Source organism: Cajanus cajan, chromosome 2, assembly GCF_000230855.2.
Source record: "Cajanus cajan strain Asha chromosome 2, NIPB_CcT2T_4, whole genome shotgun sequence".
Lineage (NCBI taxonomy): Eukaryota > Viridiplantae > Streptophyta > Magnoliopsida > Fabales > Fabaceae > Cajanus > Cajanus cajan.
In genome coordinates this window covers 54489663-54561751 of record NC_138518.1, presented here as the reverse complement: position 1 = coordinate 54561751, position 72089 = coordinate 54489663, and the positions used below count along the sequence as shown (strand labels likewise).

General features: G+C 30.5%; 3 protein-coding genes across 4 annotated transcripts; 1 reads left to right on the top strand and 2 right to left on the bottom strand.

Moving 5' to 3' along the window:
* Positions 1–40073: 40073 nt before the first annotated feature.
* LOC109788291 (protein MEI2-like 2) lies at positions 40074–48791 on the top strand. Of its 2 annotated transcripts, none has more exons than XM_020346981.3 (13): positions 40074–40372; positions 41580–41634; positions 41717–41860; positions 41963–42432; positions 43641–43799; positions 43885–44001; positions 44108–44259; positions 45260–45351; positions 45461–46397; positions 46507–46591; positions 46685–46753; positions 47039–47218; positions 48091–48791. In XM_020346981.3, the coding sequence occupies exons 2-13, from the start codon at positions 41589–41591 to the stop codon at positions 48205–48207; spliced, it is 2568 nt and encodes an 855-aa protein (XP_020202570.1). In that variant the 5' UTR covers positions 40074–40372; positions 41580–41588; the 3' UTR covers positions 48208–48791. The 2 variants fall into 2 exon arrangements, with proteins under 2 accessions (XP_020202570.1, XP_020202569.1); XM_020346980.3 differs by having other exon boundaries at positions 41576–41634.
* Positions 48792–49770: 979 nt separating this feature from the next.
* On the bottom strand, positions 49771–54592 carry LOC109788293 (ribose-phosphate pyrophosphokinase 4). The gene is made up of 7 exons (XM_020346984.3): positions 54339–54592; positions 51900–52215; positions 51107–51202; positions 50888–50956; positions 50682–50810; positions 50281–50377; positions 49771–50125 (listed from the first exon to the last, which is right to left on the bottom strand). The coding sequence occupies exons 1-7, from the start codon at positions 54458–54460 to the stop codon at positions 49992–49994; spliced, it is 963 nt and encodes a 320-aa protein (XP_020202573.1). The 5' UTR covers positions 54461–54592; the 3' UTR covers positions 49771–49991.
* A 9894-nt stretch (positions 54593–64486) lies between these two features.
* LOC109788295 (glycerol-3-phosphate acyltransferase 1) lies at positions 64487–67195 on the bottom strand. Its single transcript, XM_020346985.3, has 2 exons — positions 66366–67195; positions 64487–65544 (listed from the first exon to the last, which is right to left on the bottom strand). The coding sequence occupies exons 1-2, from the start codon at positions 67086–67088 to the stop codon at positions 64672–64674; spliced, it is 1596 nt and encodes a 531-aa protein (XP_020202574.2). The 5' UTR covers positions 67089–67195; the 3' UTR covers positions 64487–64671.
* Positions 67196–72089: the final 4894 nt, after the last annotated feature.

The window sequence follows — 72089 nt, the reverse complement described above, 5'->3', positions numbered from 1 at the left end:
AATAGTTTTTATTTGAATTTTAGTTGTATTTAACAATTTTTATATAAGTAAATTTAATAAAATAAATTTCAAATCTTGAATCGATAAGAAAATAATCCAAAATCATGTCTCAAAATGAAAACAATCATTATTTCAAATTAAAGGACTAAATTAGTCCAAATATAAAACATAAAAGAATAGAATAAACATTTTAAAAGATAAAAAATCAAAATAAATTGAACAAATAAGATAAATAACTAAAAAGTATAATTTAACCTATTTTACACTACAAGAAAATTCGGTATTTCAGACGGCAAAAATCCGTGGGAAATGCCCAAAATCCGTGGGTAATGAGGCATTTCCGACGGATTACCGACGGACACTAATCCGTCGGTAAATTGGTCGTCTGAAATTTACCCACGGATTTTAATCCGTGGGTAACTTTCCCACGGATTTTCCCAATATTTATCCATGGGTAATTTCCCACGGATTTATCCGTGGGTAACTTTCCCACGGATTTTCCCACGGATTTATCCGTGGGTAATTTTCCACGGATAATTCCGTGGGTAATTTTTCACGGATAATTCCGTGGGAAATTACCCTAAAATTACAATTTTTTTTAATTTTAATAAATTTATTAATGTAACAACCCTCATATTTGGCCTCTCAAGGGTTCTATTTCACGATATTTCATTATTTAGTGTGTTTTATCCTTACTTGTGCAATTTCTGGGAAACTTCCCAGAAGGTCACCTATCCCTGTACTACTCCAGGTCAAGCACGCTTAACTGTGAAGTTCTTATGAGTAAGCTACCAAAATGTATATGTATGTTGTCAGTATAACTTGTACAAATTAATTCATTTAAGTCATTCTCAAATATACAATCTCATATTTGTACTATAATAATAATATATAATAATTTTATATTACAAATAATAATAATTAATAATAATAATATATTTAATTATTATTTATTTATATGTACTTACTTTTATAATTAACGTCTACTTTTTTTTATTTAAAATTATAATTTAAATTATTTAATTTTATAATTTATAATGATAATATAATTTAAAAAATTATAAATATTTATTTAATACATACTTATAAATTAAATTTTAATATTTTAAATAAATTATTAATTAATTTAATATATTTATTTACCTTAAATCAAACATATAAAATTCAAAAAATGTATTTATCCTTGTTTCTTTTTCTTCTAATTATCAACTATTAATAAAATACTAACTTAAAATCTTATCTAATTATATATAATATTCTCATATCAAATTTAAAATCAGATATTAGTTATACAAAAATATTAAGATCATATAGTAAAATCAGATATTAATTATACAAAAATATTAAAATCATATAGTAAATTGTCAATAAGATTTTAGTTAAATAATTTAAAATAATTAATGTTTCAATTATATTGTTAATTCACAAATAATTTATTCCAAAACTAATTAATTTTTTATATTAATTATTAGTAAAATTTAGTAACTTTTAATTTAACAATTAATTAGATCGATAAAATTCAACACACGCCATGAGTTACTGAGCGGAATAACTTTACGAAAGAGTTATTTTATAAGTTATCTTAAATCAAACATATAAAATTCAAAAAATGTATTTATCCTTGTTTTATTTTTTAATTATCAACTATTAATAAAATACTAACTTAAAATCTTATCTAATAATATCATAATATTTTCATATCAAATTTAAAACCAGTTCTTACATTTTCGACAAATATAAATTTGTCTGAAATATTTCATCAATAATATAGTTTTTCCTACAAAAAATTTTCTCATCGAAAATATAAATTTTTCAACATATTTAATTTTGTTTTATAAGAAATCATCTTCGATTAATATAACATTTTGTATATATGATTTAAGAGTAACATATTTTTAATTTAATGGTTGAATTTACAAAATTCACATTTAATATAAAGTTATACGTCATCTTGTAACTGATTTTGTCTAAAAAATAATAGATAATCATACCCTTAAATGATTTTTATTTTATATATTCTAATTTTATTTGTAATAATATGATTATATATTTAAATAATTTAATTTTAATAATTTTTTAAGTATATTTTTGTCTTTTCACTTAAAATATTTGAATTTCCGTATTTTAATTTGAATTAGTTTTTAAGTATATTTTTGTCTTTTTGTCTTAAATTTTTGAATTTCTATATTGTAATTTAAATAATTTTTTATTTCTATTATTTATTAATTCTTTTCTTTTTTAATGTTTTATAACATTATTAAAATTTTATAATTTTAATCTCTCTAATTTTATCTTACTTTTTATTTTATAAATATAATTTAGATTATTCATTTTATAATTAAATTAATTTTTTTAAATTTTTTATGAGTTTACATTCTAAGAATGTATTGAAACTCCTCAATTTTGAATTTAAAAAAAAATAATTTTTCACAGAATTTCTCACGGATTTCCCACGGATTTATCCGTGGGTAATTTCCCACGGACTAATCCGTGGGTAATTTCCCACGGATAAATCCGTGTCCGTGGGAAATTACCCACGGATAAATCCGTGGGAAATCCGTGGGAAATTCTATGAAAAATTATTTTTTTTTAAATTCAAAATTTTATTAAATAATTATCCTATTTAAAGATATTAAATCAATCATAATTATGTAAATCAAAACAAATTCATTCATACAAAATAAAATGTCATACATAACAAATAAAGTTTAGGAGTTCAAATGTAAAAATAACATATAGTACGATTAGTAGTAGAATTATAACATAATGTCTAATAATCAGAATATCCATGTTGTTGCTATCTAATAATCAAATATTGAGGAATTTCAATACATTCTTAGAATGTAAACTCATAAAAATTTAAAAAATTTAATTTAATTATAAAATGAATAATCCAAATTATATTTATAAAATAAAAAGTAAGATAAAATTAGAGAGATTAAAATTATAAAATTTTATTAATGTTATAAAATATTTAAAATGAAAAGAATTAATAAATAATAAAAATAAAAATTATTAAAATTAAAATATAGAAATTCAAAAATTTATGACAAAAAGACAAAAATATACTTAAAAAATAATTCAAATTAAAATATAGAAATTCAAATATTTTAAGTGAAAAGACAAAAATATACTTAAAAAATTATTAAAATTAAACTATTTAAATATATAATCATATTATTACAAATAAAATTAGACAAAATCAGTTACAAGATGACGTATATTTCCCTTTATCTATTGCTATAGATAATCAAACAACTATATATTTAACTATTTTTCTTCTATTCATTTTCTCTGTCTTTAACTCTACTTTCTATATATAGATTCATTGAAGTTTTAAATACTCATATTTATACTCGTTACTTTGTATTTTACTGATTTACTTAAATATAAAATTCAGAAATCAATAAAATGTAAATTTAAGAAATTACTACAACTTAAAGAGATTTTTAAATCAATCAGTTATTAGGAACAAAAATAATTATTTAGTGTAATTATTTTAACTTTAATCTTTTAAGTTTTAAATAAAGAAGATTTAATCTAGAAAAAATTTCATTAACCCATACTTGAAGTTTTTCTCAATAACGTCATACATATATCTCTTCTCAAATTTTTAAGTGAGTATTAATTTTCTTATTTATTTATTTAAGAGGCACATACAACTACTTATATAAGATAATACTATTTATATACTATTAAGAGAAAATAATTTATTAATACAAATATCAATAATTAAATGAGATTTGATCTCTTATTTCATTATTTCAACTTTTTTGAAATTTATTTTAAATATCATGCACACTGTGATTTAAAAAAATATATTAAATTTAAGTAATAATTTTAAAAATGAATTGAAAAAAATCTTATTTTCAAAATTGAAGATCAATGAAAGTTTTCATCAAAATGACATATTGGATGTAATTTAGAAATAAATGATAGATACATATATATGATTTGCAGAACATAATTTAACTTTTTCCCCCTTATTTAATTAATAACGTTATTTTTAAAGAGATGAGTGATTTTTAAAAATTAAAGAAAAGATGTGTTATTCTTAAATTTGAACGTCATGTGTTGGTATTTTTCAAGATAAGTAATAAAAAACACATTTACGCTAATTAGTTTATAATTTATAATAACCTAAACATATAATTATATATAGGTAATATAAGTCATACCTCACACACTTTGATTTATATTTATCTTATTTATATTTTGAAAACACCCATATAATAATGAAAACATTATATAGTGCATTGTTGTGTGTATTGATGCAATTAGGATTGGTTGCATTTGAAAAATAATTGGCTTAAATTTTATTTAATAGTGGGAAACTTCGTCAGAAATTTCAGACGGATTTTAATCCGTGGGAAACTTCGTCAAAAATTTTAGACGGATTTAAATCCGTCGGAAATTCCGTCGGAAATTTCAGACGGATATAAATCTGTGGGAAATTCCGTCGGTAATTTCCCACGGATTTAAATCCGTCGGAAATTCCGTCGGAAATTTCCCACGGATTTAAATCCGTCGGAAATTCCTTCATGTAAAAATATTAAATCCGTGGGAAATTTCCGACGGATTTTGGTCCGTGGGAAATAATCCTTGGAAAATTTGACTTTTTCTTGTAGTGTTATATTTTAAATATTATTTTATTAATTAAAATCAACATTTATTAATTTTAACTTATTATAAAATATATCTATATTTTCTTGTTGTGAGTTATAAATCTACATTTCTCGTAGAAATTCAATGCAATTATATTGATTAAAATTATCTAGTTAAAAATATATTTATATTTTATTATACAACTTAATTTTAATTCATTTAAATATAAATATTTTAACTTTTTTTATAAATTAATTCTTTCAATATTAATTTATTAAAATTTTAAAGTATATGAACTAATTTTTAGTGTATATTTAGGGGGGTGTATTGGATTAGGATTTTAAAGGACTCTTTTAGTTAAAAAAAATCCTGCGGATTTTAAAAGACTTTGCAGGATTTTCATGACTTTTAAGATTTTGCAGGATTCTACAAGACTTAAAATCAAGATTTTAATGGATTCTGCAAGACTTTTAAATCATGATTTTAATGGATTCTGTGGGATTTTGTGGAGTTTGTAGAATTTTCGTGGATTTTTTTCATTTGATAAGATTTCAAAAAAAAAAATTCATACATTCAAATTTAAAAAGAGTCAAAGACAAAAATAATAAAAAAAAATAATGTCTAGATAAATAATAATAATAATAATTCTCCATAATATTCTATCATCTTAAATAACATTCACCCACATATTGATAGCTATACTAGTCCTCCAAGCATTAGCGTCTTTTCGCTCTTGCTCCTGGATTTGAATAATAGGCTCAAAAGTATGATCTTCATTAATTGGTAACATTGAAGATGAAGGTTCATCCACCACTTCAATTGGAAATTCATCAGAACGACATTCTTTACGTAGAAAGTTATGTAGTGCTGCACATACTAACACAAGTTCTACTTGTGTCTTAAATAAAAATGGAGGTGCTGAATTAAAAATTGTGAACCTTGATTTAAAAATACCAAATATTCTCTCGATCACATTCCTTAAAGACGCATGACGAAGATTGAACAATTCTTTCTCATTTTCAGAGTCATTTACCTTGACCTGCAAAATCTTGTAGATGATATCTTACACCTCAAAATGGAGCTAAAAATTGGCGTCAATTAGGAAATCCACAATCCACAAAAAATATTTACCTAATTACATATGCAATATATATATAATATTAGTATAATAATAATAATTATTATAATAATTATTATTATTTAAAGAATAAGAATTTAGATATAGAGAATATATATATATATATTATTTTAGTTATATATTTTTAACGATATTTATAAATGTAAATTATTCTAATAAATATTTTAACAATATATTTTTTTTAAAATAAGCTAATGAAGGCATAAATCCTAAACCTTAAAAAAATTAGATACTGCAATGTCTTATGTTAATTTTCTTTTTTTAAAATATAAAAAAGTCTTAATTTCACAATATAAAAAAAAATTCATAGTAAAAAAAATAAAATAATTGTTGAGTCATAAAAGGAGGAGGGATAAGAGTAACAAACTTAAGGGAAGGAGAGAGATCACAGTTTTTATGCTGAGAGGGTTCTTCCCCAACTAAAATCCATTTTCATCTCATTCTACTCACAGAAACCCTAACAAATTCATTATATATATATATATATATATATATATATATATATTGTAGAGATTATGATATTAATTTCATCTTTCACCTTTTTCTTTTCTTGACGTGTGTTATAAAAAAATTACTACTTAAAAGTTGAAATTTCAAGCATTTTTTTGTGTTATATAAAAGAACAAATTCAACTACATAGAATAAAATAAAGCAAGTCAATTAAAGAGAACGAACAGAAAAATAGAGCAAGTCAATGACACTATCATTTGCATATCAGAGTTTCAAAAAATAGGGGAATGGGATGAGAACATTTTTACAATATTATATATGAGCAATAAACAATAGTGCAGTATTATTAGCAGAGAAAAAATGGAGAAGACAAAAGCATAAAAAAAAAAAGATGAAAAACTCACTTGAAAATTCTTGAAAAGTCACTTCAAACAATCCTTCAAAATCTGATGAGTTTGGATGGGATTGTTTTATGAATTTGATATTTATAGATAACACTAGAAAGTCCTTCAAAATCCCTCTCACACAACAATCCTTTAAAATCCTTATATTTTTGAATACCAATGAATTGTTTTTAAGTTGTAAAAAATCTCAAATGAATACCAATGGATTTTAATGGACTCTTTAAAAAATCTTGAAAATCCAGATTGAATACCACTGAATTGTTTTTAAGTGACATAAAATCCTGATTGAATACCAATGGACTTTTTTACTCGAAAAAAGTCTTTTAAAATCCTACGAAATCCTAAACCAATACACCCCCTTAGATTATAATAATAAGTTATAATGGATTTCACTCAACATAAAATTATATATATATATATATATATATATATATATATATATATATATATATATATATATATATATTCTTTTACAACCATCATTTAAATCAGAAATTATGTAAAAACAAATAGTTTTGAAAATTAGAACAAAGTGATCGATCAGACCGATTTGATCGAAAATTAACCTTAATCAATTTAGTTAGTCTCAAAATCAATTTGCAATGAACTAATAGAACTGGTCTAAAATTGATCAAAACGGGTAAAATTAGTAAAAGAAATCTTTCAAGTCGATTTGAACTAGTTCAATAAAAAAATTATTTTTTAAAAATTTAAATCAACCATTAACAAGCATATAATATTTGTGGATGAAATTTACATTTCACTCTCTAAACCAAGATTTGAATTTTACAAACTGCGATCTAAACATACAATTATTCAAAAAATATATATATTGTTAACTATGAAAGACAAAAAGAATTGAATATTACAAACGAAGTCTACGATCTTTACCCGTTGACCAAATTAAACAAAACAAATATGTCATACAACTCTTGCTCAAGTACGTCAAAAGGAATTTTTGTAAGTTCCGGACGCATATGGTCAAAGGAAGCATTCATGCATATACTTTTCTATTAGAGGAACAGTATTGTATATAATTTGAATTTAAATAGAATATATTCACAATATAAATCATTAGTGTGTAACATTTTTAATGATGGGTAAAAAATATATTTTTATCGGTGTTAGACTTGTCATAAATCTTGACGATATAGAAATAAGTCTTAAATTTTATGTTGGTTATAAAATAACATACATAAAAGTCTTATTTTTTAGGTTAATAATTATTTCTCTTTCGTGTTCTTTCTTTTTCATTACATTCACATCTCATTATTGTATTTTTTTCTCTCGTTATTGTGTTTCTTTACTTTTTACCGCTGTGCTTTTTTCCTCTTTTAGCATCTTTTTGCATTTCATTGTCGAACTCTTTCACTCTTATTGTCACAGCTCTTTGAATTCTATTGTTGTGTTCTTTCCCTATAGTTCTTGCATCTTTGTATTTCATTACTACCATGTTTTCTGTTTGTCACTTTTGCCACCACATTTATCACTTCCACTACCATGTTTGCTTCCAAACAGCTACTAATAAAGCAAAAGAAAATGGAAAGGTAACAAAGTCATAAAATAGAAAACACTAAAAGAAAAATGAAAGTAAAATTGAAAAATAATTTATTTGACTGTACAAAGAGGGGAAGAACAAAGAAAAAGGAAATGTAACAAAACCAAAAACAAGAGTTTGAAGTTGAAAAACACGAATTAAGTTTTCTAAAATTCTAAAATACTTTTTATGTTAGATGTTGTTTCACTCGTGCCACAGATTTTTTATGTCGGGTATCATTACATCTATCATAAAAAGGTTGCAATCAATTATAAATTGACCTTCTCCAACACATTTTATGATGGGTGTTGACCCACCTTGATGGGTTCCTTCTCCATGAAATGACGTAGAGATGAAGGAGAGGAAGCCTTGCCCTTGATCTAGGTTCAACAAGGAAGACAAAGGTAGGTACTTGGTGAAGGAAAGGAAGTTGATGTGAGAAGGGAGGTGTTTGGGCGGAAGCTATTTAGGAGATGGTGTTTGGTGATTTAGGTTGGCTCACTCCAAGGTAGGTGGAGGCCACTCTAGGTATCACTCTCCAAGGGTGGAGAATGAAGGTAAGCTAGCCGAATTTAGCTAGGGACTAAGGATAGGGACTTGAGGCATAAGAATGCTCACTCAAATTCATATACATCCAAAGTGTTTACAAGTGGTGGGGTGTGGGGTTTTTATAGGAGGAGTTGCATTTAGGGTTGCATTAAGGGTTGTATGGCCGAAAATGCTAAGGCCAAATGCACTCCAAATGCAATGCCAAATTAACCCTAGATGCAACTTGGTGGCCAAGTTTGGAATCTATGGGTTTAGATTGGCTATAACAAGGTACATGATAAGACCATGCAACCTTTGCCCTCCACTTGGGCCTAAGCCTTTCTAACACCAAAAATAGGTCCAAACTTTGCCAAAAATTTCGTCACCTCCTCTAAAACACCTTAGCCCAAAAATTGAAAACCCTAATTATCTAAAGCACCCCATAATACAAGGGTAAAATAGGAAATACAAAGAAAATAAATCCTATGACTAAAATACCCCAAAATACAAGGGTAAAATTGGAATAAACCAAATAAATCCTACACTACTCAAAATTAGTCATAGCATTGGACCATGTGATGGGTTTCACATGAAGTACCATGGATGGTCCTCCATCACACCTAACATAAAAAAATTATGATGAGTGCATCAACACCTACCATAAAATATTATTAGTGTTACTTTCTATGTTGTGTGATTACACCCAACATAAAATCCCTTTCATAAAAAGTTCTTTTTGTACTAGTGAATATTTAGTATTTTTGTTCTAATAAGTCAAAAAAGTCTTACATCACTTAGGAGTCAAAGTCAATGGTCGTTTATAAACACTTTCCTCCCTTTAATCTACCAAAGTGCATTTTTTAAAGACAAAATCATAACAATTCAACTAACGTCAAAATGGATAATACCTTAAATGTAGTGATCCTAATTAATAATGTCATCAAACTTGATGTTAGAACAATGACACCTAAAGGAAGGCTTAGGCCACTCTTGTCCTTTAGCCTCAATTAAGAGCTTGTTCTGGTATGTCCAAAAAAGTTTCACTTTACTTAAGTGTCAAGGTCAAGAGTTGTTTATAAAACTTTCCTCCTTTTACCTATCAAGGTACTTTTTTAAAGACAAAATTGTGATAACTCATCAAATACTAAAGTAGACAATATCTTATATGTGATCAATTTAACGGTACCAACAAACTTGAAGTCAATATAATTTTTATTTATTATAATTGTTCTTCTATTACTACAATTATGGGCTTTCTAATCACATCTCACTATTTGGACCTAGTGTATATATACCACCGTTCTTCTATTACTACAATTTTTATGTATAAATACCACCGTTTTCCTCTATTACTACAATTTTCGGCTTTTTAAATCAAATCTCACAATTTGGACCCATGACATATATTTAGATAATTTTTTTTAAAGTACTATATATTAAGACTTTTTTTTAAAAAAAATTATACATAAACCAATTTGTAAAAATTATCTCATATTAATTCATCTAAAAACTTATTTTTAACTAATATATAAATTAATTTTAATTAATAAAAAAATTACCTAATTATTTATTGCTAAAAATACTTATTAAAAGTTGATCCAACATAGCACGTCCCTATAGCAATACTATTTCTTGCTGCTATCCTAATCTTCCTTCTCTCTTCCCACTCTCCACCATTAATTTATTTTGCTTGAAGCTCACGTGGCAAATGAGAAGGCAACAAATATAGTTAAACAGAGGTACATGATTTATTTATAGGAGCCAAAAGAGACCCTAAGTTGACACCAAATTAAACTCACCACACAACATGCCAAAACCCTAAACCTAACACACTCTCAAGCATATCTATGCATGCATGCCTACCATAACGTTCGTTCTTGCACGGATCCGTAACCTCTTCACTGTCTTAGCCTCAATTCTCACACCTATTCTGCTATTACTCTTTTGCCCCTTTACCTACGTGTATTCCCTCTTTCTTCTCAACAATATACGGTAGCGTATACGAATATGTACGTATGAGTATACGTAGAGTTTGGAGAGAGAGAGAGTGGTGGTAGATGTATGCTTAGCCGCCATCACACGGCAGCGGTGGTTCCCGGAGTGGATACGGCTGCCACTGTCCCCACATGGAGACACGTGAACTTTCCTTCATAATATAGAGCCATATAAATTCAACTTTTTAAAAAATCATATACCACGGTTTTTTTTATTTTTATTTATTTTTAATTATTTTTGAGATTTCGATTTCGATTGTTTTCTTGATTCACTTGACATTTGATTATTGAGCATACATCTGCTTCTAAGTATTTATACGATAGAAAGGAATATCCAACTCAAACATACTACCGATTCCTATATAGTATATACTACATATTAAACATATATAAACACTATTTAACATAAGAATGATTAATGTGAGTTTTTTTATTCAAATAATACTATTTTAAAAAAAATTTACCCAAATAGTAATTGTGCAAATTTATTTCTCTAACTAGCATCATTTACTGTTCACGTTTCAGAATGGGCCGTTCTAAAATCAGAACGAGTCGTTTCGGATTAAAAAATAAAATATGGAAAACAAATTAGAACGGGCCGTTCCAAAATTAAAATTAGCATATAAAAAGTGGAACCAGAACGGCCCGTTCTGAAAGCAGAACGGGCCGTTCTGACCTATAATTTTTTTTTCGATTTTCACTTATCAAATACTAAAACTCAGAAACTAACATCAAATAATTAAATTTATTGAATATTAACATTATAAATATATCTAAATAAATTTATTAAAATTCAATACAACAATAAAGATCAATGGTGGCAGAAACTGATTATATATATTGTTCTCTAATGTCCATCTCTGTTTTAATCCTGCTGGACTTTGGCCGACCCTTGAAAGTTTGCTTGAGTTTTAGATTTGGCCACAAAGTTGGACCAGTGTAAGTAGGCCAATAATCTTCATGTCGGAGCTCTCCAAATGAAATGTTTGACCCGTTGGGAGATTTACAGTAAGGCTAAATGAAATGTGGTATGATTGCGACAAGTTCCAAAAAGGTATACAAAGGACAGTTTGGAGAGCTCCGACATGAAGATTACATCCGAGAAAAGTTTGATCCGCTGAGAAATTTACAGTAAGGCTAAATGAAATGTGGTATGATTGCGGCAAGTTCCAAAAAGGTATACGAAGGACAGTTTGGAGAGCTCCGACATAAAGATTATTGGCCTACTTACACTGATCCAACTTAATGGCCAAATCCAGAACTCAAGCGAACTTTCAAGGGTCGGCCAAAGTCTTGGAGTATTAAAACAGAGATAGACATTAGAGAACAACATAATCAATTTTTGTCATCATTGATCTGTATTGTTGCATTGAATTTTAATGAATTTATTTAGATATATTTATAATGTTAATATTCAATAAATTTAATTATTTGATGTTAGTTTTTGAGTTTTGGTATTTGATAAGTGAAAATCGAAAAAAAAAATTATTTGTAAGTCAGAACGGCCCATTCTGAAAGCAGAACGGGCGGTTCTAGTTTCACTTTTTATGTGCTAATTTTGATTTTGGAACGGCCCGTTCTGATTTGTTTTCCATGTGTTATTTTTTAATTCGGAACGGTCCGTTCTGATTTTAGAACGGCCCGTTCCGATTCGGAACAGTAAATGGTGCTGATTGGAGAAATAAATTTGTACAGTTGCTATTTGGGTAATTTTTTTTAAAATAGTATTATTTGTGTAAAAAACTCGATTAATGTAAGAGTATTTTTAAAATATTTTTTTTAATAAAAGACTTGAATGTATTGTAAGATAATTTATAATTAGTGTATATAAATTCCTTGATTTATATTAATGGTTTTATTATACTAAAAATTAAGAGAGTTTAATGAGTAATTATTTAGTATATAGTAACATTAATTTTTGGTGTTCAAACATTTGTGCTTGTCGTAGAAGAGTAATTTTTACATGAATAGAATATCGAACAATTAATTAAAAATAATGTTAAGTTATTTTAAATAGTCTATTATTTTGATAAATATTGTGTTGACATAAAAGAATTTAATTAAAAGTGGGGTAAGAACCACCTTGGATCGTCGGTTGCACCTAACCGACAAATGAGAAGGGTCGTATGTTGTCGTTGCTCTCTCGCCTTTTGGAGGTGGACTTGTGATGTGTCTTATAAGCCACCGTTCCTTCTTCTCTATTCTTTTCTATCACAATCATGTGCTGCTTCAATGTCACATAAATGTTAATGTACCCTTGTGCTATTAATCAATTAACATTTTTTTATTTCTTATTTTTTTTTAAAAGAGTATTGTTTCATCGAATATGATCCAATATGAGATTTTAACAGATACTAAATAAGTAAACATTTCCTGTCAATTTAAACTTTTTTATATTTATAAGAATTTAGATTCAATCACTGATTACTTAGTTAGACGACGCAAGTCTCTTATCATTTAAGACAATATAAATTAATAATTAAATATAAAATTATTTTAATTTATTAATTTTAATTTTTTAAGTTTTAAATATTAAATAAATAATTATGTTAAATATTTATAAAAGGAGTTTTGTTACTTATAGTGATCGAATAGAATTGTCTTTAATAAGAGATATATGTAATTAAAAAAAGTTATTTTGGCCAAAATTAATAAAATATATTTGTAATTAAAAATATTGTTGTAAAAAAAACAAAAATTATACATTCTTTTATTTTAATAGCCACTAACTTTTTATTTTTTAATTAAATTTTGTAAAACGTTTCTGGTCTTTATACATGTGACTCCAAATAATGTATATAAATTCGATTTGATTCACGAAGTAAATCAATGATCAAAGGTTTAATTTTGTTCATTATTGGTGAATGATGGACCCGTTGGGTGATGAAACCAGATAATGTTGATAAATAAGTTTGGTTTGGATTTGTGCCATAATTGTCCTTTTTGGCATGTCACTTATAAGTATCATTTGATGTTTTAATTGAGGCTGGTGAAACGTCTTGTACTGTTAGAATAGTGGATTAAACCTAACTCAACCCTACAAAACCGGCTTGTAAGGTGAGGGTTGCTTTCCACTTATATACTATTCAATTGCCTAATCTCTAGTCGATGTGGGATTTGGGTTTTTCCCAATACACCCCCTCACGTCCAGCACTATTGGGCTTGGTACGTGGATAAATGGTGGGTGGCCCTTTTTAATGATCTAGGATAGGCGGGACTTGGGTTTTTTTCCAATACACCCCCTCATGCCTATGAGGCATGCATCAATGGTGGGTGACCCATTTAAAGTGGATCTAAATGGCTCTGATACCATGTTAGAATAGTGGATTAAGCCTAACTCAACCCTACAAAACCGGCTTGTAAGGTGAGGGTTGCTCTCCACTTATATACTATTTAATTAACTAATCTCTAGTCGATGTGGGACTTGGGTTTTTCCCAATACACCCCCTCACGTCCAGCACTATTGGGCTTGGTACGTGGATAAATGGTGGGTGGCCCTTTTTAATGATCTAGGATAGGCGTGACTTGGGTTTTTTTCCAATATGTACAATAAGTAAAGTTAAATACGCACATATTCAAACTTTTTTATACGCCATATTAATCAAATCTCAATATAATTTTTTTAATACTTTGCGTATATGGAGGTCTAAAGAATAAGTATTGACCAATGGTGGGCAGCTACACGCATCTTCTCTTGATCCAATATGTTAGGAGATTCGATATCTTATTGTCGTAATTTTTAATTCATCTTCAAGTTTCATGTTATATTCTTGAAACTTTTAAAAATAAATATTGAGTGAACTAAATATTTATCAATGGATCTTAGTTTTATTAAAACTACTTGATTATAATAATTTTTTTAATGTTATTCCAATATGAGAATGAGATGGCAAACTCAAAGGTATTCAAAATTAGAATTCGATTCATATAGTAAATAAATTACATATAAAAAAAAGTGCTTGTTGTTCAAGTTAATGTCCAAAACAATGATACATAAACATTTGGTATAAAATTTTTGGGAATCTCATCTATGTGTCCATGTGATGAGATTAATTATAGTGTTATCATTCATGGTCAAGTAACAAAAACTAAATAAATGTAAAGTCACACATGCCATCGTTCGGTTTAGTAACCACATTATTTACTAGGCCCTTCAGCATGTTTGTGGTAAAATAAGTCATATCATTATTACAAGGAGGAAAAGGGTCATTCAAAAGTTAATTTCAAACAAAGCATTATTAATTTTTTTTATAGTGAGTAAATTAGGCAAATAACTTATCATGTCAGTAATATAATACAATATTATAAAATCAAAAGCAATAAATCATTTATGATTACAATATTGCATATTGAAAACATACAATTCAAAAAGAAATTTACTAAATTTGTGGATGGATCTTCTAAAATGAATATGTTTCTAAAGCATAAAAGATTATCATTTTGGTTTGATAAGTGAGAGTCTAAGATACCATTCTCTAGACCTAAGACTATTTTTGTAATATATGCAATCATCCTCCTAGCAAATGTAGAAACAAAAAAAAATAGAGAAGTAAGTCTAAGGCCAAGGGTACTAGCAAGAAAGGATCTCAAATAATTCTTGTTGCAAATATTCTTGGTGGGAAAAAAATGAAAGATTCATACTAGTACCTAGACAATGGTTGCTGACAACACACGACGAGAGAAAGATCTATGTTCCTAGACCTTCAACCTCATGGAGGAACAATCACATTCAGAGGAATTGAAAAAGGAAAGATCAGAGGTATAGGAAAGATTCGTAAGAACTTTATACCTACTATTAATAATGTTTTATATGTTGAAGGGCTAAAGTATAATTTTCTTAACATAATTGAATTTTGTGACAATGGATATACCATCTTTTGACAAGGATTCATGCATATTCAAACAAAATGATGAATTTGTGCTTTTTACTACATATAGAAAGACTTCTCTATGAGATTAATCTAGAACATTTGGGCAAACAAAATGAAACTTATTTAGTTTTCAAAGAAGATAAAAGATGGATTTGACACAAAAGCTTGGACATATAAATTTAAAACATATTTCTAAACTAAATAAGAAAAGTTTAGTAAGAGGATTTCCTTAAATTTATTGGAAAACTCGTCTCTATAAAGCTTGTCATAAGGGAAATAAGTTAAATATTCTTTCAAATCTAAACAAATTATTTCAATTTCTTGACCTTTGAAACTGTTACACATAGATTTTTTTGGTCCAACCAGAATATATGTCTGGAAGGTAAGAAGTATGAATTTATCATTATAGATGACTATTTTAGATATACATGGGTATACTTCCTAACTCACAAATACAAGTCTTTCAAGGTATTTAAAATATTCTGTAGAAAGATTCAAAATGAAAAAGGGTTTTGCATAATTTCCAATAGAAATGATCATGAAATTGAATTTGAATACTCAAATTTCAAATTGTTTTGCAAAAAGAATGGTATTTTTTTACAACTTCTCTTCATTGAGAACACCTCAACGAAGTAGTTGAAAGAAAAAAATAGAACTTTACAAGAAATGGCTAAAATACTTCTTTGCAAAAACTCTTTACCAAAATACTTTTGGGTAGAAGTAGCTAATACTACTTATTATATCCAAAATAAAATATTGATAAGCCTAATATTGAGCAGGGTTCCTTATGAATTGTGGAGAGAAGAAGACCCAACATTTCATATTTCCATCCATTTTGATGTGAATGTTATATCCTTAAAACTAAGGATCAACTAGGAAAGTTTGATTCTAAAATAGACAATGGTATCTTTCTTGGATATTCAAATACTTCAAAGGCATACAAAGTTTTTAACTTTAGAACCTCTATAGTTAAAGACTCAATCCATGTCAAATTTAACAATGCTCTAATGACTAATAGGAAATTATTATATCTAGAAAAAGGAATTTGCAAATTTACAGATTAAACCAAAGAAGACGATTGGGACAAACACAAAGGAGTAGATGATTGCTAAGATTGAAGGTTAGACGAATCAGTCAGACAATGCATCCAAATCTTATAGAGATCAGAAGTTCATGAACTATTCACCCACAATATCAAATTTTGTAAGATAGGATGGAAAGGATTAGAACAAGGTCTGTTTTTAGAGACAATACATCTTATGCTCTGGTCCTAGAAATTGAGCCAAAGACAATAGAATAAACTCAAGGACAACAATTGGATTCTAGCTATGGAGAAGGGTTACTGTCATCACAAGGAAAAATAATGAAAATAGACGAAGAAAACTTGTTGGCTAGACTCAAAGTGCTGTAACGGCCATCTTCTCCAAGCTACTATATAAGAAGACTCAAAGCTCAAGAAGGAAGAAACACACAATATATAGATGATTCTAAATAATTTATAGTTGCATGTTGTTGTTGATGATGAAAATGTGTTATAAATATTGTATAAACATTATTTTATGCAATGCATGTGGTTGGTTTACTAGATTTAAGGTAAATTAAATGAAATCAATTTCTGCATAAGTGAAAAAATTGATATCGTGTCGGGAACACCTTTGTGGCGTCAAGTGCAATTCCAACCAAAGGTCTCTATCTCATTCATGTCGAGAGTAGGATCGATGGCATCGAACGTAAGGAAAGAGACTCATTGGGTTGAGATGGCATCAAATGTAGTTTGAATGGCATCGGACGTGAGAGAAATGGAAAGTCTCTAACTTAGTGACATTAGGCCCCATTTGGGTGGTGCCAAGCGTGATCAAGATAAATTAAGGCTCTCTATCTAGATGATGTTGGGCCTTGGTGAGGTGACATTGGACGTGAGTTAGGAAGAAACCCTCTACTTGATTGGGGTCAGGAGTAGATTCTGCCACGCTAGGCACGAAAGAGTGGAAAACTCTTTACCTCAACCATACTTGGTGTAGATGGTTTGCCATTAGGCATGGGCAAGACAGGGAGCCCCCTACCTTAATGGTGCCGAGTGCCCTATAAGTGACATCAAGCACAAGATGCATGTTGAAAACTTGTTTATTTATAGCTGATTAATGATGAATAAGTTGTATTGATGATGATGGATGATGAGGAAACCTATGTGTTGTAAGTTGATAGATGATTGAGTGTAAAACTGCATGTTGTTGAGTTGTTCAAGATGTTAAGTTGTTAGGAATGTGGTTGAGATATATGTCTTATTTAAGATACATAAAAACTATAAGAGAGTAAGTGATGATTTTGAAAATTAAACATCCTATTGTGAGGATATGAGATGTGGTGCTCTAAGAGCCTAAGTGTTGAAAAACCTTCAGTATATGAGTTGACTACTAAATGGTAAGTTGTATGTTGAATCCTCTGTGATTTATGTGGTATTCGTGTGTGAGCAAGGTCAAGGCACACATGTATTAAGTGACCAATCGAGTAAAGTATCAAGTTAAAGACTTAGTCTTTAATCTAGTATTAGAGCGATGTAATACTTTGAGGGTAATTAGTAGGCTAATCTCATAGGCGGCTTAGTGATGTAAGCTAATGTCGTGTGGTAGGCTAATACCCAAACTATTATACCTTAATAGTAGTACTAGACTTCTTAGTTTAAGTGACAAAGTTGAGAAATCAAATTGTATTGTTAGCTGACCTAGTTGAGATAAGTCACACATTGTGGTTAGGTAGGGCCTAGCTGTTAAGTCAGACGAAGACGAAAGTAATTCCCAGCAAGATTTTGAATGAGACAAATATAATATATATTGTTATTACTAACAAGTGTGTTAGTGTTTCAGATACAAGTACAGGTAAACTGCTGAATAGAGAATATACATTCATACTAGAATCAAAGAGATGTGAGGCAATCATTGGATAAAGGTTGAGCAAACGAAGGGAATACATCATATGAAGACTTAGACGATACAAGACCATGGACGATGGACAAATCCTAGCAAGAGCACCCTAGACGGAGTCAAGTACTTACAACAGCCAACTAGACGGAGACTCGAATACACAGACGATGGTCAAGAAAGCTGTATTGTGTCTAAAGACACAACGAGACGAACTACCTAGCATCCACACTTCTGGAAAGAACGCATGAAGACATCAAAATAGAAGAAGGAAAATAAGAAAAATGGATGAGCGCTTATCCACAAATCAAAACAGCATGTATCAGAGCAAGTACATCTACCAGTCAGCAAAGGATAACGCCTCTATCGCTACGATACCAAGAAAGTAAAGAGATATCTTAATGCCAGTCATAGAAGCACACAAATGGTACAAAAGATCTCGAGAAACGCAAATTCAACAAGAAAACATTAAATGCAAAGTCAGAAGCATTAAATGTCACAATCCATGAAGATTGTACAAACCAGATGATAGGTAATCAAGCATAAAAATGAAGTTTTCTCACAGACAGAAGAAGACTACCACCAGAATAAGACACTAAAATATCAGACGAAGCTTATGAGGAATAGTTAAGGCAAGGAACATCATGAGAACCAGACAATTCAAGCTAATTGAAGAGACAAAGTACAATATGTGCACCAGACGACTATGAGTTTAATATCAGATGGATGTGTGTCAAGAACAACCTCCAGTGCAACATGAAGAAATGGACCAAGCATGAGACAAAGAACAAAAGAAAGTCAACAACACATAAGCCGAAGGACAACACAGACTGAAAGACACTCTAGATGGAAACAATGTCTGTCTATTTGCATTGTTGACTAGATCAAAAGAAAAGTCAAAGCATTAAACTCAAACGCTAAGACAAAGGTCAAGATTGAGATGCAAAGGACCAATAGATGAAGACGATGACTACCACACAAGAAAATAAAAAATCACATCTCAAGAAACAAGCCAAGACATCGTCTATGACCACACAAAAGCTTTCAACATAAAACGCGTGATCTAAATGAAGAAACAAAGAAGAAGAGAAGCATGCAAAAATAGAGCATGCATGTGTCAGAAAAAGTGCATTACTTTTTCAAAAGAGGACAACGACTATATTGCTGTATGACTAGAAAAAGACAAATAATTTCTTGGTCTCAGATAAAGTCAAACACTGCTGCAACATGACAGAGAAGAATACACGCAATATCTAAGAACAGGAATCAACATTTAATGCAAGACCAAGTGCATTAAATGAAAGGATCAAATTAGTCATGAACGACTATATTTACTTCAACGGGAAGTTGCAACGGGAAGATTCTACAAGAATATATATATCACTTCCTCAAACCTTAAAAGGTTGGCTTTTTTATTCGAAGAAAAAGAGTGATATCAAGCCCACGAGACAGAGACCAGCAGATGAGCATACATAGTCATATGTACAATGTAATATTGTATTTTTATCTCTGTAGACTAAGGTGTTCGAAATGTTAGTGATAGACTAAACTTTAGTGAGTGTTGTAAACCTATGTATCATCTCCATGAGAGTAACCCAAACACTCAAACACAAGTCTCTGTAAAACTAAGGTAACAAACCTTAGTGAGTGTAGGAAATTCTCAATCCTCTCTGTGAGAGTTATGTATGCACTCAAACCAAAACTGTCTAGCCAACATTGTAAAGCCTGAAGAGGCTAGGAAAAGAATACTTGTAAAGCCCGAAAGGACTTGTCAAAGAATAATCACTGCTAGCCAGAAGTGGTTGAGAGGAATATACTAGCTTTGGTGAGTGAAGCCGACGAGTCAGGAGTGGTCGAGAATACTTGGAGAACCAGAAGTAGTTTAAGTATACTAGCGCTAGTGAGTGAAGTTGGCAGGCCAGGAGTGGTCGAGAATACTTGGAGAACCAGAAGTGGTTTAAGAATACTAGCGTTGGTGAGTGAAGCTGACGGGCCAGGAGTGGTCGAGAATACTCAAGGCCAGGAGTGGTCGAGAATACTCAGGTCCAGGAGTGGACGATAATACTCAATGTTCTTCATTTCATATCTAGTGGAACCCTTCAAGTTGAAGGAGACTGGACGTAGCTCAGTTGAGCGAACTAGTATAAAATGATTATATTGTTCTATTTATATTTCAGACACAAATCCTTCTTAATTGAAAAATCATATTAAAATCTTCGTCTACTAACTGTTCCTCATTAAAACCATTTTTTAAACGAAGACGCAAATTTTGTTTAACAAACATATCATACTGAAAAGTTTTATCTACTGTTTATCCTTAAATGAAACTATCTTGAAAAAGGAAAATGCAAGAACTTTAATTATCATTATAAACCATTTTCCTAGTAGATGATAAAATCTTTCAGACACAATGAGCTTGTGTTAAGAAAATTCTGCATAACCGTCTGACATCTAAAAGTACATTGGACGAAGAACATTACTATTGCGAAGATGTTTATAAAAATACCCTTATTCACACACACACATATTCAACTCCCATTCTATGTGTTTTTTCGCTAACTTCACTAACCACTTAAACTGTTCATCTTATGTTATAAGAGATCTCCATAGTTGATATGCATGACAATGCATTAGATGTAATTTGTGTTATTGTCTTGAATATGCTGAAGTTGATTAAGTTGTTATGCTTGATTGTTGTGATGTTGTGTGTTGTTGTATTGTGATGTGATGGTGTTATTTATAATTTGATTATGTTGTATCCCTAAAAGATGATTATTTTTGATAATTTGTTGAATTCTTTTCACAAGTGTATCCTATATTTTCTTTGTGGTTAAAATTGCAATGATCATACTTGATATGATAGTAAGACACGATTAACAGGTTAGTTCATCTTATTATGAAGGGTCATAATGGGCATAACCAGTTCTCTTTTGTTATCGTTGCTCTAGTGCAATTTGAATTTTGTATAAACATCGACCAACACTTCGGTTTATCTTGCACATAGTCATATATTTCATATTTAGTATGTATGTACATGAATCATTATGGTTTGTTTTTCCTTTCTATTCCTTACATGTAACTATTTACATGATATTAGTTACCGGTTACATGATCAATCCTAAGTTAGATATGTGTTGTTTAATTTTTTGTTGCGTAGTAACTAAACCACGGTTAGTGTAGTAGCTTGTTGGGGCATTATAAAAGATGATTTTGGATCCCTCAAGGTATAAGTTTTAATGATAACAAAGTTAGATATTTTTAACGATAAATTTTTTCAGATCATACTATAAGACGAATCGTGATAGATGATTGGTGTTGCGGGTTGCATCAATTGTCCCGTGGCAGAGGCTAGGTGGGCCAAGTCACTGTCGAATCATGGCGCTTGGGCTGCTGCGCTCTTAAGTAAAAAGAGTTGCGCCCTGACTATCAGCTATAGCTTTTGGCCTAGTGGTAAGCGCTCGATCCAACAATTGGTATCAAAGCTAAGGTCATGAGTTTGATACCCAGCGGGGCAATTGCTGAGGGGGAGATTGTTGTGGGTTGCATCAATTGTCCCGTGGCGGAGGCTAGGTGGGCCAAGTCACTGTCAAATCATGGCGCTTGGGTTGCTGCGCTCTTAAGTAAAAAGAGTTGCGCCCTGACTATCAGCTATAGCTTTCGGCCTAGTGGTAAGCGCTCGATCCAACAATTGGTTATAATGACATTAGGTCTCTAAGACAAACTACTTTGTCTATAAGACAAAGATGTTCAATATATATTATTTATGATGTCTGATAATCAAATCATATTTCTCTATGTTATCCCTTAACAAATTAAAAGAAATAAAAAACTTCTTTGATACTCACACTACAAAGAATAACATAAGCATACTTTACGTCAAAGAAAGGACAAACAAATCCCTTAAAGAAAGTGAAGTCTCAGAAAAAGTCATTTCTAATTGACACGCGTAACAAGTCCTTTTGTTTAGTACCTTAAAGATGATAGATAGCTTCCTTGATTAAATAAAAAGTGAAAATTTGGTGAAACACATTTGATATCTATAATTAATATAACAATGAGCATTTCTTTTCACAAGGAAGGAAGATGAAGATAAACAAAACAAGTATGAGAGAGATGCCCAAGAATTTGCAATGGTCATCTTCATGAAACACCTATATAAAAAAGCTTGAAGATTCAAAAAGAATAGAGAGAACCATTATTCTTTTTATTAAAAAAAAACTCTTGTGCTTAAACTAGTTGTATCACGTCTTGATAGTAAGATGAAATAACAAAGTGACTTCCTAACTTTAACTGTGTGTTATTATTTTGAGCCTGAAGAGGTTTGATTGAAAAAAATACTTGGTTATTGAAGTCTGGATAGACTTTATGTTCAAAGAATATTTAGGTAGTTTCTTGAAGAGGTCAGTTAAAAAACACTTAGGTTGAGCCAGGAGTAGCATATGAAAGAATGTTTGTATCTTTATAAAAGATAGTGAAACTTGATTGAGTTGATCAAGAATTATATGTAATTTTAGTAATTGAGATGAATTATTATAAAAATACTTTGAGTTCTTTAAAAAAGGTGGTGAATTTTTTATTGACATTATTCAATCTCTCTTCTAGTATCTTTCTTTTTTTACAATGTGTTTAACTTTTTGTATGTTTACAGTTTTAATTTTAAAAATTGGAGCCATAAATAATATTAAAATATTTATAAAAATATTTTTTTTTTCACTTCACTCAGGACACTAAAAATCTCAAGTTCAATTTTGTAGGGAACATGTGAGAGGGAGTTTTTAAATATTAGAGTGAGAACAATAAATTTGAACCATTAAATTAAATTTAATGGCTTAAATTAAAAAGATTACAAATAAATTTATCACATACCATTACAATAATATTATTTTTATCACTACCACTATTGAAATTTCATCACTACTATCATTACCATTATTGACACGATCATCATTGTCATCATTATCGTTATCATTATTGAAGTCTCTGCTACTATTACTCTATTACTGTCAATAGTGACAATAATGACATTGACAATAATAACGACAATGATAATGATAATGATAAAGATAATGATAAAAATAATATGACAATTATAATTAATATAATAAATTTTTTTATAATCTTTAATTTAAATTATTAAATTTAATTTACTAGCTTAAATTAGTCTTCTCTTTCACCCATTAAAATAATCCTTCCTATGATAGAATTTGTCCCATTATCTATATCTAACTATAATTGGTTGCATATGGGAGATGTTTTGTCGGGCAAATTTGAAATGAAGCTAGTTTATATTAAATATTCTCTCATATAAAAATGCATCAGGCCTATGGACAAATTAAAGTTTTTCTTTAACTGAAATGTTGAGTGCAGGAATTGATATCTGTAATAAGATGAGAATAAAGACAATGGAACCCACACAAAATATCTAGAAATGCATTATGATGTCTACTTATATATATAATAGATACTAATTAGTAAATAATTTATTAATTTTAAGCTTTAATTAATTAATAAAGTATTTTGGATGTTAGTGGATTATTTAAAAAGTGGGGTTTAGAAAATAATGAATTGATATGTTTTGTTAATTAATAATAAGTATTGGATTTAGCCCAATTTATTATTTAAAGTCGTTAGGGTTTTGACTCTATTTTTTTTAATACTCTATTGTCTGGACGTCTGGTTTGCCTTAAAAACGGAACAAGATTAAATGATTAGGCGGTCAATTTTAAAAATTAAAATTTATGTAATCAATAATTTAATATTAAATTTTATATATTATATTTGTAATTATTTATTTTTTAAAAAAATAAAGAATACACAGAAAAAATTTATCTATAAACATCTATTTTAAAGGCCTTAAGATTATAAACGTTAATTGTCCATGCCATATCTAATAATATTCAGGAATTTATTATAAAATTGATATATATCTTAATAATAAAATTTTACATAAAATCCTATTAATTATATTATAAAAATATTGGACCAAAATAATTACCTTACTCACTATTTTATCTTTTACATCAATAATAACCAATAATCATCGAAAACAAATTTATTTTCATATTAATTGCCAGAAAAGTAAGAGAACAAGAATGTGTTGTGGTAGTGGTATTTATCGTGAAAACAAATTTTGGCAAACCTCTGGTCTGGTGCAATGGTAAGAAGCATATGAGAGCTAAAAAATAATGGTAAGAACAACAAATACAAATATCTTTATATATATATATATAGAGAGAGAGAGAGGGGTTATTTTTATTGAGTATTACACTACTCAATAACTTTATATTAAATGTGAATTTTTTGTAAATCTAACCGTTAGATTGAAAGTTCATATCACTTTATATGTGTATATCAAATTTTGTTAAAATTGGACAATAACTTGAAGGTAATCAAAGTATTCATATTTTAATATATTTTAAAATGAATATATTACGTCAATTTTGTCTTATAAGAATGAAATATCAAATCATCTTAGATTAATATAAAATTTTGTATATATGATCTAAGAGATATGAACTTTCAATCTAACGGTTGGATTTACAAAATTCACATTTAATATAAAGTTATTGAGTGGTGTAATACTTAGTAAAAGTTATACCAGTGTAATTATAACTCTCCTTATATATATATATATATATATAGGAGGGTTCAAACGACACCGGTGTAACTTTTACTAAGTGTTACACCACTCAATAACTTTATATTAATTTTGAATTTTGAAAATCTAACCGTTAGATTGAAAGTTCATATCTCTTAGATCATATATATCAAATTTTGTTAAATTTGAACAAAAACTTGAAGGTAATCAAAGTGTTCATATTTTAGTATATTTTGAAATGAATATATTACGTCAATTTTGTTTTATGAGAATGAAGTATCAAATCATCTTGGATTAATATAAAATTTTGTATATATGATCTAAGAGATATGAACTTTCAATCTAACTGTTAGATTTTCAAAATTCACATTTAATATAAAGTTATTGAACGATATAACACTTATTACAACGGTATCATTTGAATCCTCCTCATATATATATATATATATATATATGAAGAACCGTAATAGAAAAAAAAAAAAGATAATGCTTATCGGTGTATCTGAGTATAAATTGTCAATCAACATAAAGTTTAGTCTGTTCTATTTTCAAATATTAATGATAAAAAAAAGTTTTTTATTCGTAAAAAAATATGATCAAATCAATATAAAAGAATTTTTTTAAAATATTATAAAATAAAATTATTTATAACCTTTAACATAGAAACAACGGTTTAGTTATAAAAGGAAAAATCTATTAAAAAAAAATATGTTATTCAAATATTTTGTCAAAATAGAGAAAGAAACGTAATTATTTCTAAAATAAAAAGACTAGAAAAATTAATTAAAATATTTGTCTAAAAAGAAGAAAAAATTTATATAAAAATATTAAAGAGATAAATAAATCTTAAATGTCATTATTTTGATAAGTAAACTTTTAAATATAAAAATTTATTCTAATCATCCTAAATTAAAATATAACATACCTAAAAAAATAGAATGCTCACACTTGTTGTCAAAATTATTGGTGCTCTTTAACTTTGGCAGTTAACAAGGAGCTAATCTCACTTAACACCAGAGGGACAAAGACAAACATTGCATTTATGGGTGTCTCACGCTTAACGATGGTGACCCACGAAACCATGCTTTCAATTGCACAATGTTTTTTCAAAATTCCCTCTTAAAACACCTATCTAAAGGTTCAATTCTCTCAAGTTTCATTGTAGAATTTCACTTATGCTTTTAGCATGACAATCACAAGTACGACATACTAATAATTAGATTGAACATTAACAATCCTCAATCACATATATTGTCAAGCATCAAATCCATGATTCATTCAGAGCGTTAAACATTCATATCTCATAAATTCAATACTAGTCAATCCAATCACTTAAACAGGCAGTTTGATCAATCAAAACAAATAATAAGAATGCTTTACGGTATTCACAAAATCGTCCAGAAAAATTAAGGATACGTGAGTCTAGAATAAAAAAATCCTATGAGAATATGGGATTGAAAGTCAATTCTACCGCACAAAATTTGAATCACGTCCTTGAGTGAGTTAGTCTCACTCGCCTTTACTTGGAAAATGTTCATGCAATGACAAATATAGTTTTAAAAATTGACTTAGGCCATCCTGTTAAGCTAGTTGAATTGATGGGTTAGTCAATTTGAATCTCTCATTAGATTGAAATTTTTATGGACCTTATGTGAATTGGGCAAACCTGGCTGATTTTATGGATGGACTAGTGAACCGTGAGTTGCAAGTCGAATCATTGTATGCGTTATTTAACATTTGAAATTCAACGCTTCTTTCCCATGTATTGTGGCTTATGTATTAACTGTTGTGGTTTCTTTCCAATGTGCATGCCCTTTCCAATGTCGTTACTGTATCATTGTGTTTTCATTTATGCATGCTTATATGATGATATATGTTGTTTGGTGTTTGTTGTTGTGTTTTTAGTTGTTTGATAGAGATCTGAGACTTAAGGAATCCTTGAGGGTTAAATTGAATAGTTTGAGTTGAGGTCAAGTTTAACTAAGAAAAGGAAAAAGGTATGTAAGGATTTTTAGAAATAGAAGTTTCATAAATTTCATTAACAAAGATTTTAACGAGAAGTTAAAGAGAAGAGCTTTGAAACTATAAAGACATTTTCTTCACCATATCTCTCCGTAATCATGCTTATCTTTTTCTAAAGTTGAAATTGAGTCTTAGAAGCAAATTCAAGCCCTAAAGAGCTTGGATTTTAAAGATAAAAGTCAATCCTAGAGGGTTTTGATTTTTACTTTTTCCCCTCTGATTCAAGCTTCTATGAAGCTATTTAAGGTAAGAGAAGTTTGTTGTTTAATTCTTTGATGTTGATGAATGATGAATATGTTGTTAATTTTCCCATTGGTAGCTAGCATGTTGAGATTTGAGAATTTTGAATATTGTTTATGTCTTGAAGCTTTTGTCCTAAAAAATTGATATTGATATATTCTTGTTCTTGACTTGTTGCATGTATTATATGTTGCTAAATTTGAATTCTTAGTGTTGTTTCAAGTTGATACAATGTCTTGCATGTAAGTTTTGAGACTTGGATGATGTAAGAGATTGAGTGTCTACATGTTAGGGATGTAAGACATTCTTCCTCAACAAGATGATTCTCGTTGAACGTGCCTTCAAAGGATGGAGGTCCAAAACCCTGATTTTGAGTTTTCACTCACTGAGCTCCAACTTGCTCAAAGAATTTTGATAATCGGGATGAACACGTTGAAGCTCCACTGAGCTACATGTAGTCCTTGAGCGAGCTTAGGCCTCTAATGTTTAGCCTTGGTGGGATCACTATGTGAACCTTCACCACTAGTAGGAGACATTTTCACTCACTAAGCGGTATGATCCCATTGAGCAAGGAATGACCACTTTCATTTTGAGCTCTACGAGCTCATTGAATTAGAAGTTGTGGCTGAGCAAACTTTGGTCTCTGCCATGAGACCATTTTGGGAGCTTGCTCAGAGAGAGAAACTCACTCAATGAGAGAAGCTTGCTAAGCAAGATTTTGCTTAATTTTTGGTCGCTCAACAAAAATCTTGTGTTGAAATTGCTATGTTGATGCTTTGTAAATTTGTATCAGGAAAAGTTGTGTGGTGACAAGTTATCTGAAGTTGTTGCATCAGTTGCATGCTAATTAAGTTGAAATATAGTAAATTGTGAGTTTTTGTTAAAGTTATAGTGTGTGCATATTTCAAGAAATGAAAGTTGAAAATTAGGAGAGAGAAAGTAATTTTAAGTTGCAATTCCCATCGTGTGATTTTAAGTTGAAAACAAAATAACTAAAAACAATAAATTTTATTTTCACTATTTCATATATAATTTTTTAAGAACACAAAATAAAGTAAAAATAAAATGATATTTTGTAATTAAAAGCAAAAATAAAAAAACATTTTCTCAAAATGAATTGTATTTGAGCAAAATTATATGTTAGAAAATTTTATACTAGTGAGCACATGAATTAAATGGTAAAAAATTGTTGCAATTTAACTAATAGTCTCAAGCCAATTGCGTTGATTACTCGAAAAGAAAACTGTGACCTATAATGATGTTACCCAATTCAAATATGATTATTTCTGGTGGAAGTTAAATGTAATATAAGAAAAAATATATATATTATGAAGATTTTCAATAAAATTCACTGGCAGTGGTAAGAAAATCAGATAGAGAAAAACATCTGGAGACTGATTTTACATCTTTTAATTAGGACAACTCAATACAAAAATTACAAAAAGTTAACTAGAATAGCCACCATCTGAAAATCAGGTTTAGCTTAATTCGAAAACCTTGCATAACATGTAATAAGTAAATGTTAAAATGAATTACAACACCCAGACTCGACTCTAGAACTATAATGAACAAATTCTTGGCATGACATGATTTTCATGTCCAGTGTCTTAAATGACACTTTAATTTCTTTGGATGAGTGTTTTCGAGTTGAGCAGCATTTTCAAAAGATTAGAACAACAGATTTTTCTCATTTGTTGTGTGAACAAAATCCTCTTATGCTGGAGTAGGATTTATTTATTTATTTTGTCAAGAACTTGAATATAATGGCACATGGACTTGGTACCTAGTTTCTTACTTACAATGTTTTCAGGTCATCAACACAATTGCACGTCAAAAGTCTTATGTAATTAACATGTCTTGTTCTTGCATGATCACTATACCAATGTTTTAACGTAAAAATATTGAGATGGCAAGTAAAACTCTTTTTACACGAGAATATATAAGAGGAACAAATCTTCATCATTAAATCTAACCATAAATAATCAATATCAAGATTTATTCTAGCAAAAAAATGACTTTTTCGCTAATTATTTCTCTCTTTTCTCTCTCTCACTAAATATATCTAGGGAGAAAGTTGTTTTTATATATGGATAAATTTAATTCATACTATACAATTGATATAATTTTAAAAGCACCGATTAATATTCATCGGTGGTTATATTCTTTCTCGATATAATTTATTATATATTTAAGATTAAAATTTAAAGCATGAATAATTTGGTTAAGAAATACAAGTTATTATTACTTATATCAATTAATATTGGTTGTCCATTTTATATATGATTCAATAATAAATATTTATTCCTCTCACTTTTATATATATATAAAAAAAATAATTTTCTCACTAAATGTGTGTATGTGTTACGTTGACGCACATCAAATACCAATTGGGCCCTAAAAAATTGGGTTAGATTATCAAACCTAGCTTGATTTTTTTTTTATAATTTTTTTAAGGTACAAAGGAAAAAACTAGCCCGATGTTATAGGCTCATGATATATATACCTCCATTTTTTTACAAGTACACCTCTTTTATTTTTTTAAAAATATTATAAAATATTGTAATTTTTTTTTATTTTTTTTAATTTTACACCTTCAACTTTTAATTTTTTATTTTCTTTTTTTCATACACTTTTTGTTCTCTTTCAATTTTTACATATTAACAAAATAGGTGGGCTAAAAGAAAAGTAAGGGGTACATGTAAAAATTGAAAAAAAAAATTGTATGAATAAAAGTACTAAATAATGTTGTAGGTGTAAAATTAATTAAATTTTAAATTATTTTTTTAAAAGAAGGTGTATTTATAGAAAAAAAAAGAGATATATATATCATCAACCGATGTTATATAGTGCTTTAGCCTAATGTTTGGTTAATAGGGCTGAACCTTTTATTATCATTGGGCCATCGCTTAGGTACCATTTATTAGAAGGAGGTGCTGAGCATCAAAAGTGGTCATTCCACTAATCAGCTTTATGCTGTTATGCATCAAGCAAACCAACGTATCATTTTTTTTATTTTTTATTTTTTATCGATAGGAATTATATGGATCAATCGGTGCAGATTTTTTCAGGTTAATATGGAGGATACTTGTGATCTAAAGAAATAATAATATACAAAATTTTATTTTAGATTAAATATAAATATTAATAATACTAAAAAAATACTCTTTACTTTTTTATTTAATTTTTTTTTATCATAATCATTCAATCTATGTGTAAATCCTTTTTTCAATAATCAAGTTTTTTATCCGGTGGATGTAAAGTTTGACTTGAAAAAGGAGGATAAATCTAGTGTTCTTATGATTGATTCTCTAATACTTGGTTAGTGACAATTATAATTTTTTGATAGATTAATTATTAGTTGTCAGTTTTAAAATCCTAAGCATATCATATTTATGGAAAAAAAAAATCTCTTTCACAATATTAAAGTTGTCTCTTCTCATAAACATTGTCCCTAAACTTAAACTAATAATATCACAAAATGGTTCATTAGTTTAAAAACCTATGTATCACTTGAATTATCCCCTTCTTAGTAAAATAAGAAAAAGGAAAATATTTTTTAATGAAAATTTATATTGAGGCAAGTCACAATTTCATGTAAAGTTAGAGTCAACTATAAATCTCTTTGAGAATTTTTAGTGGTATTATGATTGTCTAAATCATGATGTTATTAGTACAAAATACTTCACTAACTTCATTGATGATTACTCTTTGTTGAATAACTTGATAGACCACCTTTAGTGAGATCTTTCCTTCCAACCATATTAATGTTTAGATCATGCGTTCATTTGTTCCCCAAGTTTAAAAGTATGTAAATTAAACCTTTTCGTTAAAAAAGATGTACAAATTAAATCGTGCTAAACAAGGGGATTAACTCTCATATAAATGGTTTTAATGGACAACCATGCCCTTCCTTTTTCCCCCCCTCAATAATGTGTTCATTCTCAACTAATTCACACAAGCCTTATTGGTATAGTATTGGCTAAGATTTCCAAACAAACATGACTTGATAACATCAATTAAGTCATTAACAAATAAGATCAAAAAGTTAATACGTAATTAAGATCGTATTACTTAATTTGTAAGTCCAATGACTTAAAATTTCAATACGATTAGTATAAATAGTATAAATGTTCATTAAAAAGGTTAATATTTACTTAAATGTTGGAGTACTCATTCCTCAACGTGTTTAGAGGCTCGATGTTAGGATCAAGAAAACAAGAGAAGATTATTGAAGTATCCTTAGATAGGTATAAATATATTATACAATCTAAATCTAAAATTGAAAAAAAAAACTCTAAAATTTGAGGATAATAAAAATGACCTAAATATGTCAAATCAACTCTCTTATCTAGTTAAACTTAGTTGATTGAGTTATGTATGTTAAAGGGAAAAAAATATTCACTAAATTGTAAGGAAGTGAGATATGAAAATAAAAAATAAATTGATAAATATAATAAATAATGTTATAGGGAGAAAAAGTATGAATAAAAAAACAAGATTAAAAGAAAATGGAAGAAAAGTATTATGCTAAACTCATTGTACCTAATTTGTGAGTTAACGTAGGTTGATGTTAGATAAAAAAAATGTTTTATTTTTTAAATTTTATATTTTTGACAATTTTTTAATTTTATTTTATAGAAATAAATTTACTGCATATCATTTATAATGTTTAATAATATAAGTTGGGATATGACCATAGTCACAAAGACCAACACGAAACTCAACCACCTTAACTAAATTGTGGGCTATTGAGTTAATTTGTTGTAACAACTTGTCAGGTCCCTAATTCAATGGTTGACAAATAGTAGTGAAAAATAAATACAACTAATTTCCTAAAATTATTATATATGTCATATCTAGAAATATACACCATAATATATACGTGTAAGAAATTTTGGCAACAACTAAAGTAATAAACTTCTATACAAGTATATAAATAAGTACATTAATCTAGATACCAAATAATAATCCTAGTTGTCGATTATATCTACTATATACAACTTGTACAACTACATAAAGGTAGCTTGAAAAGATTGGCACTACCAACAACAAAATGACCTCAAAAGAAAACTCCATCAGTAGTGTATTGTTACTCTGTTCCTATACCAAGTATGACCATCGTAGTCTAACTATATGGAAACATGCAAGGGCAAGCTAGTATTCAAAGGAATCCACAATAATCAATATGGGAGTAGATTGTACTATGCTATCAACATAAACAACTTAACATGTTTCAACATAACATTAACCTATAACTAAAAAACACAATACAACTCATCAGGCATATGACATAGCATTTTCACGAAACAATTTATCAACTCAACAACATATGTATATACAACATTACAACTAAATATATGTGTCACACAACTCAACAATATCAACCTCATGTGCACAACATGTCAATTATATGCATTATCACACATTTTCAACTAGGAGATCTCTTACAATACAGGTGACCATTCTAAGTAGCTTGACCTACTAAACCAACAATCTAATATTTCCAATCTAACTAGATCAACAACTTATTTGGATAATAATCCACAATAACATGATTTCTCAAATTTTGTCACTTAAATTATGAAGTCTATTATTCTTGTTAAGGTACAACAACTTGAGTGTGAGTTCACCACAACATTAGCTAGAATAACTAAACCACTTATGAGATTAGCTCACTAACTATTCTCCAAATACTATGTCATTTCGATACTTAGTTAAGGATTTTGACCTCCAATCTTGTACCTTACTCTAGTTTGGTCGCTTTATACACGTATTTCTCAACCTTGCCTACATACGGATCAACAATGGTTGCTTGTAATTTGTATGCCTCGACCTGACCTACATATCGCATCAACTAAGACCTTAGAGGAGACTTAACTATCCACTTTGAGGGTTAACTTCTCAATAAGGTTTTTCAATAAACTAAACTCTTAAAGCACTACAACACAATATCTTCACAATAGGATATGAAACTTTAAAAACAACTTCTCCTCTAATCCTTAGTCAATCAACACAATACAACTTTAATGCCAAAGCATTCTCAACTCAACTACATCAACATTTCAACATACAACTTTTATCCATTTAGTCATCTATGTCCTTTATACTAGATCATTGTATAAAGACTCAACTTTATACATCAACATATGTTATATAGCACAACATAATCATCATACAACATGTAGTAGATTCCACTAATCTATACATAGTCAACTTTTAACAACACAATCATTATATTTTTAAAAGGTATTCCACACTAGGCTCAATTCTCCTTGCGCGCCCAGTGTGAAATGAGACAAAGAGCCTCTAAATTGCTCACGCTCAACGTGGATGAGGTAGAAAGTCCTTTTTGTTTTCACACCTGTAGTAGCTAAAACCTATGTCCGGGCTCATTTCAGGTAAAAAGTCTCTATGAGACTCATACCCAACATCACCATATTGACGCCTGATGTTATCTTGGTAGAGAGTTCTATCTTGGCCACGTTGGCGCCACTCAACCTTGGGCCCAACATCGTCAAGTTAGAGACTTTCTCTCTTCTCACACCCAACACCATTTAAACCATGCCCGACGTAACCAAGTCGAAGAATTCCTTCTAACTCATGCACAATACCATAGACCTTGTGCCTGACGTAAGTGTGGCAGAGAGACTCTAACGAGTGTCACACTTGGCACCTTGAAGCTACACCTAACATGATAGTGAAATATGCACATAACAAATTCATGATTTTACTTAATCCACTTGAAACTCAGAATACTTTCAACATGCAATCCAGGGAATCATATATACACTTTATCAACATCTCAATTCCAGCCAAAACAACAACATGCAACCAACACTTGGACAAAATCATCAAATTCACCTCAATATACTCCAAAGTACCAAAATTCACAACATACCCATTCTTTCTCTAATCAACAACAGAATCATAGATTCAAACAATTTCAAGGCAACACATGCAACACCGAATCAACAAGTAAAAAAGTCTTAACTTCCCTTACCTCAAAGTCTCAAGAATCTGAGAGAGAAGAGGAAGAAGAAGATGAATGAGCTTTACACAACTTGAAGGCTCCAAACCTATACACTAAGTTTGATTCCAAGCTTTTCAAGTTCATATTCTCTCCTCAACATTAATTGAGATTGTTTACAACTCTCAGGAAGTTAGAAAGTAAAAAATAGGTTTCATAAAACAAGTTTATCTCTCTAGAATTTATCTTTCTAAGATTCTCAAGAAATGAGCTTATGAAACTTAAATATTAAGAGAAACCCTTTATATTATTCCTTACAAGTTAAACTTGACCTTTGTTTGTAGACACCCCTAAATAACTAAAAACCCATAAAGAATTTCATTATTCTAGAGTTTCTCAACAATTTAACAATTCGACACAACACAAATTTTAATAAAATCAACAACAATTAGTAAAAACATATATAGTATTACACTTGCCTAAACACATAACTGACCTTGCAAGTTTTTAATCCAACAAAAATCTACACCTATTTACAACTGCCCCAAATTTAATGGCATTGTGTTGATGATTACTAATACTACAAACCACTTAATTACAATCCAACTAAAAAATAATGCTCTCCAATTCTTGTTCTTTAACCCAAGTTAGTGCTTCTAGTAGTGCCCACACTTCCCCCGCATGAAGCTTTAGTAGCATATGGACATTGCAAGACCCGACCTTCATGAAAGAACCATCATGGTCATGTAAACATATCCTCACCATAATAGATCCTTTATTCACAAAAAATGTTGCATCCACGTTGCATTTTATTAAACCCCAATTAGGTTGTCTCTATTGCTTATGCACGAAGGAATTGTTTGTGGGGGGAGGCGACTCATCTTGCTACCTCACTTGAACCCTCGCTGCTATTGTATCTTTTGCTTTGAAAAGAAACTTGTTATTGCACCATTTAGTCCCCTCTCATACTTGTTTATTCCTTCTGACCCAAATACTCTAGAGAATCATTATGAATTCTTTTGCTTCTCTTGGACACTAAAGCCTAATTTCTTCAAACATAAGTTCCTTTAAACTATCAATTCTAACCAATAAAGTCTCCAACTTATTGCCCACCTTACTTATACTCCAACAATATTTCACCTTTCTACATCCAATAAGAACATGCCAAGCATTTTTGATATGTTCTTCACATAAAGCACACAAAGTTGAACATTGCACCCCCTACCTTGGAGATTTTGTCTCATGGGAAGACAATCACGATAAATTCGCCATAAAAAAAGACCTTGCTTTAGTAGGGACTTTTAACTTCCAAATACTACTCCATGCACCCTAGACCTTCAGGTGATCCAAATTGGCCACCTGCTCTATAATACCATTATAAGCTGACCTCACTATGTAATGGCCATCCTTGCTCCATCTCCACACCGTTGATCCCTTCCATTGACATTAACAATAGGGGTGTTACAAATAACCTCATTGTCATGTGGCTCAAACATTAAATCTATCATATCCATTCCCTAACAACCATCATTCTTATAATGATATCCCCTATGCATAGATCCTAGAGTTCATTAATCACCGAAGTGTTCATATATGACCATCATTCACCCTTGTGCACCTAAGGCTCACCCCAAACTGAAATGTGTCCCCTTCCAAGCCTCCATGGATACCCTACCTTCAAAGTTTTCTAAGAACTCCAAATGCTTCTCCAAGCATAACTTGGATAATTACCAAGCGCCACAATCAAGAACTCCCCATTTGCAAACTATCTTGCTTTAAAAAGCCTTCTAACTAAGGAATTTGACTCAATTACAATACACAAGCCTATTTTCCAAGCATATCAAGGTTGAAAGCTTGAATATCTCAAAACATTCATCCACCAAACTTTTTTTTAGTAGCAAGCTTCTCCCACTATAACCAATTAATCCCCTTGCTCAGGCCCAATTTCGATCCCCATAAAAAGGAGTTCATTAATCTCTCCAATTCCAATTCAAGAGATAATGGTAATGAGTAGATACTCATCACATAAGTAGGGATTATTTAAAGAACCAACTTCACCATTACTTCTCTACTTGCTCTTGATAATGACCTACTACTCTAAGATGGAATTCTCTTTCACATTTGATCCTTAACAAATCCAAAAACTTCCCTTTTTATTTTGACCAATAAAAGATGGGAGACCAAAGTAATTTTTAGTGTTTACACTCTCCTTAACCCCCCAACATGGTTAACAAATTTGAGCGCATAACTGAAGGTGTATTTCTATTGAAAAACATATTTGACTTATCAAGGTTAAAAGCTTTACTAGAAGCTTTTTTATATATCTTAAGGACATTCACCACTACTTTAGATTCACGAATAGTCACTCGAAAAAAGTTATAACAATCATATGCAAACATTAAATGATTGATACAAGGTGCACTCCTACAAATTTGAACACCATGAACATCTCTCCTAGACTTTACCTTCTTCAAGAGACCTAAGAGGCCCTCAATACCAAGAATGAAGAGATACGACGACAATCAATCTCCATATCGTAGACCCCTATTAGCCATAACCAAACCAACTTGATTACTAATACCTGACACCCGATATTGCACTAATTATATACACATTTCTATCCATTTGGACTCATTTGCTACGAAACCCAAGTTTATGAAGATATTTTTTTTTTAATTTTCTTATGTATTTTATTTTAAATTATTTATATTAAGTTAACCAACCAATGAATCAATCCCTATATATTAAACACAAACCTCTATCTTGTACGAGATTGTTTTTAAAGGTTTTTCTTTAACGTGTAGGAATTTTTTTAACTTCTTAAGTAATTTTGTTTTTATTTATCACAATTATTTATAAATTAAATATTAAAATTTAAAATAAATAATTAATAAATAAAATAATTTTTTTTGTTATGATTAAAATTATTTATCATAAATCTAAAATATAATTTATATTTAAAAATATTTATGTATATTAATTTTAAATATAATTTACATATATTCAAACATAGTATATATATATATATAATTTTATAAAATTTAATTATTTTTTTATTTTAGAAATTTTAATTATATTATATATAATAAACATGTTGTTTATTGCACAAGGTAAAATACTAGTCCTATATTAAACATAAACATTTATCTTATGTGAGAACGCTTTAAAAAGTTTTATTTATGAGAGAGTTTTTAAGATTTTTTCTAAATCTTTTATCTAATTTAATTTTTTTTATTTAATTTACGTATTAATAACTTAAAATTTAATATTTTAAAATAAATTATTAGTAAATAAAAATATATTTTACTACAATGTGAATTATTTATGATAAATCTAAAATATAATTGACATATTGTTGCCAAAAAATATAAAACTTATGTATTTAAAAATATCAATGTATACAAATCTTAAATATAATTTATATATTTAAATATTATATATATAATTTATTATAAATTTTAATTATATATAATAATTATTAAACATATATATTAAACATAATCTTGGGGTTAACTATCCTACCTTTTGAAGTGTTTCTAACGTAACAAGGAGATTAATCACTGCTATTGACGGTAAATATTTCATAGACGAAAAAAAAAAGAAAATAAAAGAAGGTGAGTTAACGTGGTGAGAGCAACTTGATCCCATTCCGTTTTTAACGATTAAACAATGTATTATGTATCTAAACAAACTAACCACCTTAATTCCGTTTTTAACAAGTTAACAGGCTATTATGTATCTAAACCACCTTTGTCAAGCTGTCAAAAAAACAAAAAAAAAAAACCTCATTCGTCATCACCACAATAAAAGTGTTATTATTAATCTTTAATTTACGTTCACGCACATCCAAAACATTAGAGATTCTAGTAATTAATGAATTGCATTTATCACATCAAATCTAGAGATGCTACTGGTTACGTAGGTTTTTTTTTTTTTTTTTTAAATAAAAAAATTCAAAAATAATCATAATAAGAGTTAAATATAGATAACTAAATTTAATATAATGAGTTAGTTCGTTAATTTATTTATTTTAATTGATTTAGATAATAAATTCATCCTTCTTCTCATATTTTTTTTAAATTGATAGGTTAACTTGTCAATTTAATAAATTAATTCATTTTTTTAATATTATTTTATAGTCTTAAAAGATAAATTTATACTGAATTTATATTAGATTTATATATATTTTTTATTTTATAGTTTAACTTTTCTGTTTAGATAATTATTCACTTATTGTCATTTCATATGAAATAAAGGTGTATTACTTTAAGTTGAGATTAATTTTCAAATTTATAATTTAATTATAGAAGTATATATTATTTTGATCATTTGCATGAGAAAATATAAACTTTTTTCTAATCAATTTTATAAATAATAGTGAAATAAGTTAAAGTGATAATATGCATTAAAATTCTTTGATCAAGTTGCTTTCTTTTTTAATTTAGACGAGTTGAGTGTAGGTTAACTCGTTAATTCACCATTTTTAACTCACTAACTTATTAAAGTTGATCTAGTTGCCAATTTACTAGTAAATAGAATGTGTTACATTTTCAACCGATTTTTTTTAAACCAATTCATTCATCTCATTTCTTTCATGGATTAACTCGTTTCATCTTATTTTAGGTAATTAATCCACTTCGTTACTTCTAAAATGTAAATAATCCAAGAAAAAACAATAATATAAAAAATAATATACAAAAATGAAAAAATATCACCAAAACAAATAGATTAATTATTTTGCAAACAACTCTAATTTAAGTTTTTTTCGATTATTAACTATGAATCTATTTCACTTACTTTATTATTACCCAAAAAATAAACATTTCATACTTTACTATTATTTTAAAAGTAAAATAAATAAATAAATAAGTACATGATAAATTGAAGATGTGCAATTAATTTTACAAGAGAAATGATAGTAATATATTTTTTAGCAATCTTTTCTAAATATCAGAATTAGTTAAAATTTATTAAAATAGTATATGATTTGGTAAGTTTGATATTCTATTTAATGAATTTCTTTCATAATTTTATAATTTTTCAAAAAGTGAGTACCTTAAAAGTGCGATGTTGTAACTCTTCCTTTTATAATAATAAAGTAATTGTATATATTAATCAAAGAATAAAAGAGTCTTAAAAAACAATGTATATACCAAAATAACCTATCCTTTATTAATAGTTATAAATTAATTTGGATAATACGAATTTTGAAGCATGGGAATTGGGAACTTGACGAGTGTTGAATGTGGAGCATTCGTGTCAACGGACGCCAAACACAATTCCAATGTGGCAGAATGCAAGAAATTTTTTTTTTAAACAATACGGCAAAAATATTATTATAATAATTTAGTCACATATATAAAATCTTACACTTTTATCCCATCAAATATAATATAATATATGTAAATAAATTTGTTAAATTTTATATTAAAAGCACCTTTAAAGTAATTTATGGTATTAATTTAAAATATAACATTTTAAATAAATACTTTATATATTAAAAGTTTAAATGCTATTTTTATTTTCCTAAAATAAATGAATAATTAATTTTCTGCGTACTTTTTTTTTTTTTTATACCAAAATACATAAAAATTCGTTTAAATTTTTTCACATGATGGTTAAAAATTAAAATTTTCTTCTTATTATTTATGTTTCCATTTTTTTTTGTTCCATGAATCGTTTTTCAGCAAATGTTATATTACTTGACTTACTTCCTCATCATCATGATTCATGTTGTATAATATTATTTAATTTATTTTTATAGTATTAATAATAATAAGAAGAAGAACAAGTTATTAATTTTGATGTGCTTGTCTTTCTTCCCTCCAATCATTTTCCTGCGTGTTGTTTTGTTTTGTTTTTTCTCTCTCTGATTTTCCGGGAAAATTTCTCTCACTCTTGCTCTCTGGTTTCCCGGCGACAGAGGAGGAAGCAGAAGAGTAGAAGGAAGACATTTCTCTGCTTCTACGGAAACTCTTCCCTTCACTTCCTTCCCTTTCTCTTCTCAATTTCCGTGATCATCACAACTTTCTTCACTCCTCAATTTCAATCCTCCATGAACCCCCTCTAGCCCCTCCTCTTGCTCCTTCTCTCCCACAAGGTACTCTTTTTTTTTTTTTTTTTTTTTCTTTTTCTTTGTTCTTGTGTGGTTGTGTGTGTGTGTGTGTGTGTTTTTTTTTTTTTTTTCGGTTTGTTAATTCTTTGCTTTTCTGAATTCATGGTTTTCAAGTATTAGGGGTGTGTCAAAATTTGTTTTTTTTTTTGAAATTTTGGTTTTTTTTGCACTTGATCGGGTTAGCTGGCAAGTGGGTCTTCGTTATTTTGGTGCATAAGCTTGAGCTGTTGATTAATGATGAGGAAGTGTGTTGTTTGGTGTGGGGGATTGGTGGTTGTGCTGTGTAATCTGAGAGTAACACTGTGTTTCAAATTTTACTTTGTGGGTTTTGGCGAAGTTGATTAATTTTCTTGGTTATGTTTGGTTTGGGCCTTAAGTTGACCCTGCAGTCTTCCTTACCCTGTTGTGAAATGCATAAGCTACTGAGTGTTCTTTTGTTTGGTTTTGATTAATCTCTCCAATTTGTGTTTTTTTATTGTTTAGGCTTGTGCTGTTATGTACTTTGTTTACTGTCTTGATATATAGAGAGAGGTTGCTGCGGTTGTCGTTATTGTTTGGAACTTAGTTGACTCTATGGTATTGTGTCAGTTGGGAAATACTTTGGCTGCTAAATGTTTTATACTTTTTTTCTTTAATCTCTGTAAATTTTTCATTCTTATAATAGAATAGATTTGTGCTTTATACGTACATAACATGGGCAATCTGTTTGGATTCTGGTTAAGTCAAACTTTATTTTTCCTAATCACTGTGTATTTCAACATTAAACTGGGGAGCTCCTTTCTTTTTATCAATTTCATTCTGTTGAACTTCATCCATCCAAATGATTTATAAAAGTTGACAGCTGTATGATCAACACAATGTCATGTGTATAGTTGTTAATCCCACTTGCTAGATATATTAGTGGTTGTAAGTTGTAGCCTTTGGTTCAAATGTTATACAAAAGTTGCATCTTACTCCCCTCACTGGACTGACTTGGTGAGACAAAGTTAAGAAAATTATAACTGTAGGGAAAGTTCTGTTGTCTCTGGTGAGACTAAATTATGATGCGTTCTTACTAGATTGTGTATTTGTGAGAGTTTTTTCATTTATGGAACATTGGTTCACGATAGATTTACCACGTCTTCAAGTAATTGATATTAAGATTTCTGACTCTCTCCATTCTCTTTCTTTTTGTCCGGTTGTTCTTAGATAGTGACTGAAAATGGACAAACATTCTGGAGATTCTTCATCAGCTCATGCTGCTGCAGGTGCCTCCTCTTCACATGCAATACATAAATTCTTGTATAGTGATTTTTCTTTTTTAAATTAGTTTGTTTGTTGTTTCTGTAGGTCCATTTGAGATTTCCCCACTTAATGTTCCAAAAAAGGTGGGAAGCAAAGCATGGGGAATACCACGTTCCACTGATGTGTTCCATGATTCAAGTGATGTTAGCTTGTTTTCCAGCTCACTGCCTGTTCTTCCACATGAAAAGTGTAAGCTTGAGATAATGTATCTGATAGAACAGATTGAAATCATTCAAAATGATTATCTAGACACCTTTTTTTTTTCTTCTCATTTTTATTGTTGATATGCAGTAGATTTGACTGATTCTGAAAACTATGGTCAACCATTGGATGATAACTTGCTAATGCTAGATAAAGATCACAAAGAGGATGAGGGACATGATCCTTTTGATGATTTTGAAACCAACGCAATTGGGAATATGCTTCCTGATGATGAAGAGGAGCTTTTAGCTGGGATTATGGATGATTTTGACCTAAGTAAATTGCCCAATCAACTGGAAGATTTGGATGAAAATGATCTGTTTGTTAACGGAGGGGGATTTGAGATGGACTTTGAACCCCAAGAGAGCATTAATATTGGTATGTCCAAGATAAGCATATCTGATGGAGTTGCTTCAAATGGTGTTGGTCACTATGCAATCCCAAATGGTGTGGGAACAGTGGCTGGGGAGCATCCCTATGGAGAGCATCCATCAAGGACATTATTTGTTCGAAACATCAACAGTAATGTCGAGGACTCTGAATTACGAACACTATTTGAGGTATTGGACATATACCTAATGCTTCAATAGTATTATATTAGTTTTTAAACAAGGTATTTAATGAGTGGTAATCATGCTTTTGCTTCTTTAGGTGCAAAATGAAAACCTAACTATTAATTGTGATCAATAATCGAGGCATTTACATCGAGCCAATCCTTCAATAGAGTTATTTCTATCTTTATTCTTTAGACACAACTGTGTTTTGTAATCTTACTTTTGCATGTTGAATTTTACATTCTTACTTTGTTGGTTTACTTGGTCATTGGGTGATTACCAAGTTCGTGCTTTACCTTTTTAATAGTAAATTTCTAGGTAAAATACTTGTATGGTTCATTTAGTGATAACGTTTTAGGTTAGGAAATTATAGGAAGTTTCCTATGAGTAAACCTTTATCTGGTAGCTCCTTGAAATTTGGCAAGAGTAATGTTTTCAAGCTTGAAATTTAATAAATAAGGTAAGATTTTACAGAGGAAATACTTCATCTTTAACGGGACAAGTGATGTGTTTTTGTGACATTCAAACATGGTTTGGGATTTATTTTTAATTCTCCTGACATGTTCATAGAGGAATATATTTTGATATGGGCTAGGGAAAGATATGCAATTTTTTATTTTTTATTTTTCTTGTTATGATCTCTAGTATATTTTACATGAGGAGAAATGGTCAATAACTCTTTGTAAATATTGTACATTTATGTAAATTATTCTTTTATTTTTTTTAAAAAAAAATCATGTTAACATATCTAGGACATATTGTACCTGGAATTTTTAAGAATCACCTGTATCTATCCACATGTTGTATCGTATGGAAGTCGTGTTAAATCTGAGCTTCATAGCTCTAGTGTATCTTGTTGGAGAGGAATGGGTGCATTTTTTTTTAGGTTTGCTTAACTCCGATATATATTTCTGTTTTTGACATGACAGGCTGTATAGCTTAGTTTAGAGACTCTTGAGTTCTCATTTCCCGTTTATTTTCTCTGTTGGAGGATATCTTCTCCTTAACTTTCTTTGTATTTTTCATTCACTTGTATATATCCTTTTTAATCGGAGAAAAGAGTTTTCATTAAGTTTTGTCAGATGCTAGGATTTACATAGGCTGTATGCTTTAGTTATTCATTTCTTATTTGTGTACTACTTGAAAAGCTCATTTTTTTTCTCGCTCTATTATATGTATTTTTATTGTTGATTCTTTTCTGTTTTATTTGATAGCAATATGGGGATATCAGGACTTTGTACACAGCATGCAAGCATAGGGGCTTTGTGATGATATCTTACTACGACATTCGAGCTGCTCGCACTGCCATGCGTGCTTTACAAAACAAGCCTTTGAGACGTAGAAAACTTGATATACATTTTTCAATTCCTAAGGTTTGATTTTTGTGGCATTACTAAGTGTCTGACTGATTATTATTGATCTTGCCTCTGTTATTCATCTTTCTTCTGCTTGTTTCAGGATAACCCCTCGGAAAAAGATATTAATCAAGGAACCCTTGTTGTGTTCAACTTAGATCCTTCAGTATCAAATGATGACCTTCGTCAAATATTTGGGGCTTATGGTGAGGTTAAGGAGGTAATATTTGTTATCTGTTCACCTCAAATGTATTTCTTTGGCCTCTTAAATTTTTATCTAGTGCTTGAAGTAGTTGTAATGTTTCTTTTTTGTGTTGAAATTGCAGATCAGGGAAACACCACATAAGAGACACCATAAATTTATTGAGTTTTATGATGTTAGAGCAGCAGAGGCAGCTCTTAAAGCATTAAATCGAAGTGATATTGCTGGGAAACGCATAAAACTTGAACCCAGTCGCCCTGGTGGAGCACGTAGGAAGTAAGTTGGATTTTATCTTAGTGTGCCATATACATAGAGGGTACAGCAATTAATATCTATTGTGAATGTACACCATTAACTTTTCTCCCTAGACTTGGTTTCTTAATTCTTTTGTGAATGGCAGAGTAGTGAAATGCTTGAAAATTTTGAATATAGAGGGTACAACCAGGAATATCTATTATATACACTAATTTTTATCCCTTGAGCAGATATTAAGTTAGTTACTTGTAAGAAGCAAATAAGTTGGTTCAAGTTAATTTCATGTAGAAAAAATTTGGATGGTTAATGTGGAATGTGAAAGGTGACATTGTAGTTACTATTATCCATCAAATTCTTAAGTCAACTACAGTGAGTCTGTGACATCCCTTTGTATGCTATCGTAAAAGAATCTTCCAAATATCTCTTTTGTGCAAGTGATTTTCAGTTTTAATTGGTGGATTTAGTTCATCTTTCCAATTTCCTATGACTTTCACACCATTCATGTTGTCGTGACATTTTCATTTCATCTGCATACTTTATGCAGTAAAGCATTGGGTTTTAAATATTACCTAGTTATTCTTGTAGGAAATCTCTAAGCTTCTAAATCCTTGCAAATATAAAATTTGGAGGTAGGAAGAAATTCATGTTAGTAGATAAAGTTATTAGTCATGTCATGTCTGCATTTATAGTTTTGCACCAATCTGTATTAAAATATAGTGCACTCTGGGTGGATGTAGTAGGTGTCTATGCAACATTATTGCTTCTGTTGATCTTTTTTCCCATCTTTCCAAGGAACTTTAGCTACATGTCTTGGCCTGCTTTTTCTGACTGTGGCCTTTTCAAGTTTTCATCTCTTGTGCCTGTTTTTTTTTTTCTTTCCTGATTTTTCCTCATTCTTGGCATTATTTTTATTTGATACAGTTTTGGTTAATATTATGCTGTACATCCTTATGCCACTTACAATGTTATTATCTACAAAATTTGACCTATAAAAATCTAGTGATGCATTTTCTCTTGTTAGCTTGATGCAACAACTGAGTCAAGAACTGGAACAAGATGAAGCTCGAAGTTTTAGACATCAAGTAGGTTCTCCTGTGGCCAGTTCCCCTCCCGGTAAATCTCTCTTAAATTCAATAATATTCTCATATGTGCAATTCTAGTTTATATAGAAAGGTATTCTCAGTTACATGCTAAGCTAAATTAATTGGCAACTTTTTGTCAGGTTGTTGGGCACAATTTGGTAGTCCAGTCGAACATCCATTAGGTTCTTATAGCAAGTCCCCTGGTATGGGTCATGCCAGTCCCATTAATACCAACCATTTGTCTGGATTGGCTGCAATTCTTTCACCACATGCAACAACTTCTACCAAGATTGCACCGATCGGCAAGGACCCTGGAAGGGCTACAAATCAGATGTTTGCAAACTCCGGATCTACACAAGGAGCAGCTTTTCAGCACTCTATATCCTTTCCTGAGAAAAATGTAAATGCAAGTCCTAGGCCTATACCTACTTTTGGCGAATCAAGTTCAAGTGCATCAAGTATTGGAACACTGTCTGGCCCTCAATTTCTTTGGGGAAGCCCAACTCCTTACTCTGAGCATTCAAACACTTCTGCCTGGTCTTCATCTTCCGTGGGGCGCCCATTTACATCCACTGTCCAGAGGCAGGGTTTCCCATATACTAGTCAGCGCAGTCCTTTTCTCAGCTCTCAGTCCCACCATCATGTAGGATCTGCTCCACCTGGCCTTCCCCTTGAAAGACATTTTAACTACTACTCTGAGTCACCTGAAGCTTCTCTCATGAGTCCTGTTGCATTCGGGAATTTAAATCATAGTGATGGGAATTTTATGGTGAACATGGGTGCTCGCGCATCTGTTGGAGCTGGTGTTGGCCTCTCAGGAAATACCACTGAAATTAGTTCACCCAATTTCAGAATGATGTCGCTGCCTAGGCATGGTTCCTTGTTCCATGGAAATAGTTCGTATTCTGGGCCAGGAGCAATAAACATTGAGGGATTAGCTGAACGTGGACGAAATAGACGACCTGACAATGGTGGGAATCAAATTGATAGTAAGAAGCTTTATCAGCTTGATCTTGACAAAATCATCAATGGTGAAGATACGAGGACTACTTTAATGATTAAAAACATCCCTAACAAGTAAGAACAATTAAGCAAATATGATATGAATGTGATCAATATTTGATAAGGATGATAATGAATGCATTTCTTGATGACTTTGGCTGTTGTGATTGTGATTGCTTTTAAGGTATACTTCAAAGATGCTGCTTTCCGCCATTGATGAGAACCACCGTGGTACTTATGATTTTCTCTACTTGCCAATTGACTTCAAGGTATACACATGCTATATATCATTTTAATAAGGATTTAGGTATTTCTCCTGCTGGGATGATTTATTTCTTCTTAATTCCGGTTTTTGCTTGCAGAATAAGTGCAATGTGGGTTATGCTTTTATCAATATGGTGTCTCCTTCACACATCATCGCCTTCTTTAAGGTTTGAATTCTATACCTTTTCATGTCCGATGTCTTCTATTACTATATTTAATTTCTCATGCGCATAGTTTGTGATATATGGTCTTCCTTAATGTGATATTATATCATAAGGATAGATGTCTGTATGGAATTATCTTATTTCCTTTCATTTTGAAGGCAAATATGAATATTAGGTTGAACTTGAGAGTACTTTATTGATAGTATCTGGTAATTTGCAAGTATTAAACTTATCCTGATCTGGAGAAATATGTATATAATTAAAACGTCTACATGGAAACTTTTGTAGGCCTTTAATGGGAAAAAGTGGGAGAAGTTCAACAGCGAAAAGGTTGCTTCACTGGCATATGCACGGATACAAGGAAAGGCTGCACTTGTGATGCATTTTCAGAATTCAAGCTTAATGAATGAGGACAAACGGTGCCGGCCAATTCTCTTTCATTCAGAGGGCCAAGATACTGGTGACCAGGTAATATGATTGCAATCAGTTGCTACTACAAGTTTGCTGGGTACACATATTGGTCTTGAATCTCTTGATCCTAACATGTCATTTAAGTCTTAAAAATGATAAGTGAATTTAAAATTGAATATGATTTGTACATTCTTCACCATCAATTTTTAGTTGCAGCAATTATTAGGATGAATCATTAGACTAAGTCAAATATCAAAGATGACTATAATTTTTTTCAGTGATGGTTTGAGCTTAAGCTAGCATAAAGTTGTGTTTTCCTCCAAGACTAAATATAGAAAATGTGCCCTTAAGCTTGATATCATTTTTCACAAATTTAAGACAATAATACTAAGTTACTAACAAAGGTGGGGCAGACCTCAAGACAAATGTTCACCAAACCATAGGTTGTACGTTGAGCTTGAAGTAAATGGGTTAATTTTCATATAAGTTCTAGACTTCTCTTGGGTAAGGGGTTATTTAGTTGGACTAACTAGTAAATAAAATTCAGAAAAAAGAAAAAGTTGATGAGTCCATATTATTGGAAGTTTGAGGTTATGCATCCTACTATGTTCCTATTGAAGTTATCAGAATCTATACACTTTTTTTTTTTTAATTATCAATTTTGGAGTATCAAGTTAGGTGAAAACCTACCTGAATTGCACTATTTTCTGAGCACTGTATATTAAAATTTGCGTTGATTATCTATTTCACCTTTTGAGGATTGCTTGATTGTGATGTCACATTTAGGTTCTCAGTTCACTTTTCAATTGAAAATGAAACTGCTGAATTGTTTAACTTCACTTATTTACCACATTATTTGATCAGTTTATTCCTTTAACATATCATTTCAACGGCTTGTCTAACGATTTCTTTCTCTACTTACCATCTAGGAACATTTTCTATCCAGCAATTTGAATATATGCATTCGTCAACCGGATGGATCTTATGCAGGTGATTTGTTGGAGAGCCCGAAGGGCAATTCGGACCAGAAGCTAGAGAGAGATTAACCATTTGTTAGATATATCGTTCCTAGCCACAATAAATGGGGTCTAGGAGTGCTAACTATTGCTCAAGTGATCCTAAGGTGTACAAAGCTGATTTATCAAAAAAAAAAAAAAAAACTGTATAAAGATGAAAGGAGCAACCCAATTATGAGGTGGTGGAGACTCCAAATATGTTGTCAATAATCATGGAAGATGCAGAGAAAGGAGTTTGTTGATGTGTAGAGAAACAATTGTTTTACAGCCAGTGAAAAAGAATAAGTTGGAGTGTATTGCTGGACGGTTAATTCCCCCTAAAGCAGCATGCATGCCAGATTGTGCAGGATTGACTTTGTCTGGGATTTGTTATTTTTTCTTTGTTGAGGCATTTGTGGATGACTAATGTGTATATGAAAACAAAAAAATACAATTCAATTTATGGGGAAATAGTTTGTATAGATGGGGAACAAGGATCTATCCTGTTGTGTATCTATGTTGTTGTCACGTAGTGTAGCCCAACAAATGTGAATGTCTGTAAAGTTGTGGGGTTTGAACTGGTTTCTTGCCATTGCTTTTGTGCTTTGAAATATTGGAGGCTGTGTCATTTATAAGTCTGAGTCATTCTCTTATATTTATGTCTTTTCATTTCTTCAAAGATAAGCATGTAAGAATTTTTAGATAGGCAAAGGTTTCTTTAGAATTATCTGATGCAAGCCCCTGTTGGAAAATTGAAAAAGAAAATGATCGAGGAAACTAATTTGCACGATTGTATCTTTTGATGGCTTCAATTTCTGATTCCTTCTGACCGGTAATTTTAGATAGATGGATGATTTGCATTTGAACAGATCTTATTAAAAATACTATCAACACCTCCCAACATTCTTGTTAATACTCTCCTTGCTCTTGAAAGCCACAAATTTTAGTAAATTTTACAATTATATCAAGAGATTCATTATATAAGACGCAATAGACTAACAAAATTTGTGATTTTTAATAGATTTTGATCAATATTAAAGTTGATAGTGTGCTTGGATCTAGTGTTGATAAATTTATTTTAATTTTAAACATCTTGTAATTAAAAAAAGAATCATTTTATTTCTGCAGAAAAAAAAAATGTGTTGTGATAGACTTTTTCTACAAAGGGAAAGACACTTGGTGTTCAAGAGATGTGTAATGAAGAATACCGAGAAGAATTATGTGTTGTAATAGACTTTTTCTACAAAGGGAAAGACATTTAAGTCTGTCCAAGAGATGTGTAATACCGAGAAGAATCTTTTACACAATGGACAAAAACTAATATCAAGTTCCTTATATTTTTATTATCAAGTTCTATTTTTGGGGAAAAAATCGGTAATATTCTCAATGAACTGTTGGATAACAATCCATGTCATTGTGTAATTTGAAAAATTGATGACAAAAAGTATAAGGAACTTGATCCAAGTTTGTCCATCTAACTACATAAACACTAAAGAATATTTAAGAATTAACCTTTTCTACAAAAATTCTTTAGTCAGACATTTTTAAGCATGGATTCCAACAATGACTAAAATTTTGATGCCTGTTGATGAGTAAAGGTAAGATTAGATGATATGCATCCAAAGGTCTTGTACCATAGTTGACAGTCAACTCAGGTCTTAATAGTACAGTCCAGAACAGAATAAATTAAATTCCCAGGTCTCATTGTGCCAAGCTCATAGCAATGCACGAAACAAATAAAAGGATCTAATAAAAATGTTAACCAGGGATAAAATTTTTAGTTAAGAATCCCTTTTAACACAGTTCAATGTTTTCCCCTTGAATAAATTTTGCCTTTAAATTTGTAGAGCATTAGCAATAGACCCAGCTAGGCTCAATACTTCAAAAGGAGCTTTATTTTCTATAGCTTTAACAGTAAGAGGGCAAGAATCTGTGATCCAGAAATAGGCAAATGCATTCTCCAAGGCTTCTGCAAGTTAAATCAAATGGCAATAACATTCACATATGTAGAAATATGGGAATGTAGAAACTGTAAAAGTTAAATCAAATGGCAATAACATTCCCATATAGAGAAATATGAGAATGTAGAAACTGTAAAGTATGTGACATTATGTCAGCACTAACCATCTTTATGAGTGAATCGCATCCATGATTGGTTAGGGAACACGCCGTGGGTGACATAGGCACTCACCTTTGCTGCACCATGGGCTGCCAAAACTTTCTAGAGGAAGACAACAATAAAAAGAGAGAAACGTTCAGTTGCAGTTCATCTACATGCAGAAGAAACATGCCTTGATTAATTGACAAATGCAGACACAAGCATTGATAAATGATAATTGATGTATACACACATGCATTAATAGTTGACATATGCAGACACATGCACATAGAGATTAAGTGCTGCTTAGTTTAGGTTTGCACACCCAACAAAAACATTCTCATCACACTAGATGAGGTCAGCTTCAAACAAACATTTCTTTTGACATATTAAACATTTTTTTTTATTTGGAAGTTGAATAATTGACCTGACACTCAATCAGGGTGCCTCCAGATTGGACCAAATCATCAACAATGACTACATGGTGACCAGAGACGTGGCCTTCCTTGAGCCGAACTATCCTCTTGTCACCTTCACGAACTTTTGTACAAACGACCTGCCACATTAAAAAAATCAGAATATATAAAAAATATAAGTACAAATTAATAAAGGAGATAACTGAAGGAGACCCACCAATGAAAAATTATCAAACAGCTTGTGGAATCGCTTCCATGCACCATCATCTGGAAATGCAATAACTACCTGAAAATGACAATAAGAAATTCAGGCTATAAACAAAATGAATATAGCAAGCATTGGAATTTTCCATGTAATATAAAAATCCTCTGCTTTAATATTACAAGCTGATATACAGGCAAAGGAAGTGCAGCTGAAATAATGCAGAATTCTCACATTATCAGCGTCAGGAAGCTGACTCAGACGTTGCTTTAAAAGAGGAATACCAGTCTCAAACAAAGGCAAAACCTCATCTCCAAAATAAAATCTCTCCTGCATTATTTTAAATCATAAAAAAGAGTATTAAAAAAATATATAAATTAGTGTTACAACATCAAGTAGCAGTGAAGACTAAAGAGAGACAGTGATATTGCAATGTTGCAAAAAACTCAAAAAGGGTTCTACAAAAAATCCATGTCCAAAAAGTTGAATGCTAAAAGAGAAAAACACAAGTTTTATTATTTTTCCATGCATAGCTTAACCATGTTTTGGATGTTGAAGTAAGTAATAGTTGAAGAAGTTGTTCATACTTCACAAAAGTTAAACATGCATCATTTGTATTCATTAAAAACTAAATATCAACAGAACATAGATTTGAAATTAAGCTAAGTTATCCATGGTCATCTGATTGAAGATCAATTAAGAATAAATTTTATTCATAATTTCATGTTCTACTTTTTTCACCCATCTAAGCCAGATTCTATCGAATGGCAACTTCACTCATTCTTTCAAGATTGCATCTTCTACTTCAATGAAGAAAAGTTCTTTGAAAGGCAACAAAACTTGATTGCAATAATGTAAACAAGCACTCATTAATTCATGCATGATCAAAGCAAGAGACAATGAAACAAAATTTCCATTAACAATTAACTGATTAAGAGTATATTGAGTAGCAATTCACAAGGACCTTAAATTAGAAAGCACAAAAGCAAAGCATAGTACTTCCTTCCAATGCATTAAATACACAAACCTGCAAGGCATGAATGTCATATATGACTAAACTAGTTGGGCCACCTCTTGAAATTGGAATATTAGACAACATCCTTGCAAGGGTGAAGGCAGTTGCTACATCTCCTTCTTCCTCCATCCGCTCAAAGGATCCAGTTGGAAAGAAAGGCAATACCAATGTGAAGGAAGCAACAAATAGACGAGGGAGTGCATATATGACAGAAAGTTGTTCAAATACATGTGCTGGAGAGCTAAAAGATGCCAAAAAAGCAACATGTTGACCTCGGAGTTCTTCTGCATTATTTATGTATAAATTTGGAAATCCATCGGCAAATGACCTGAATAAGCATAAAATTAGTCAGTTTTTTCAGTTTGTCATAAAAAGGAAAACTTCATTTATCTTGCCGTTTGTTTGTAATAATGTCATACAAGTAAAATGTGGTTTGAAGAATCAAGATCCCCAAACATAAAAAAATATGAAGCAAACAAAATAAGTCATGACATAACTGAGGTAACTGGTATTACTATAGAACAAAACTAAAGCAATTGGTAATTTGGTATAACTAAGTATCATTACAGAATAAGATTTCTAAGAAAATTAAGTCATGAAAAAGCATCAAAACATAAGCACACAACCAGAGGAAGACAATGTAATTTCTTCCAACCACATAAAAAGATAATCTAAACTAGTACTCCTCATTGGCACACATCATATCACCATCTTCAGTTTTAATATCAGCTCCATCACTAAATCAGTGTGGCCCTCGCTCCTACATTTACTACGAACCAGTTTTCTTTAGTATCTATTTCTTTGGAGCATGAGTCTTTTGCAATCAGCTTTTTTCTTTCTTGTCACATAGTATATGTTCTCATCTCTCAAGTTCTAGGTACTCCAGAAAAATCCACCCTTGCCAATGTGTCATTATTGCCACTAAAGGCAACTTCTTAGCATCATTTAAAACACCCATGTCCCCAATGCATCATTTACTATTTTAAGAAAGGAGATGGAATATATTGCAATGTATCTATCATAAGTTATAATAAGATTTAAGTGCTTGATTTGATGAAAGTTTGATCATGGAAACTTATATGCCCAATACTTTTTGGTGTGAAGCTATGGCATGAAGTTTATAAATGAACTAGAATGTCTCTTCTACTATGCCAAAGTAAACTAAACAATTCAGACAGCACAAAACCAAATTATAAAATTACATGCTCAAAAACAGTTCAATTCTCATCAAAACACCATCACACCATCTTAGTAAGTAGCAGATAGAAGGTAGTGGATACAACACGCTTCAGGTCCTTTCCATTTTCTTTTACAATTATTTATAAGGGCCAAGCAAGGCATCGAGTCAATGAGTTCTTCCCCCAACCATACCATGTTTTAGTTCCAGTCAATGTAAACTTTTAAAATTCTCCATAAAAAAATTATTTCCAGTTCCATCTTTAATCAGGAGCAGGTTCATTGATCTCAAATTAAAAAAATACAGTTTTCTAAAACTTACGCTATAGCTAGAAAAGACACCACAATCAAGACCCACACTAGACCAAGGGATAAAGCATTGTGTTCGACTGCAAAATCAAATGAATTTTTCTTAGGCCATCTCCAGTGGGGTTGCTTATAAGCAACCCCACTTGCCACATCAGCATGGAAATCATTGTGTGTGTTGCTTAAAATTTACAAAAGTTGCTTATATAAGTACCAGTTCTTAAAAAAAAAGGAAAAAATGAGGCTGATGTGGCAAGTGGAGATGGCCTTAGATTCATTGATCAGCTAGTTAGTGCAAAATACTAGAAGTCTAGAATTCATGGTTCAAAGCAAATCTTTCAAATTTTTCATCAACTATCACAACTAACAATTAAAGTCTCCCAAAACCCTTGAAAACTACTGAAGTGGACATTGTAATCATTTCAATGTTACATTTGGAAGCAGTGCTTGATATCATCCCCAAATTCCAGAAACAGTTTGGCAAGTGATACTTGAAATTCATTTTATAAAGCCCCCAATAAAAAACATGCTTACATTTGGCTTAGCAATTCAAAAAAGACAAACTTCTATCCGTTCTCTATGTAGAATTTTAACTGAAAGCCAATCCAAACACGTGCTAAAAGTTAACAACTTAACATCACAAAGAAAGGCATCCAATCCAAGTTGACAAAAACAAAACACATAGAACTAAAACCCTCCCAAAAAACAATCTTTCACTAGTTTCCATGTTTCCATTAAATCCGTAACATTAAAAGAAAAAAAAAAAACTTAACTTTAAACAACAAGCAACAATAAAACACAAAATAGACCATGTTTGAATAACCTTCTCTATAACCACTAACCCGTAGAGTTAAAATTAACTAGTCCATGTTAAAATGCCAAACTAAATCCAGAATTGACACATCAACAAGCAAAGAACAAGTCACACACAAGACAAGGCAAGTCATTTAACAAAGGAAAAAAGGGTACCTCCATCTGATATTCTGGAGAATGATGTGGGGGGATTGAAGAGCAACCTTGTGGGCAAGGTCTTCACAGTCAAGAGAGTAGAAGAGATTCACTTGCTTCTTGGGAGACTTCACCACTGCCATTGCTCTCTCTCTAACAAAGCAAGAGCGTAGGGACTAAGCAGAAAGAGAATTTAGAGGGAACAAAAAGAAAAGCATCAACAAGAAAAGGGCAAGAAAAAAAAAAAAGAGTTTTTTATGAGTTTTTTTTTTTTGTGTGAGTCCCCAAGAAACACGGGTGAATAGGGTCAGCAACACAAGTCAACAGGTCTTATGAATGCGATGACATGTCAGATTCGGGGCTGCGCAAACGTGTGCAACATGGTGCGGTGCAACATGGTGCAAAAAATGATGCGTAGACCTTAAAATTGTCGGACCCAAATGGTAGGTCTTGTGTAGAGTGGGTTTGACTGGTTTATAATTTTCTGGTCAAAGTATGAATTATGAAATTGTTATAAGGTTTTTATTTATTTATTTATTTATTTGACCTTTATGTATATTAATTCACATAGAGTATGACCTCCCCAAAAATAAATAATATATAAAAAATAATAAATTAGAAATAATTTATAAATATAATTTTTTTAATTAAATTATACTATTAATTAAATGTATAATTTTAAATTTATTATTTAGCTCTTACTATAATTTAAATTATTTAATTATTAAAATAATTAATTTTTATTTTAATATTAATTAAAATTAAAGTTTTAACTTTATATATATATATATATTTTTATTTTTTTTTTTGAAAAAAAATGTAATAGGCAGGACGAAAAGTTATAAATACCTGAGTCTGATTTATCAATATTTATGTATAATTTATTAATATTTGTTGTTAATTATTAAATATTTAAAATTATTTTTGAAAATTATATATTGTTAAAATTTTTAAATTATTAAAATTTAACAAATATTCATTTTTAATAAAATTTAATATTAAAATATAAAGTTTTTAAACATATATTAAAAATACATTCTTACAAAGTCTTTTGAAAAAATCTTAAAAGTCATCAAACTTTTATAATGTCTTTTAAAATTTACAAGATTTTTTTATGCTAAAAAAGTTAAATAAAATCTAGGGGGTGTATTGGATTAGAATTTTAAAGGACTTTTTTAGTTAAAAAAAATCCTGCGGATTTTAAAAGACTTTGCAAGATTTTCATGACTTTTAAGATTTTGCAAGATTTTACAAGACTTAAAATCAGGATTTTAATGGATTCTGTGAGATTTTGTAGAATTTTCGTGGATTTTTGACATTTGATAAGATTTCAAAAAAAATTTCATACATTCAAATTTAAAGAGTCAAAGACAAAAATAATAAAAAAATATCTAGATAAATAATAATAATAATAATTCTCCATAATATCATATCCTCTTAAATAGCATTCACCCACATATTCATAGATATACTAGTCCTCCAAGCATTAACGTCTTCTCGCTCTTGCTCCTGGATTTGAATAATAGGCTGAAAAGTATGATCTTCATTAACCCGTAACGTTGAAGATGAAGGTTCATCTACCGCTTCATAGTTTTCTTTCTCTTTTCATTTTCCTTTATTATTTCCTTGTGAGTCTCCCATTTGAATTACTAAAACAATATATGTTGAAAACTAGTTATATAAATAATTATGGATAAAAGACAAAATCAATAAAATTATATTATTATTTTTAGAAGCACACTAATCATATAAGATTGAATATATATTGGCTATTCAAATGGATCAAATACCTCAGTCATTATAAAAAACATGTAAAAATAGAAATAGAAACATAAGATAATTTTTTATATAAAAAAAATCAGTATAATCGATACTGAGAAAATATTTAGATATATAATTTTTTTTATATAAACCGAAGTATTTAGATATAGAGAATATATATATATATATATATATATATTATTTTAGTTATATATTATATGATAATTTTTAACGATATTTATTGTGAGACCCCCACCTTTCTTTTTCCCATTTTCACCCTCACCCACTAATTCACTCTAACTCTCATTTCTCTTTACCCACTCTCGTCTCACTCTCAAATTTTTCACTCTTCTCCCTTGGATCTTTGTTTTGGCTGCTACAAGGTGGTGGAGCTGAGTGAATTGGGTTGCTAGCTGGTGTTGGATTTCTCTCTTCTTCTTTCTCGTTCGTTCAAGCTCACCTCGTTTTCTCTTTGGTTTCTTCCTGGAGCTTGGATTCTCCACCGAGGTAAGGGAAGCTAGTTTTGGTTGTCGGATTCTCCATCGAGGTAAGGGAAGCTAGTTTTGGTTGTCATGTTTGGTTGAGAATGAGTCTCAGAAACTCATTAACTGGTTGTTGTTGAATGATTCTTGGTTGAGATTGCTGAAATGGAGTTTTTGGGGTTGTTGCGGTTATGAGATAAATTTGGGATTTTACTTGTTTGATGGTTGCATGTTGAAAATGAAGTGTTTTTCGTAATGCTTGATGAAAATGTGGGTTTTTGGTTGGTTTTCATGTTGGATTTCTGGTTGTTTTGCAGGGTTGGGTGAAATTTTCGAACTTGCTGGAGTTGCTGCTGAGCTTCGCGCTGAGCGCAGTTCTTTGCGCCGGGCGCATGGCTACCAGGGAACTCTATTTAGGCAAGCCCGCCAGGCGCAATGATGGGTGCGCCAGGTGCGCTTGGGAATGTGGGTCTCTGGCTAGTCCGCGCTGGGCGTGACTTGGACCGCGCTAGACGCGATACCAGTTGTAACCTGTTTTGAGCTTTTTGATTCTGCGTTGAGCGCGACCCTTGTCGCGCTGGGCGTGAGACTCCTTGGGAGTCTCTGCCTTGAGGGCGCTGGGCGCAATTTGAATTGCGCTGGGCGCGAAACCAAGGGAGGTCTCTGCCTTCCCCACGCTGGGCGCGAGTTTAAGCACGCTGGGCGCGTGAGACTCCATGGAGTCTCTGCCTAGCATGCGCTGGGCGCAATTGGTATTGCGCCAGGCGCGTGTGAGCCTTGGGCTCTCTGGCTGGGTCCCGCCGGACGCGGGCATGCTTGCGTTGGGCGCGCTAGCCCCTGGTGCTCTCTGGTTGTACCGCGCTGGGTGCAACCACGAGTGCGCCGGGCGCGGAGGTGAGATTCCACTAAATGCTGTTAGAAGTTGTTTTATGTTGAGTATAAGCCGAAGTTGATGAATATGATGTGATGATTAGTAGAAAATGTTGTTTGATGATGTTGAGCTGTGTTAGAAGTATATTGCTGTAAGACGTTTAGATGTGCCGTAAGATGATATGCTGTGTTGATTATAGTTGAGGATGTAGAATTGTCATGTTAAGTTGTACTAGATGTTTATTGCTGAGTTGAACCGTATCAGATGTATATTGATAAGCTGTGCCGTGCTGTAAGTTGTTGTTGCTGCATGCTGTAAGATGTGCTGTGTTGGATGCTGATATAAACTGTTGTAGGCCGTAAGGCTGAGTTGTTGTAGGCCGTAAGGCTGAGTTGTTGTAGGCCGTAAGGCTGAGTTGTTGTAGGCCATAAGGCTGAGTTGTTGTAGGAGATCTCCGAGATGATATGCGTGACGACACATTGTGTGCTTATTGTTGTTTACGCTGTATAGTTGATGAAGTGTTTATTGATGATGTGCTGATAAGTTGTAGTTGTTCATTTTCATGTATACGTTTATATGCTGATTCTTTTCACTAGCTTACCCTTTGTTGTTTCCATGTGGTTTGGACTGCGATGATCATGCTATGTATAGGAGCAGAGCATGGATAGGTGGTGACTAGTGGTGAGTCTGCAGCTGGCAGGCGGAGCTGATCCTTGTTGATGTTTTGTTGTTTCAGCTACTTGGTGTAGTAGCTTTGGTTGTATTTTTGTACATTTTGAATCTAGTCAGACTTGGACCATGTATATATGTATATTCTAGACACTATATGTATACACTTGCTCCTTTCTGTCCGGTTTTCAGGTGTACTGTGTTGTGTGTAGTGATCAGCCGGGTCGTTACATTTATAAATGTAAATTATTCTAACAAATATTTTAACAATATTTCCTTTTTTTAAAAATAAGTTAATGAAGGCATAAATTCTAAACCTTCAAAAATTATATACTGCAATTATGTTAATTTTCTTTTTTTAAAATATAAAAAAAAACCTAATTTCACAATATAAAAAAAATTCATAGTAAAAAAAATAAAATAATTGTTGATTCATAAAAGGAGGAGGGATAAGAATAACAAACTCAAGGTAAGGAGAGAGATCGCAATTTTTATGCTGAAAGGGTTTTTCCGCAACTAAGATTTATTTTCATCTCATTCTACTCACAGAAATCCTAACTCAAATTCATCTTATATATATATATATTGTAGAGATTATGATATCAATTTCATCTTTCACCTTTTCATTTTCCTGACGTGCGTTATAAAAAAATTACCACTTAAAAGTTGAAATTTCAAGTATTTTTTTGTGTTATATAAAGGAACAAATTCAACTGCATAGAATAAAATAAAGCAAGTCAATTAAAGAGAATGAACAGAAAAATAGAGCAAGTCAATGACACTATCATTTACATATCAGAGTTTCACAAAATAGGAGAATGAAATGGGAACAATACTACAATATTATATATGAGCAATGAACAATAGTGCGGTATTATTAGCAGAGAAAAAATGGAGAAGACAGGAGTATAGGAAAAAAAAAGATGAAAAACTCACTTGAAAATTCTTGAAACACTTGAAAAGTCACTTCAAACAATCCTTCAAAATCTGATGGGTTTAGATGAGATTGTTTTATGAATTTGGTATTTATAGATAACACTAGAAAGTCCTTCGAAATCCCTCTCACACAACAATCCTTTAAAATCCTTATATTTTTGAATACCAATAGATTATTTTTAAGTTGTAAAAAATCTCAAATAAATACCAATGGATCTTAATGGACTCTTTAAAAAATCTTAAAAATCCAGATTGAATACCACTGGATTGTTTTTAAGTGACATAAAATCTTGATTGAATACCAATAGACTTTTTTACTCAAAAAAAGTCTTTTAAAATCCTATGAAATCCTAAACCAATACACCCCCTTAATCTAATATATTTTTTAATTGAATAATATATATTCAAAAGACACAATAATTTAAAAAATTAATTGATTCTTAGGTATTTTATTTTCTTGTTTATAATGTTAAAATAAAAATTGTTTCTATATATTTTTTTTTCAAAAATATCATTGAAAGAATAAAATGTTTAATTTATTAAACTCAAATTACAATAATAAATATTCTCAAATGTAATATCTATCAAATTAAATTTTTAAAGACAATTTAACCTTTCATATTTGTTGTAACACTATTTTAATAAAACTACCAAACATTAATTTATTGAATATAAAATATTCCTTTCATTTCTCATTTGAAAAAAAAAAAACCCATGCGCACACACATATAAAAGAAAACAAAATTAAATGGAGTCATTTCAATAAAATAAAATGATAAATACTTTCCCTCAATAAATCTATAATAAAATTTGAAATTGTTAAGAGTGCTTATTTATTCTCTAAATTCAATACCTAATTAAAGAATTTTGATGTTGAATACTTTTTTAATTTACAATTTAATAGTGTATTTGCATAAATAAAATTTTTATAAATATGTATATGCAAATAAAAAATATATATTTTTAATGATTTTTCAAATAGATATTATATTGATCATTAAACTACTTATTTTTTTTCCTTATACCTCTGATAATTTTTTATGGATAGTTATGTGAAAAATAATATTGAAACTAAATAAAAAAAAGAAATATATAAAAATAGGTGTAGAAAAAAAATATACATTTGAAAAATTCATAATTTATAATTATTTTATTTAAGACCTTTCTTATGATAAAATTCAAATAATTATTTGTTCAATTTATTTGGATGAAGTTCGCCCAAATTTCTAATGACAAAGAAATTATAGAGAAGATAGAAAAAAAAAAGTAAAATAAAATGCATAAAAGTTATTAAAAATATGCTAATAGATTGTGAATATGAATAATGAAGAAAAATAATAATAAGTGAATGAATAAGTGATAAATAAGGTCTCCTAAAAAAAAGTGATAAATAAGATGAATCTAAAAGGGAGTATGGGTGAATAAAAGTTTGTAGAGGTTTTGTAGCAATTATCTGATGTCATTGAAGAAATGTAGTAGAAGAAAAAAGTTGAAAGGAAAATGAAGATGTGACAAAGAACTAAAAAAGAGTGAAAATTAAGAAAACTCTAAAAATGCTCTGTAGCAATTTCCTAATGTCATTAAATCAATATAGGAGAAGAAAAAAAGGAAAAAAATGAGACAAAATGAATTCGTCATATCATATCATATATGAAATATAGATAAATAATGTGAACATATAACATATTTTGCGGGTTAATAGAATTGAATGTGTTAATTATGACATAAAAGCATTATAATTGACATTAATAATTATTAAAAACAAACATGTAACATATTGTATATTTAAAAGAGGTTCAAATCACCAAAACAAATTGTATAAAGACCTTATTACCATTCAAAGGAGTGAGAAAAAAGTATGGAAACTACCACCTACACTCCCACTCCCCCTCCCCTCCACACACACACAACAAATATATATATATATATATATATATATATATATATATATATATATATATATATATTATTTTAGTTTCTTTTTATTCTTTATTATCACTCACATGAAGATAAAAATATCATTTTATTATTATATGTATTTAAGAAATTAATTATAATAAATTGTCTCATAAATCAATTCTAAACTTGAATTTGAATATACAATTATATTTTAAAAAAGTTAAAAATAACAATAATTTCACTATTATATGCATTTTTTTAATGATATTTCAAATTTTTTATTGAAAAATTATGTGTTTAATCGATGTAATTCAATTTATTAAATGTTAATAAATTTATTTTATAATTAATAGAAAATATTTGAATTTTAAAAAGCTAAAAAAAATTTAAGAAAAAAAATGAGCCCAAGTTATGTAGTTTTGTTGTATATTTTGAGATTCAAAAGGTTAATTAATTTGTGAAATTATTTTAAATTAAATTTAAATTCAAAACAATTATTTTGTTAATTACAGGTTTTAAAACCTAATAATTAAAATTAGTTTTAATAAGATATAGTAATCCAATTGAAGTTTTAATTAATTAATTATCAAATATTTTAAAAATTAATTAATTTTAATTTTTATGATTAATTATAGCCACAATGATTAGTATCTCCCTTATATAAATACTTAGAATTAGTATGAGGTATTGAACATGATGGAATAACACTAAGGCCAAGAAGTCCAAACGGATAAGTCCTACAGAACAATGTATTACATGCCTCAAGAAGTCCTATAAGTTAATTTTTATTTTGGCAAATTAATCAAGTTGTGTATTAATCTTAAAAGACTAAAACTTTGAGAGATGGAATATATTATATTTTTTATGTTATATTATTTGTTTGGGAACTCGATCACTCACCTTTAGTGGAGTTTCCACTCTTAACCACATTTTTTTCATTTACAAAATTCAAACTTGAGACTTTGCCTTAAGAGATTTAATTTAGTACCACTCAAACCAACACTTGTTGGCAGGGAGAAAATATTATATAATAAAATAAAATAAAATTTCAAAAAATTCTAACTCTTTACAAAATGATAACCACAAAATTATGTAGTTGCCTTTTTAATTGTAGGAAATTTTTGACCCTCTTAAAACAAGTCAATAGATTTACCGGCAAAGTGAAACCATACATTAATTGGAAGACCAATAAATTTATAAACTAAAAGACATAGGATATAAGTTATAAGATTTTACAAATTTTTGCCACCTAATTTTTAAAATTGTACATTTTGCTACTTAATTTTAAACTTTTGCATATTTTGTCATCTTGTTTATCATCTATTTATCTCCATTTGTTGATTGATATGTGACATGTTATCTGCTTATGTGACACATAGGCTAATAAACTTAAGGACTAATAGTGGTAGCTAAGGGAAAAGATTAAATATAATTACCCATACCTCTTCTCAAGAAAGTGAATTTTTCGGGGATGAAAATTTTTGTTGTTGGGGAAGTTTTTATACCATGTTTTTTTCCACATAATTATGTATATTTGTGATATATGTAGTTTAGTGTGATTTTTAATGATGTTTATGTTGTTTTGCCTATGTTGAGGTGTGAGTTAATGTTGAGATAACCATAGACTTAAGTTATAGAGGATATAACTTAATTGTGAGCACAATTTAGATGGTAAGTCTTTGACTTGCAGACGCTGGGCATTGGTTGTGGTGCACCAGGCGCAAGACTCCTAGGAAAGCCTCTGACTTTAGGGCGTCAGGCACAAGAGGAGCTGCATTGGGCGCGTGAGCACCACAGAACACCCTGTTTCTCTGGTGCTGGGCGTGGGCTTGGTCGTGCTGGGCACAAGTTGTATGCTGGAAAAGGAGTTGATTTTGTTGATTAAGTTGTTTATTTTTAATGATGTTATGGTGATGTAGAGATATATAAGTTGTTTATGCTGTAAAGTTGTTAAAGTTTCTTATGAAAGTTGATTTAAAGTTGTAAGTTGTTTAAAAGTTGTTAAGTTGCATGAAAGCTGACTATAGCTGCTAAAGTTGTTTATTGAAGTTGTAATGTGATGCCTATTGTTGTAAAGTTGAATAAGATGTCTATTGTTGTGAAGATGTAAAGTTGGGGACATACGGTGAAGATATATGTCCTATATTGAGATACATAGTACTAAGGTGATAAGTTGAAAGTTATTTTTAAAGTTGAATCCCTTAGTACTATGTGGACAACATGGAAGTAGTCGATCCATGTTATGGTTGAATGACCAAATAAGTAAGGTATATAGTTAGAGATGCAGTCTTTGACTGGGTACTGGAGGTTACGTGGTACTTGGACGGTAGTGGACGGACTAACTTCACATGTGGATTGGTGATGTAAGCCAAGGCCATGGTAGACTTATACCCAAATCCTTCTGTCTTGATAGTAGTACTGAACCTTTGAGTCTAAGTGGCACAACTGAACAATCAACTATTGTTGTCTATACCTGGTTCTCTTCAGAGTTCCTAACATTGTCCCATACCTGACCCGACTGAGATAAGTCTAAAGTTGGATTCGGTAGGGTTTATGCCACCTAAATTACTCAACTTCAATTGTTAGAGATCTCGTAGTTGTATATGCATGACGACACATTAGTTGATATTGCATATGGTATCATATATGTTGATGTATTTGTTGCATTTCAAGATAAGTTGAAAATTGACACGTTGCACTTTATTGTTGCTTATTATATGATGATGTTGTTTTATGATGATTATTGTTGTGAGCTTACCTTGATTGTTTTCCTTGTGGTTGGAACTGTAATGACTATACTTTGGTATGCGAATAGATCAGGGGTAGATGCTTGATAGTGTTAGGAAGGCAGGCTTTTGATTGAGACTCAGCCAAGGAGTTGATATTTTGTTGTTCATATTGTGATCGGATGCCTAGTTGTTTTGTATAGGATATTATATTTGTCACTCAGTTGTGACTGTATATATATATATATATTATATGGGATTTAGTTGTGCATCTCATTATATATATAACTGTATGATCAAGATGTTTTATTTTATGCATAAATTTGTATGGTATGGGCGGTGTTAACTATACACTATCCATTGACACTATAGATTGTGTGAGACCTATCAGATCATTACAATATAAATTCAAATCAACGTATAAAAAATAATTTTAATAATTATTTATCAATTTGAATTAATGAAACAAAATATTAAATAATTTTCAAATTTTTTTAAAAATATGCAAATTAAATCTATACCATAAGAACTTTTAATTTAAGGATTCAATCGTCAAATTTCATGCAAAAGATGAGTTATTAAATGTAATAAAATTACCAAGATTTACTCTTAGAGATAACTAGATTTGATATATATAAACTTAACACTCAATAAATAGCATAATATTGATTATTTCACATCACTTTTTTTCACTATTATTTTACACATTGAAAATCTCTTTTACTCTTTTTTTTTTTTAATGTATGAAGTGATTGGACATTTTGATTAAAAAATATATATAAAAAGTAATGATAAAAAACATTTCTCCAAATTAAAACCGTGAAATTTCAAATGAATAACACAAACTTCATATAGAAAATCTTTGACTCTCTCTACATATGAAGCAATTTGACATTTTACGGGAAAAAATATATAAAAGAAGTGATGCTTTAGTTAATTATAGCAACAATTGTCCAAATTAAAACATGATGAAATCAAATGATCAATTAAGGGCAAACTCCAGCCACTAGCTAACACAATCTCCTCCCCTTCTTTTCTTGAACAACCCCTTCATTCCCAGCCAGCATCATATACTTATCCCTCCTTGTGAGGTTGGTGCACTCAAATCCCAATGCATCAGCCAGCTCTCTCTGTATATAATTTGCCACCTCATGACTAGACCTTCCACTAGCACATGTGAGTTCCTTAGGAACCTTTTCAAGTATCTCAATATCATACCTAGGCCAAGGGTTCATGAAGAAGAAAATAGGGTCCAAGACTTTTAGTCCACTTGCTGTGGTCCCATAGAACATGGTCACTTTTGCATTCATAGCCACAGGCACAATCTCATCAGCCAGCTCAGCAAACAAGGAACTGAACCTTAAAAGATAGGGCTCCCTACAAGTTGTCCCTTCAGGGAACACCACCAAGTCCCCTTCACTCAGCAGCCTCCTCATAGTTTCCCCATCTTGTTTTCTGTCCCTTGTGAGACTTATGGTCCTAATAGGGGCTATCATCTCAGACACCTTGCTCAGGCTGTATGTGACAGCAGTCAAAGGCCTTCCCAAGAATATGCTCAGAAAAATTGGATCCAAGAGAGTCCTATGGGTGCATACATACAGTACCCCTTTGTTTGACTCTGATCTTTGGGGGTTGTTGTCCTTGAAATTCAGACCTACACCACTCCATGCTCCTAGTGGTTGTGTGAATCTGCAACACAGGAAAACACCCAGAAAAATTCTATAAATGGCCAACAGAAATCCAATTGGAAGCCACATGAACATAAAGAGGGTGGCTGATGGAGTAGGTAGAAATGCTAGTCTTCCATCGTGAAATATTAAAGGCTTTGGATATTTGTTCCTTGGCATCACTTTTCCCTCTGCATTGCTCATCACATAAGCTTCCTGTCATTATCATGCAATTAGAGTCAGGCATCATAATTACATAATGTTGTTTATTAGCAACGAAAATAACAACCCAAATGTTTATAAATTTACCCCGATTCCTACCACTAGACTGGCTTAGTTGTTACAATGTACATAAATTGAATTAAAGAAGTCTGGACACGTAGCAAACTAAATAAATGAGATTAAAATATACATTATATTTTACCAACTAAAATAAATATACTGGTAGGTTAAACAACAACGTACAACTGTGGATTAACACAGATTTTATTGTAACGATTGCTTGGATTTTTTATTTTTTATTTTATATATATAATATTCAAATGGTTTCAATTTCCTATTTTGTCTGCTGACATGTTCCCTGGTTCTTAGGCGGTTACCAAAAGTCAAGAACACTAACACAAAGGTTAAACAATACCAGACTTCATAATTTATGCCATATAATATATTTGAACTTGAGAAAAATTGGACCTTCATTCGATATCCTATAAATTATTTTTATCTTTTACCATTTGGATACATGCATCTTAAAAATATACCTTGAGTCTCGTTTCTGTGTTCACAAAATATTTTCTATTCTTTTATACCCTCACAGTTTTACATTCATGCATTCTTCACTACTCTTTACATGTAGTGTCAAATTTTCTCTCTCCTCTTGATTTGTTTCAAGTAATTTGACATTTAACCAATCATCAATCATGTGAAAGTGTGAAATCATTTTCTATGTTCAGAATAATATGGAAGCTAAACAAGATAGCTAATATTGAATACTAAGATTAACATATATATATATATATAGCTTCTAGCCTCAGACATACCTTGCAAAGAGACAGAAAAAGATGATCATGAAGACTTGAGTTAGCAATCCCAAGGTCCGGCTTTAAATCTCCAAAATAATCCATTAGGGCTTTATGCTTGACAAGCAAACCAGAATTAGAGAGAAAACCAGTGAAGTAACATCCAGCAGTGTGCAACTCTGTGGCTACAACAGCATCAGCATTCAAATACTCCTTGAGAAACCCTTCCACCATCACTCTAGGCATAGTGGTGAAGAAAACCCTAGACCCTACAGAATCCACTACCTCATAGGCCTCAAGGTTGAGGTTCTCCAAATAAAACTTTGGCAAAACTGCCCTTGCAGTGTTTTCCATGTCCTTCATTCTGAGTCCACAAAAGGAGATTAAGATCATGACCCTAAGCTTCATTTCATAGCTCAAAATCCACAGTATAGGGCATGAACAAAGCAAGACAAGTGCCCTAAAAATGCTTCCACCTTCAAAGGCAACCAGCATGAAGTAGGGAAAGAAGGAAGGGGTCCTTAAGAGGGCTTTGTGGAAGTCACAAACAAGTGTGTGTGAGCCTCTACCCTCCAAACCACACGTGGCAATATCAGGGAAAGGTTGTTGCAATGGTTTAGGTGAAAGATCGCCCCAATGAAATCCATAGCTTTTCATTTTCGTTGCAACTCCATGACATGATTTAACAAGCACCTGTTTCATGACCCAATTTGCAAGCCTTGGAAGCACCAAGGAGGGAGCCATTTTTTGAGTCTAATGTTTATGACAATTGAAATGTAACAAGAAAATAAATGATATGTTAAGATGAGAGAGTCAAAAGGTGGAGAATGGCTTTTGCCGTGAAGAGGGAGATAGAAGAGAATATTTATAGTGGGTGAAATGGAATGGTGCAAATTCATTATTGAAGGATTGTTTTACATATTAATTATTTAAATGTGACTGTTTTTAAATTATTTATATTTTTAAAGTTTTGAAGTTATTTTTTAGAGTGATATGCATCATAATAGTTCATATGACATGTGACATTTTTTTTTAGTTATAAGAATCATGAAATAAAAGTTGTTTCGGTCGATAATGATGTAATTCAAGTTATTATTAATAGTAGTGATATAAGGTGACAATTTCTTTTTTGTCCACAACGATCTCAATAAAAATTTATTTTTTAAATTTTATAGGCCAGAAAAAGTAGAATTTTTTTTTTGAATTTTAATTAGGATCACTATGGACTACAACAATCTCATTTAAAATATTTGTATAAATTTTTCTAAACTTATAATTTGTTTTATTTTTTAACATATTAACCATTTTAAGTTTTTTAAATTTTAATTGGGATCATTATAGTGACCCTAGTTAATTTTTTTTTTTTTAGTTTTTAAAGTAGTCATTATAATCCATACTGACCCTAATTAAAATATCTTTTTAATTTTCTTAAAAATACATTTTATTTTATTTTTTAACGTATAATTTATGATTATACAACCAATATAGAAACTTTACAACAACAAAAAATTCCAAGACCACTAACATAAAATATAAAAATTTATTTTAAAAAATAGTTAAGAGTATTTTTTTTAAATTATACAATATAAAAATATAAATAAATTTCATTTGTAAAAATTAATCTAACAAATATTAATATTTTATAAATAGAATTTTTTTTATATAAATTGTTTGTAGCAATATAAATTATAAATTAATAAACTAGTTCTCAAACTTTTCTACTATGGTTACTTTGACATCACTGTGGAGCTTTTTATTTGTTTGCAACCTACCATTTGCAGCAACCTACCATATGCAGCGACACTTGTCCGTTGTGAACTTCAATAAATTAAAAAAGTATACCACAGTGAAAGAAATAGCATAACTATTAAAAGAGTGCATTACGAAATTACTCATGATAAAAGAAGATTTTAAGACGATTTACAAGTGATAATGTTTATTCAATAGTCAAGTTTATGTGGCGATGTTGTTATGAAACATGGTGACTTTAATTCCTTTTAAAAACAATTATGGTCAAAGTATTAGAAAATTAGAAAGATCTTTTTTAAAAATGCTTTTTTAATAAAGAGTATTTTTTTAAAAAAAATTTAGACATGTATATTTTTCAAACCTAAACTCTAAACATGTATATATATTTTTTCAACTGGGAAACGCATACTAAAAAAAAAAATTAATTTTTTTCATAAAATCATAATAATATTTACTTCAAGTAGTTATGGGTTATAGTAACCCAAAAAAAAAAAAAAATTAAAGTAGTTATAAATCATAGTGATCAAAATTAATAAAAAAAAGTTTTTGGAATTATTTGATAGATTGTTACAGTTGATAGTGACATTAGTTTAATATGATTAAACTAGAACTACTAATTTTATTTATAAAAAAATCATAGCATATAAATTACTATAACTCATAATGATATCATAATAAATAATCTGAAAGACGTAAATAATTTTAAAACAATCTTATTTAAATAACTAATTTATAAATGAACTTTACAAAGATCAATCAGTTATGCAAAAAACATGAAAACTTGATTATTTCATATGTTTTTACTTATTATTATTTTTTATACAATAATTATTTTATGCACAAAATTTAGATACAATTTCAGGTATCATAATTAAAGTTTCACCTTCGTAGTCCGCAGTTTCCATTAAATGATAACACGGATGGTGACGTATGCAATTTTTATTGAAAAACAACATGTAGAACTAAATATAAATTTTGTCCTTTTATAACCATTTATCACACATTATTTTAATTAATCTCTTTCTATTATATCATTCATCTTATTGCAAACTTTTCTTTTCCTTTTTCTCATGATTATAAAGAAATAGTAAGAATTTATTTCATAAAAAATATTTCCTGTGGTTTCGTTACTCTTATAGGATGAGAGAAATGAGAATGAAAAATATAGGGGGAAACATAAAATAAAATAAAATAAAAATATATTGTTTAGATAAACAAAAATAAAAATAAACACATTTGTATATAAACACAGTAGAGAAAATAAAAAGAAAGAAAGAAATCACATTTAGTTTTTTTTTTTTGTCCATGTAATCAATTTATTTTATTTTTAACAGAGAGGAAAATGAAAATTAAATTTCTTTCAGTGCCTCTCCATTATTTCCCATGCAAAGTCATTACATGGAGACAATTTTTTAATAGTAAGATCTTCGCAAAATAAATTTCTTTCCTCTTTATATCAAACAAGTAAAATCTTTTAATTCTATCTTCTGTTTATTTCTAGTATTTATTTCTTACCTTTCCATGGAAACAAAACAAACATAACAAGCTATATAAAGAAAGCATAAAAAGAATAATATGAAACAAACATTTTTTGTAGCATAAGGGTTAGTTAAACTTAAAAGACATTGCTTTCTCCAACTTCATGCATCGATCTTTCCTATCTTACTTTATTGTTTTTTTCTAATTCCATTTTGGCATTGTTTTTACTAGGCCACTAACATGTATGAAAGATGGTCGATCGAAGTAAAATAATTTTCATTAAAAGCATGGAATTTTTATCTCCTGTATTGAACATAAGGCAGGTCAAAATGTGCGCGACATGGAGAGAACACGAAAGTAAAGTAATGACCTAAAATTAAACAAACTTTAACCTATTTGATAATATATTTTGTTTTCTAATAATATCTTATTATTGAATTTTTTTTTAATAATAAAGTCAAATGTTAAACTAGAGACTTCTTATTGTGAGACCCGTGCCTTCCTTCTCTTCTTCTCCTTCTCAACTCTCACTAAACTCACTTACTCTTTCTTTTCTCACTATCTCTTGTTGATCCTTTCTTGGTGGTGGCCGAATTGATTCATAGGTGCGGAGTAGGTGATTGTTTCTGAAGCTGTGCGGAGCCTTCTCAAGTCTCTCATTCTCCCCTTTACTTCTCCTCCTCCTTCATTGTCGTCTTCCTTCCCGAAGCTAGGAGCCGTTGAACCGAGGTAAGGGAAGTTAGTAAATTCCTTTCTTTTGTCGCTGTTTTTGGCTGTGGATGAGTTCTAGAAACTCACTAGATGCTTATTGATGGTTGATTCGTGGCTGTGTTGAATGAGAACTTGTTTTTGGGGGTTTTGGGGTTTTTGAGAAAATTTGGAGAAATCCTTGATTTGTTGTTGCATGTTGAAAAAGGTAGTATTTTTGGGTTCTTGGATGGAAATGTGATAATTTGAACCGATTGCATGTGCCTGGGAAGTTGATTTGTGCAGGTTTGATGAAATTTTTCGAACTGGGGAGAGTTCCCGTTAGAATTCGCGTCGGGCGCAGTTCTTCGTGCTGGGCGCGACTTGAAATGGGAAGTTTCTGGGTGAATCGCGCTGGGCACGATGAGGACAGCGCTGGGCGCAATAGAATTTATAGGTCTCTGGGTGAGAATTGCGCCGGGCGCGCACTTAACGCGCTGGGCTCTCATTTGTGTTTCAGAATTTGACTTTATAGTCTTCATAAAAGTTGTAGCCTTGGATGTCAGCTTTCCAATGGCACTGGAATCACTCAAAAAGGAGTTTTAGAACTCCAGATATGGCCGTTTTAGTAAAGAGGGGTCAGGCTGCCAGCTTTACCTATAGCTGTTGCGGTTTTTAGAATATTTAACAAGGTAGATGAATGAATTAAGACTTGGTGTATTCATGAGAGTTGTAGGAAATTTGATTATCTTTCATATGAGATAAGGATGAGCATGGTAGGAGTAGTATAACTCATGATGTGCTATTTTCTGTGAAGGTTGCCATTTTCCATTTAGTGATTTGGTTAAGTTTAAAGTTGTTTTAGGTGCTTAGGTTGATTGGTGTTGTTTGGGTGGGTAATTTGACAAGATAGATGAGTTGTAAATAAGAGGATTGGGTCGTAGTATGTGTTGAACATGTCGTACGTTGTGAAATTGTTGATCATGCTATTTTATGTTGTTGATGATGAAATGCTACGTTGTAATGGATACATACGTATATGCTGATATTGGTGTGCTGCGCTGAGCGCGGCCCTTGTCGCGCTGGGCGTGAGACTCCTTGGGAGTCTCTGCCCTGTGGGCGCTGGGCGCAATTTGAATTGCGCTGGGCGCGAGACCAAGGGGAGGTCTCTGCCTTCCCCGCGCTGGGCGCGGGTATGGGCATGCCGGGCGCGCGAGACTCCTGGGAGTCTCTGCCTGGCATGCGCTGGGCACGTGTGAGCCTTGGGCTCTCTGGCTGAGCCCCGCCAGGCGTAGGCATACTTGCGCTGGGCGCGCTAGCCCCTGGTGCTCTCTGGTTGTACCGCGCTGGGCGCGACCATGAGTGCGCCGGGCGCGGAGATGAGAAATTTATATATGTTGGTTAATGTTGTTTTATGCTTAGTTGAGTTGTAGACGAATATAATGTGATGACTAATGGATGATGTTGGTTGATTGATGTTGAGTTGTATATTTGTGTTGTGCTGCAAGTTGACATGTTGAGTTGTACAATTGAGTTGTGTTGAAAGTTGATGTTGAGTTGTACAGTTGTGTTGTGTTGCAAGTTGATATGTTGAGTTGCAAACGTTGTGTTGTGTTGAATGTTGATATGAGTTGCTGTAGGCCATAATGGCTGAGTTGTTGTAGGCCATAATGGCTGAGTTGCTGTAGGCCAAAATGGTTGAGTTGCTGTAGGCCATAATGACTGAGTTGTTGTAGGCCATAATGGCTGAGTTGCTGTAGGAGATCTCCAAGTTGATATGCGTGACGACGCATTGTGTGCTGATTGCTGATTATGTTGTAAGATCGATGA

What these genes read in the sequence shown, in the direction of transcription:
- LOC109788295 (XM_020346985.3), bottom strand. Translation starts at nt 67,088, where the DNA reads ATGGCTCCCTCCTTGGTGCTTCCAAGGCTTGCAAATTGGGTCATGAAA. An exon ending in TTTTTCTGTCTCTTTGCAAG is followed by an intron (nt 65,545 to 66,365) that starts GTATGTCTGAGG and finishes TGATAATGACAG; the next exon opens with GAAGCTTATGTGATGAGCAA.
- LOC109788293 (XM_020346984.3), bottom strand. Translation starts at nt 54,460, where the DNA reads ATGGCAGTGGTGAAGTCTCCCAAGAAGCAAGTGAATCTCTTCTACTCT. An exon ending in ATGACATTCATGCCTTGCAG is followed by an intron (nt 51,203 to 51,899) that starts GTTTGTGTATTT and finishes AAAATAATGCAG; the next exon opens with GAGAGATTTTATTTTGGAGA. An exon ending in GCGATTCACTCATAAAGATG is followed by an intron (nt 50,126 to 50,280) that starts GTTAGTGCTGAC and finishes TTTAACTTGCAG; the next exon opens with AAGCCTTGGAGAATGCATTT.
- LOC109788291 (XM_020346981.3), top strand. Translation starts at nt 41,589, where the DNA reads ATGGACAAACATTCTGGAGATTCTTCATCAGCTCATGCTGCTGCAG. An exon ending in ACTTGCCAATTGACTTCAAG is followed by an intron (nt 46,592 to 46,684) that starts GTATACACATGC and finishes TTTTGCTTGCAG; the next exon opens with AATAAGTGCAATGTGGGTTA. An exon ending in ACATCATCGCCTTCTTTAAG is followed by an intron (nt 46,754 to 47,038) that starts GTTTGAATTCTA and finishes AAACTTTTGTAG; the next exon opens with GCCTTTAATGGGAAAAAGTG.